The sequence below is a fragment of the Tachysurus fulvidraco genome, chromosome 12, assembly GCF_022655615.1.
Source record: "Tachysurus fulvidraco isolate hzauxx_2018 chromosome 12, HZAU_PFXX_2.0, whole genome shotgun sequence".
NCBI lineage: Eukaryota > Metazoa > Chordata > Actinopteri > Siluriformes > Bagridae > Tachysurus > Tachysurus fulvidraco.
In genome coordinates this window covers 7,312,335-7,377,286 of record NC_062529.1, presented here as the reverse complement: position 1 = coordinate 7,377,286, position 64,952 = coordinate 7,312,335, and the positions used below count along the sequence as shown (strand labels likewise).

Here is a 64,952-nt window from a genome sequence, read left to right as displayed (position 1 = left end):
GTTTACATCCAGCATTACTTTTGCCTTGAGCAGTGTTTGCTTCTGTCCCTTGTTATTAATCAGGTCTGCAGTTCCAAGCCGGATTCAGTGTCATTTCATTGCATTCATAGTTTCAGTTTCCCAGATTACAAGTCTATACTTTTTTTGCTTCCAGACTCTTACTTAACATTCTTGTGTAGTTCATTGTTTTTTTTTTTACTTTTGCTAGAGTAAACACACACACACACACACACACACACACACACACACACACACACACACACACACACACACACACACACACACACACACACACCTGAATCATTGTGATTGTTGTTGTTTTTTCTGTTCACAATTAAATAATCAATAAAAAAGTAATTAAAAATAAATAAACAAATGTCTTTTTGTGTTTTCACCCTAATAATTCAGAAGGATTCTATATGAAAAAAGAAAAAAGTTTCAGTACAAACCCCAGTATTTTGGATTACATCGGTGTAAATCAGTCCCTCCAGGATTTCATGGAGTGCTTGATATTGCTGCTGTTTTTTTGTTTTTTTTTTCAAAATATGTTTTTTTGAAACTGAGTTTTTCAGTTTTTACACTTTTTTTTTTAACTAGACCTTTAAACGAAAATTAATGACATTATTAAAAACAATGCAGAAAATAATATGTTAGTAATATCGCAGATACTTGACTGATACTTCTATCCTTGTGGGGACCTTTGGTTATCACTTTTAAGTGGTAAACTGCAAGCACAGGCTTCTTCTTTTCAACTGCTACTAGTAAAGATACATACTGTGTTGTAATTACTATTCTACGATAGCTGTACTGTAAAACACATGTGAACCAAAGAGGGTGTTGTCTAAATGTGTGCTGTGGTGAAACATTCTGTCATTGTAAATGTAAATGTCGAAAATAAAGTACTAATACTTGAGTAGATTGCTAAAATTATGTTTTGTTTTTTTAAATAATTCTGAGGGACAGTGGGCACAAAGCAGGAGTACACACTGTAGAGCATAGTGTACACACAGTGACACACTCATACACAAACACAGGGGCAATATATTTTGTTGAGGTGAAAGGAAACCAGGTATGAGGTGCAAAAATTCCACACATTTACATTGACATTTACTTTGTAAATCTTTAAATTGTAAACCCATTCAATGGAGCTTGCTTAACAAGCTAATGTTTTAATTTGTTTGTTTTTAGCTAATATCTTGCCAGTTTTGAAGTATACAGGTTTCTTCTGCCATGGTAAGCAGGGTCTCATTAGCATGCAACATACTGAAAAAAGTGGCAGGAATGCGAAACGAAACCATGAAATTCTAAATTTCCTAATTTCTAAAAATCCTCATCACCTGTATTTCCATATCAAGCTGAGATTTGCAAGGATCACTGAATTTTTTTTTAAAGAATCACTAATTCTTTCAAATATCTATCTGAAAAAGGTTAAAAAATGTGGCAAAGTGGTTTAAAAGAAGTCACAAGCTTCAGCCGGGCTATAAATCACAAGCATTGTGATTCTCCTCTGGTTTGTTCCAGTTTACTTTTGTGCATGTTGTCAACGAGTTTCACGGTTTGTTTTGGAACAAAAGTTTACTGCATGATTCATATCATCATCATCATCATCATCATCATCATCATCATCATCATCATCATCATCATCATCATCACAACAGCAGACATTCAGCCCATAAGAGGCTGGAATTACAAGTTAAAAAGGAGTGGTGCAAACAGCTCTACATTGCTCCAGAAAAAAAACACTAAAGCATTTAGACTTATGAGGACAACCTAAGGCATTCACAACCCAGTGTAATTAAAGCTATTCATTGTGTTAAACTGCAGGTAATAAGAGTGTTCTGATTGGTTGCTTATAATCCATTTAATCCATTTAAGCCAATTACCAGAATTTGTAAATGTTTAAAATATTGGAGACAATTTGAATATAACTTTATTATGAATGCTTTTTTTTTTTAACCTTATTGAGAAATAGTGCATTAAACCCCTCCACATGGATAATACTACATAAGATTCTACACAAAATAGCAAAAATAGAAAATAGTACATTTCTAAAATGACTCCATTTGGACTGAAACATACAGTATATGAATTGAGATTTTAGTTTTGGCACAAATAATAAACAAAATATAAATGATTTTTATAAAATCCTCTTTATACAGTGATATATATAAGCATTAGTGCAGATACTAACGTTGTAGCAGCAGTTTATCTATTTCTATACGTGTATTTAATATCTAAAAAGCCTTTATATTACAACCTCTTCTCCAACAGCTGGTGCAAACGGGATCCTACGTTAGGGTTGTCCATAACACATTTCTCCACTTGCTCAACATGTTGAACCAGTCTAGACCTGTTCATCTACCCCAAGGTGTGTCTACATCATATATAAAGGCGTAGCAGAGCGATTCTTCAGAAGTATACTGGAAGAGTTATAAGGTAGGAACATGATACAGAGATGATTTCTAATAATGCAAGAGAAGAGTTTAAAGATTGAAGCATGTAGATTGTAGAACTGTGAAGTAACACAAATTTAAACAAAATGCATGCTTTTTAATATGTCTCCTTCCTTTTTTGTGCAGTTTCATTGTCGTTATTTCTAAGAACAATAAAATGTCAGACACAAACCCAGGTATGTATTTTCTGAACTATATGACAAAAAAAAAATTCTCTAACCATTTCTAAAAGAAACTTTTGTTTAATCAATCCTTTGCTCTGTTTTCTCTTTTTGCATGTGAAGACAAAGCCCCTCAGGTAACAGCCTAATGTGTTTTTTTTCTTTCTGATATGCACGTTAATGATATGCATGTATAGATATACTGTGGATATGTAAGAGTAGCATCACATGCTTTGAGAAATATAATGCTTATGTATCTTTCTGCTGCAGTGCAATAAGGGCAAAGAAGGTGAGGGCAAGGCCAAAGGTAAAGACCACGGACCTGGCCACGGACACGGCCATGGACCCCAAGGCCAGGGTGAGGGCAAAGGTCATGGTCACGGACACGGTCCAGGTGCACCTGGAAAGGACTGCAAAGGAAAAGGCAAACCATAATGACAAGAAGCTGAGTGAAGAGACGTCTGAAGTCTGGCTGATGCCATTTTCTTTCTCCTGTAAAACATGAATTAATTAAAACCTGTATAAGTAAACTGCATATATTTGTTTACCATTAAAAGATAACCAATAAAATATTCAATAATCAATAACGAACATATTGTAGAATCATTGACTCCTTGGGATATTAAATTCACACACTGATCTTCAGTTTTAAAAGAAAATGTCGTAGCTGTCGCAGGTTGTGTAACTTTATAGACCAAGAATGTGGACATGCTGAAACAAATTCATCTCCTGATTTCTGAAAATAAGAACCACTTGGTTTATGAATGATAATTTTTGTAATGAACACTGATTATGCAAATCATGCAAGATATAGATTACACCATTAAACACACATATAGCTCATGCAACAATTTTTTTTTAGATGTTTAAGAAGAAAAAAATGGCTCCAAAAAGTTTACATTTTAGAATATTAATAATAAAAAAAATTTCTAGCTTATTAAGCTTGTGTTCTTATTCTATTATTATTATTATTATTATTATTATTATTATTATTAGTAGTAGTAGTAGTAGTAGTAGTAGTAGTAGTAGTAGTAGTAGTAGTAGTAGTAGTAGTAGTAGTAGTAGTATATGCCAGAAGTCTACAGTCAAATAAAACTGTGCGTGTTGGAAAAACTGGAAAATATTTGGTGCACCGATCAGACATAGTGCCAATAGTCATTTCACCAATTTTGTGCTACGCCCCTTAATCCCTCTAGCACTACCCTTGGGTCAGATTTCAGGTTAAATTTTTGTTTAGCTGATGATATTGAAACATTTGACAGAGAAGCAAAGTTTGTTTTCCTTTGCTCAAGGCAATTTCAACAGACTCCATGATGTCATTTGATCATTATATTGGTTTTTCTTCTAATCTTTAGTATTTATTTTTATTTCCAAATCCGAAGGTGACCTTTCCAAAAAAAAAAAAAGGTAATTTGAAGGATTTTATCTTTAAAAATGTTAATTAAAATGTTCACTTGCAAAAACAACATGAGAATACTTATATTTAATACTTACTTAAATAATTTGATATTCTTTTTTTTTTTTTTCAATTTTATATGATGGTTTGATGAAAACCTATTTTTTTGCTAACTATTCTGGAAATATTTGGAATAAACTGAAAATTCTGGAAAAAATTGATAATTGATGATGACATTTTGCATCTACAAGTTCTAAATTTCTGCCATTACATGTACAATAAAGTTTGTCTGTCTCTTAGCAACATATTTATATTTTATATTTTATATATTATATTTTATATTTTATAACATATACATATTCATAGTTTATATTTTTGAACCAAGCCTGACTGAGAATGAGTTGTGTGATGAATCTACCGAGTTACACTTACAGAGCAACATACAACAGTGCCTTTGGGTAATGAGCCATGTGGGACACCATTGTGGAGTCTGCTTGGAGAAGATGTCCCTCTCCTACATGTTACCTGATATGAGTGACCTTCCAGGTAGGAAGCAAACCGTTCCCATGCTGATCCAGCAATTCCAAGATTCCCGAGGGTGGACTTAAGAGTCTTTTGACTTACCATATCAAATGCCGCTGAAAGGTCAGGGAGGAGGGTTAGACAGACAGCTTACAGATAGACAGACAGTTGATTATATACAATGCACAATTTTTGAAAGAAAAAAAAAGAAGTGATACTGGTCTGTAGTTACTGATGTCTGATGGATCCAGAGCAGGTTTCTTCAGGATGGGGATAACCCTTGCTCTCTTGAAGGTAGTTGGTACATGACCAAATGTTACAGAGCCATTCATTGGTGATTGTGGTGATAAAGGGAAGAAGGGCATGTGAGATGATCTGGAACTTATTGGAATGGAGCGGGTCCAGCGGGCAGGTGGTAAGACTGGAAAACTGGATGAGATGCAAGATCTCTTTTTGCTATAGTTGGGAAGTGTGACAATGATGGAGTAGGGGAATCCTGACTGTGAAATGTAGGTGCAGATGGGGAAGTAAAGGTCTGGCAGATTTTCTCAATCTTTTCATTGCAAAACAAAGCAAAATCTTCCGCAGTCAGGAAGGATAAAGCAGGTGGAGCCGGGGGTTGGGAAAAGAAGAGATGATGTTGTGGAGAAGCTTCAAGATTTCCCTTGTAGAAGGAAGTCTTGGCAGAAGTCACATCTGAAGAGAACTTGGCCAGATGCGTACGGTAAGAGGCAAGATCTGCAATGAGTTGTGATTTCTTACACTTTCTCTCTGCTGACCTTAGTTCTCTTCTTTTGCTATGCAACACATCTAATAGCCAAGGAGCACAACAAGAAGACTTCTTGAGTTTAGTGGACAGAGGACAGAGATCATCCATGGTTGAGGAAAGAAAGGACAGGAAAGTGACCAAGAGTCCAAGGGTAGTGAGGAAAAGGAGTCATGATCAGAAAGCGATGAAAGAATGCCAGAAGCTACAGAAGGAAAGGAGATAGAGTGGAGTTTTGTCTTATGTAAGTGGCACAATAATAAGGAAAAATATTGTTGTCTTTTTTAGTGTTTGCTTTAGATTCATGATTATTGTTGTAACTGATTCCATGAAATCTTCTTAGATCAGCCGATGTAAAGGTGTCACATGCACCTTTGTATTTTATGAATGAGTTTAGACTTCGAACTAAGAAAGACTATGAAATCCAACAGTAGCAGTGTTCAGACATAATGGCTGTGTGCGCACAGCTAACAAAGACAATGAAAGCAAAATACGCTATGAAACCTGATATTTATATTGTTGCCACCTCATCGGGTCTGTAGATTTGCATTTTTATTACTGTCTTTTTACTAAACATCGGTCACTTTAATAGGAACACCTGTACACTTGCTCATGTATGCAGTTATTTAATCAACTAATCATGTAGCAGAATGTATAAAATCCTGCAAATGCAGATGAAGAGCTTCAGGTACTGTTCACATCGAACATCAGAATGAAGAAAATGTCTGATCTCTGTGACTTTAACCATGGCATAATTCTTGGATCCAGCTGGGTTGGTTTAAGTATGGAAGAAATTTCTGATCTGAGATTTTCAGTCTCTAATTCCTCTATATTAGTGCACATAATTATTTCATCATACTTTTGAGTTAAATACATTATTAGTCACTCTACAGCTTAGCAGAAATTAGTAGGCTAATTTATAAACCATTCACTTTCCAAACCCTTTCCACACACGCTAACATACACACATTGTTGTGAGGAGGATTGTCCATTAACACAATTATTAAAACTAGCTGTTACTTTTACTATTACTACTTTACCTACACCTACATTTAACTCTACCCTTAAACTCAGCAAACAAAATGAATCTTACATTTAATTTTATATGGAATTATCAAATATATTTGGAATATATATATATATATATATATATATATATATATATATATATATATATATATATATAAAACTTTTAATAGAATATAATAATTGTGTACAAATAACAAAAACAAACAAAAAAAACGGTCCTACATCCAGATATCCCCATTGTCAGTCACACCCTCAACAGCTGTGAACATCGTAGAGACAGTTGGTCCATAAACAAGATATAAAAACAGGTCCATGCACAGACAAAACACCCACACACACTAAATACACACAATAAAGCATTCACTCTAAAAGCTAGCCTCTGATGGTCGAATCGTTCGGTGCTACTTTTTTGTTTGTTTTAGAAAATATGAATGTGCTCATCCTGTTTAATGTGTGCAATCTCTTGTGCACTTGACTGTTTACGAAACACCTATGATCAGGACTTGGTGTATTTCCATGGAGGGCAAAGCACGGTAAGATATCTTTCTCCGTGTTTTAACACGCATGGTTCAGCTCAGGTTATTACCAGGTTTACCAGCAACAGGAAATTCAAACTGACATTCCAGGCCTGCAGATCCTCCCAAATGAAATCAAAACACGTTTTGCTAAACAGCGTCTCTAAACAGTTGGTTGTAGGACTTACTTTGGTTTCTTTAACAATAATGTCTTGGCATTAAGTGCATTATTGCTACTGCAGAGCAGAAGCATGTACACATTCATAGATTTAAGAGAAACTTTTTATTTACTTTTACATTCATAAACATTTATTTATATATGGGTGTGGGTGGGTGTGACTGACCATGTGACTGACTATTAATACCCAAATAGGGAGTTTTTCAAATAACACATGATTTCATTGCTATGACAGAAAGATGCCAGATCACACAGTGCATTGCAGTGTTTCAGGCTGTGTATCTGCCCAGACTGACACATGTACAACACCAAAAGGGCCTATGAAGGGCATGTAAGCCTCAGAACTGAACCTTCGAGCATTGGAAGAAGGGGGCCTGGTTTAATGAATCATGTTTTCTTTTCCATTACGTGGATAGCAGGGTGCATTTGTGTCACTTACCTGAAGAAGCAATGGCATCATGATGCTCTATGGGAAGAAGTCAATAATAATAAAACATTGGTGGTTTTAATGTTATGGTTGATTGGTGTAAATGTGTAAGCCAGTAGAAAGCTGAAGAAGACTGAACACCGAATACAGCATCGATATAATAGCTTTCTCACAGACCACAACACAGTGTCATGAACAGTATCTATCGTCCTGCGTATTCACGGTTGTTTGTCTTGCAGTAGTCTCACAAAGATACATAGAGGAATGACAATAAACAGAGCCACTTTATTTAATTTAAAGATCATGTCTTTATTTAAAGAGAAAGTGTCAGAATTAAGATTCCAGTTTACATTTTGTAAAAAGACAACAACGCTTCAAACACTTAACCGACACAGAGGGAAAAAATCCATTAAGATAACAGTCAAGCTTAAGACATCGTAGAGATTACAAACTCTTTACAATTCCTAAGTTCTTTAAATGATAAAACTGCATGTTAATGAGTTTGTATAGAAAAAAACAGGGGGCATGTCCCATAATTTCTGGTTTAGTCATCAAATCATCATCAGTACCACATAAAGACTTTGATCTGATATGTACAGTAATGGACCTGGCCTGTGAGTGAAATGTACAATTAATACAGTGGCTCATTCATCATGTAGTGTACCTTGGAAGGAATGCTATAGGTAAGAAAAAAAAAAAAAAGAAAAAAAAATGCGGTTTCAATTTTCCTTCTGTTTTCTTGTGGAATCATTACTTTGTTACTTTATCACAGCTTTATTGAACAATCCCATCGTGCAGTATTATGCATGTTGCCAGTAGTCGTTAATATGACAAAATGCTCCACCCTCTCAGAATACTGAACTCCATATTCGACCAGATTAAATTAATTTCCAATGTCGCAATTTTATTTCTATTTTTTTTTTAAGAATATTACGACTAGCCGTGACTGACCTACTCTGTTTTTCACACACTCGTGCTTCTTACCTTGTGTCGGCTAACTGTACGTAACACAATTACTCAAAGCACCTCCAGTAAAAAGGGCTTTAGTAACTATATATTGTAATGATTCCACTTACCACACACAAAAAACCTGAATCACTATATCTGCATTATTGATCCAACAAATAGAAAGGCATTTACATCAAACATGAAACTATGAAGCGTTCAGGAAAAACTCTATTGATTCTACTCCTCTGCAATTATACCATTACAGGGGTTATTTATTTAGAAGTGGGGAATCAGTCCAGCGTCTGTTAGAAGAGGCCGATGACTTCTCCGGTCACTGGGTCCAGATCGATGTCGTAGAAACAGGGGCGAGTTGGGAGGCCTGGAATGGTGGGCATCTGTATCGGGAAAAGCATGAAGTGAGAAAAGAACATAAATAAGTGAACACCATTGAATTCTTCATTCTAACCGGTTGATTGGTTATTAGAACAGAAGATCTTACGATATCGCTGACTGCAATTCACGAGTTTGTATTAGTGCACTGATTCAGGTTGTTATCTATCGGTTTCTATAGTAACTTTCACTGGGATTTGTTCACGGGAAATATTGGGAAGGTGAAAGCTGTCACACGGACCAGGAAACGCACTGCGATACTCAACCCGAGACTGACTGTAGGACTCTGTGCAAGTTTGGTTGCAGTGGAACTGTGCTCCGATTCCCATGAACGTGAACACAACTCATTTAGGTGTCAGCTGATGACATCATTAGTTTCCATAACACAGCATGTAGCATGAGTGGCAGGGGGACGAGGTGGGACACAGAAGAGGTGAGACGGTTTACTGAGCATAATTACAGCAAACTAATGATAAATAAATGAATATAAGGTGAGTCGTGCTGTGTTCTTCATGCATGTGTGGTGATGTAAGATGAACACAAATTCACCAGGGTGGCGAATTCAAAAGTCTGGAGACTGGTTATAACCGCATTACTGTAAGTAACGATGGGAACAAACCTGTTCCGCAACATTAACCACATGGTGTGACTTATAAATTAAAAAAATATTTGCGTTGGTTGCATCTGCTACGGTCCGGGAGAAATAAAATGCTTCCTTTAATGTCAATACTCTAAATTTCCCAACAGGAGGTACAAAACTAAATGCTAAAGGCTTGCTAGTTTTCCTCAGCTAAATACAGAGAAGTGAAGTTAAGGGAGAATCAGTGACAGACTTGTGGAAGTGCTCACCGTGCCAACTAGCGGGTAGAGAAACCCTGCGCCAACACTCGCACGAATATCACGAATAGGCAGGACAAAGCAAGTGGGCACACCCTTCTTTTCAGCCTCGTGAGAAAGAGACAAATGGGTTTTTGCCATGCAGATGGGCAAATTGCCAAAACCCTGCAAAGAAAGAAACAAATACTCTTTAGAAGCATAATCGTAATCAGATTTTTCATACATTTGTCTGTACACGTGTTGATGTCCAATTATTTCACCCATCATATGACTAAATGATCTGATTTAACACAGAGTAAAAACACCTTTCCTTAAGCAGTTCTGACTCTGATGCTCTCCACCCTCAACTGTCATCCTGTAAACACGATGTCTGAAGCTGGGTATATGTCCAAATCATGAGTATATTAGATTAGAACTTTGGATTTATTGTCAGACACTAGTTTTAACCAGCAACTTTATTTGCTGTTCTACTGGTTGAATGTAGTTTTCTCCATATTTACAGGAACTTTGTCATCACATGACCTGCAAGTAGCTTCATATTAATTACGTCTCGTTAATGTAGCAGGTTTAGAAAAACTTAAATCCAGGCCAATGTATGACACTACGGGACGTTTCACAGTAAAAACAGTTCCTTTTCTAGACTATAATTATCCTATATCAGTGCTCATATGAATCTCGACTATTCACAATCTGCCCTGTCATACTGTACATTCCTAACCCCTGGCTTAATGTTTTTATTTACATGTTTACGCAGTCTACAAACATGACTGGATAAAAACAGCGTACAACCTGTTTAAATAGCAGCTTATCTCATACTTCGGCGAGAATAAAAATAAAAGGTCAGCTGTGCTGCACCGGAGCAGGTTTTGTTATCTTTTTTGGGCTTTTTTTAAGCTTTAGCAAAGCAGGTGTACGGTGATATCCAACTCCCTCTATTTTTTATTTTTTTCCCTCGCTATGCCACACACTTTTGCAGTGTTTTTCCGAATGGACGCCACCGAGTCCTTTTCAGGGTTTTTCCTTCATTGAACATTTTTTGCCGGCCGCCAAAACGATTTTTTGTCCCGCCAAAGCCTTATTTGATCTGTAATTGGGTTTTGTGAGTGAAGCAGGTTACTGACGGAGAGAACGAGCACAGCTTTCGCGATGTCCTAAAATCGATGTCCGATTCGCGACCTAATGACTCCTGAGCCGATTCGTTATAATGAATGGTTAAAGCAATTGGTTGGCCGTCAGTGTCAGAATCGGTGTATAACAAATCATTACTACTTAGAAATCATTACTACTTAGATCTGAAATGAGAAAGTAAGTGTGCTTACCCCATTTAGCAAGAGTGTTTAGTAAAAGTTAGCCTTAATAATTCACAGTGTGTATAGGCCTATGACAATGTGTAGTAAATTACCTATAAAATCATTTAGTTTAAAGTTAGACTGGAGTAAGATGAAACTAGATCAAAGCACAAAGCAAGCTGTTGCTAGCTAGCTGCTAATTTTTGAAATTTTATATGGTAAAAAATTACACTATTATTTTTAAAATGACACTAAAATTATGCTGTGTGTGGATGACCATGTCGGTCAGGCACCACCGAAGACAAATTTTGACCCAGGAAAAACCCTGGTTTTTGTTAAGTGTTGCTAGGTTCTGGTTTTCATATATATATGAGATATGATACACACGCTGTTCGGTTGCTGATTGGATCTTCTAATACCACAGTAATGAGTGTGGATAATTTTTCTAGCTGAGGTTAAAATCAGGGTTTAGAATGATGATAATCTGGGTTAAAACGTAGTATGAAAAGCCCTAAGATATCCAAAAGCTGGTGGACACTGGACCATGACGTTCTTCCCCAAACTGCTGCTACAAAGCTGGAAGCACACAATTATATAGGATGTGTATGAATGCTACTTTCTCTTCACTTGAGCCAAACATGTTCTAGGATGACAATGACCCTGTGCACAGACCCATTCATTTCGGATTGGAAGAACTTGAGTGTCTGCATGGAGCCATGACCTCAAACTCACTGAAGACATCTGGGATGCATTGGAATGCTGACTGCACCCCGGAGCTCCTCACCTGACATCAGCATCCGGGTCGGACTTCACTAATTCTCTTGTGGCTGAACGGCTTATACATATTGTGGAAGTGTTATGGCCAGAAATCCACAAACGTTTAGGCCGATAAAATATGTTGGTGTTGGAAGCTCAGTGGTTATGACAAACTTCTAAAGGTCTCAAGGTGCAAAAAGCGGCACTGGGCAAGGTCCTTAAACCTAAACAGCTAAATAAATGACAAATAGGACAAACACTCTGGTAGCTATAACTCAAACACTAACATTTTCACAAAGTATTCCTGAACTACATCAGGTCATTACATCTACTGATTTTTTAAAGAATTCTTAGGATGCTGGAGCTGAAGCCAGGCCTCTAAGTGCTAGCACAAGGCATAACCCTGCGATACTGTACTGTACGTCTTACCTGTTTGGTGTATAGCTCCACTTTACGCTGGGCTTCTGGGAGGAGCTCGACATCATCTGCTCCATAAATCTTCTGTGCAATTATTCTGATCTTATCAACGATAGGCAACTATGGAAATGCAATAGAGAGCACTTTATACATTGACGTGACTTACAACGCACAACATCAGGCAGATACGGATCAAGGGCTTCGGTTAATGGTCACATCAAACATCGGAATGGAGACTTCATGGCGATGCAATGAGCTGCTGTGATATAATTGGCTGAAAAATTACCTGCATGAAGTTCCTAACAAAGTGGACACCTAACGTATATACAGTGAAGTACAGCAGATGTGATGAAAGTGTGACTGATACTACCTCAGTGTCGTACAGGAAGCTGAAGTTGCTGGGTTCCTCTGCCGCTTTCTGCACGGCTTTTCCCAACTCCGTGGCTCCAGCGCCCCCGTCTGCCCAGTGAGTGCAGCGCACGGCGTCAAAAGCTCCTGCCTGTTTAGCCAGCTCACAGATCAGATGGAGTTCAGCATCAGTGTCCGTCCTGTACATGAGCACAGAGAGAGAACGTTCACACTCAAGCTTCATTTGACGTTTATTCCCTATAATAAGCAAAAACTATTATTTGGCAGTCTAAAGAATGCAAACAAACACAAAACATATCAAGGTTCATATAGTCGAAAATATTACACAGGTTAACGTTGACGAGATCTGTGACCGGTGTAACATTTCCTCATGTAATTTGAATACTTTTTTTCCTGTCCTTTTTTATTACTCTATTACATTTATTATTTTTAATATTATTGATGACTCAGACAGTTATCTTCCCCACTGCTGCCTCTGGCTTGTTCATTGGGATAAATATACATTTAAATATAAAACTCTCTCATTTTTATTCCGAATTTTAATATTCTTCCAGCTGCTTTGTGTCAATTTCCATTATACAAATAAAATTGGAATAATTTACTTGGAGCTTTTAAAACCAAGGTCGATTTGTGCCCCTAATATAGTAAAGTTGGTGATCCGAAGGTTTGGACTTTCCTTCCAAACAATCTGATGTATTAACCATCATGTGTTTATGAATTAGATGATGGGTTTTATTTCTCTGAAAGTCCACAAAATCACCAACTACCTAACTGTGGCTTGATACTATGTTCTTTCTGCATTTGGAATTGAAGAGATGTTCTTCGAACAACAGCCGTGGATCTTTCTATGAAAAATGAACGATTTTTGGATCGAGTTTCCAGTATAACAAAGTGTCATCATGTTAAAAAGCTGATGGAAGGACGGATGGACGGATAGATAGACAGATGGATGGATAGATGCATTATTCATCCCAGTGGGAAATTCACAAGTTGTTTTCTTGGATAAACGAGTTTCGGCGTGTAAATATCCATATCCACAAAAAGAGCAAAGCACACACGTAGCCGCGGGAAAGGTTGCAACTCTCGGCGGTGCCAGAAGGGTCTCTCTTATATTTCATCTCTTATTAACCTCAGATTATGAGGATCACCCAATATACAAATCTGTGTGCAAGTTGTTGCTACGGAAACAAACGCATTTCATTATAAACCTTTCTGGATTCGAGCCAGAGCCATGCTGCGCTTTTTCAATAAATAAAAATCAACCGCTCCTGACCAATCAGAATCCAGAATTATTACTAAATCAAACAATAATCTTCAATGTAATAAAATCTCTTCGGTGTAGCGTGTGGTCTACGTGTTATAATAAATGAACATGCATGCATAGTCTCTTACTTAAAAGCATTGACTGCTACAACAACTGGCACCCCGAAGTGCTTGGCGTTCTCGATCTGCTTCCTCAGGTTGCTGCAGCCTTTCTCCACCAGCTCCAGGTTCTAGAAGACCACAAACCACATGAGACAGAATCAACACCACTTTATTTAGAACTAATATCTAATTCTAGGTCTAGTACTAGACACGTGTTATACTTCTATACAATACTTGTTTAAAGGACAATGCAGATATGAAATGCAGAAGTCAAGTTGTTCCAGACAGAAGAACTGACAGATCATCACCTCTTCTATGTAGTCCTTTGGAAGAGGCATGCCGGCTGTGACCTAGAGATAAATATATACACGATTCAGATACACCGCAGTCAAGCCAGAGAGCAATTTTCTTTTTGATATTTCAACCTATTTGTTGCCAACATGTCCAGCATGTCAGGAGGAATTAAAAATTAATCCAATAAGAATATAATGACAGATATTGATAGCTTTTTTTTCTCTCATTTTTGATAGAGATAGAGATCGAGAAAGATAGAGATTGAGAGAGAGCGCTCAAGAGAGAGAGAGAGCGCTAGAGAAAGAGCGCTAGAGAGAGAGCGCGCACGCTAGAGAGAGAGAGAGTGCTAGAGAGCGCGCGCTAGAGAGAGAGAGAGTGCTAGAGAGCGCACGCTAGAGAGAGCGCACGCTAGAGAGAGAGAGCGCTAGAGAAAGAGCGCTAGAGAGAGATAGCATGCTAAAGAGTGTGCGCTAGAGAGAGAATAAACTTCCTTCTTATATTCACTCTTAATTTTAATTTGATATGCAAATGATCATGATGAATAAACAAATATGCAAATCAACCCACAATGTCATACACCAACTTCTAGTATCTTTGAGCTACGTTTCCAACAACAATTTAAGTCCATTTCAAGCCAATTAAATGTGCATTTGGTATCTTTACTAACTCTTCTAATTCACTTCCCCATAGATAACCAACACTCTCAATGCTCCACCACCAGGATCTTGTACAAGAATCAGGAGGCTTGATAAGTCAAAAGGAGTAAAGAAGCACATCCAAGCACAGACAAGCAGTCATTTGCTAAAGGCACGGCTTAATCTGTTCTTTCTTTTTTTAATCATGTTCTATGCACCTTCCAAGTTATTTCTACAAGTAACAGAAATAGAAATCCTAAGAAATTGTACTAATATAGATAATCTAATAAAACCTCCTTCCATACTGGGAGCACTAATCATTACCTACACTTCAGGGTGGTTAACAGTGGTCACTGATGAAAGCAAAGCATTCCATTTGTTGTTGTTGTTTATTATGTCTAATCATTCTAAAACAAATCTCTTTAGTTTCATTGTCTTAAAGAAAGCATACATGTGCTGTACCACAGATGTGATAACTGTAGGTTTAGACGTCAAGGACTCAAGTTGAACCTAGCAGGTACAACAGTACTGCCTAGACACTAGGCAAAAAAAAAAAAAAGTAATAAAAATGAGAGCTTGAACCCCCGTCCCCCCCGACCTACAAATCACAATAACTGTAGGTGGTTTCTACAAGCACTCAAGAAATACATATTGTACATGAGTAACAAAGTTAAAATACACAACAAATTCACAGAAACAGTAGGAATTAAAATAAGGTCTAACCAGACAATAGAATTAAGTGAGACACGGGGCAGAGAATTAGAAAGCCTTGTTTTAGAAAGTAAAATCACACTAATTGGTTTTGAATAAGAGCTCCTTCTCACCGTCGGTCCGCCCCCGTGCATCTTCAGCGCCCTGACTGTGGCCACCAGCACCACCACGTGAGGCCGCAGCCCAGAGTTACGACACTTAATGTTAAAAAACTTCTCCATGCCGATGTCTGCGCCGAAGCCTGCCTCAGTTACTGCCAGAAAGAAAGAAGACACTGAATTATTGAATTCTGCCGTGTTGGTGGAAATTTCCGGAATAAAAAGCTCTATAGTGCTGATAAAAATAGGCTTATTATTATTATTACACCCATTTTCATTTCATTTTCTTTCGGTGTAAAACACGAAGTTGTGAGAAAACAGGTTTTTTTTTTTTTTTTAACACTTTTCTATTAAAATATTGCCCTTAAAAACACAAACACTTATAAAAAAAAAATGTAAAGCCCTGGGTGTCTTTGGTGCAAAACACATATGACGGCATCTGAAAAAAAGATTTAAGTAATGATATTAATAGAGTAACAGATTTTATTTATAGATTTTTAATAGACTTTTTTTTTTCTCCCCCCAGAACAACTGGTTACAGATTTGACAACGACAAGATTTGCAACGAGAACAGCGCAAGTAGTCATGGATGATTGCATTCGCTTTTACTTTGATCAGGTGATTGATAACTTCCACAAAAAATGTCACAAGATAATAAATCAAGATCACGAGAAAACAGCTTAAGTCAAGATACACAACAGTGCTGTTTGTAATACTAGCTCATATTATTAAAAGATGAATGTTGGCATCACAGGAAGATGTTAATGTTGCCAGTAAGTTTATCTGTCATACCTACGAATCCTTCAGGTCCTACAAGCTTCAGAGCGATTTTATCAGCCAGGATAGAGGAGTTCCCATGGGCGATGTTGGCGAAAGGCCCAGCGTGAACAAACACAGGGTTTCCCTGAGACAGACACATGACATCACCTTAATCACTTTTCTGTTAGAGCTTAAGTTTTTATTCCTGTCTAAGCACAAAAAAAGACCTGAGGGCATCATTTATACCAAAGAAAAAGCAAACAATTCACTGTGTGCTTTCTGCTTATTTTCATATTTTTTATCCTGAAGCTAGGAGTAAGAAGCGTGGAGTAAAAATGGTGTCTGATGTCCTGCAATATGGAAGTTATATTTAAAAACAGAGGGTAATGTTAAAAGGGCTAAAAAAAAAAAAAAAAAAAAAAAAAGGTTTAATATACACCCAAAATTTAATTCTCCCATAGGCTGATCTCATTTTTCATCAAATCGCTTAGAATAACAAAAAATACTCTAGAGAGAAACAGCCTTGGAGCTTGCAGCCTTCTTCCGTCTTATCCTTTAATATTTTGCAGTGGGGGGTTTTATTTTATTTCAGATATGAATCATGAACTCCTATTAATTATGTATATATAATTTTTTTTTAAATACTCTTTGCTTAAATTGAACTATTATATTTGTAAATGTAAAACACGCACGCAGACACGCACGCACGCACGCAGACAGAGACCGACAGACAGACAGAGACCGACAGACAGACAGAGACCGACAGACAGACAGAGACCGACAGACAGACAGAGACCGACAGAGACACACCTCCAAGGTCTGCATAAGGTTGGGTTTGATGGCATCTCTCATTAGCACAGTCAGCGCTCCACACACACCCTGAAAAGAGATTGAGAGAAGATAAAGCAGAGCTGGACTGTTCAACAGTTCATTAGCATGGGAAAGCTTATTTCCTGTTCTGCCTGACAAAGTAAGAGTAAGATCTGTAATTTTCACGTGGGGGTATTGATCTACATATTATGCCTTGCAGATCTTTTGTTTCACAAATTTAGTACTGCCCTTCAGAAGCTACATAAGACAGCATGTATAAGTATGCAGCGTGTATAAGTGACAGCGTGTTTCTGTTGCAAACAGTCAGTAGGGAGTAAAGATTTTATTTTAATAGTTGCTCTAAAGCGTAACTACAGAACCTACTGGATAGCTCAGACACATAACGTGTTCATCTCGGGCATCCGAATTGACCTACTGTTTCCAAAGTAAATGAAACCAAGTAGAACAGCTAGTGCTCCATACACAAATACCTGAGCTACACTGCATATACATAGAAATTCATTAGAATTTTGACCACATATAAATATACACATTTGATGGATCTCTTGCAAATCCCTCTCTCTTTCACTGGAACAAACAAGTAAAATAAAATAAAAAAAGAAATGACATGAAACAGCTGCAGAATAGATGATTTCAAATGGATTGTATTGGATCCGCATCACTGACCAGGTCTTCTGTGGTGATGGGTTCACCGCTGCGACTGGTAGCCACCACCATCTTAGCCAGCCTCTGCCTCATGTCCTCCACACTACTGGTGAGAGCCAACACCGCCATGATCTCACTGGCCACCGTGATGTCAAACTGAGCCTACAGAACACACATAGGTTTCCAGCTCGAGAACAGCCACTTTATTCATTAGTATTAGTCCCCAGTGTGATACAACCTTATACAACAATCTATGTAGAATATTGCTTACTGTTCTGGTAAAGCCCTTCTCGGTGGGATTCTGACCAATGGTGATCTTCCGAAGGAATCGATCGTTTGTGTCCAACACTGCACTCAGGGGAAAGAAGAAAAAAACAACAAAAGATATAAATCTAAAAAGAGATGTTTGGATTTTAACACAGCAGTCAGTTCAGAGCCTACAGTTAATCCGGACCTCTTTGCCAGGTGATCGATTCAGGGTCGATGTCCAGCCTGGCGAAGCGAGTGATCTCTTCCTCCGTTAGTGTAGATGGATCAGTTTTCTCTATACCCAGTTTCTGTTGTTAAATCACACAATCAGAGCTGTCACAGGTAAAAGATCCTGAGTATGAGATATATACGAGAAGTACAGTTTAAAGTCTTTCATACTTTGAGTCGGTTGATCTGCACAGGGGAAAATGTTCTCTGGCCTCCATTTAATGGCACCAGACGGTTAAAGAGGGCCTGAATGAATCACAGACACAGAACACAGTATGAATGTTACGATTTATTGAGTTTGCAATTAGAAAATTACATTATGCTACATTAGAGGACGATAATTTGACAAGATTATATCAAACCATCCGTTTTTTTTATCCTACACAGACAGAGACAGGGGGGCACGGTGGCTTAGTGGGTAGCACGTTCGCCTCACACCTCCAGGGTCGGGGTTCGATTCCCGCCTCCGCCTTGCGTGTGCGGAGTTTGCATGTTCTCCCCGTGTCTCGGGGGTGTCCTCCGGGTACTCCGGTTTCCTCCCCCGGTCCAAAGACATGCATGGTAGGTTAATTGGCATCTCTGGAAAAATTGTCTGTAGTGTGTGAATGCGTGAGTGAATGAGAGAGTGTGTGTGCCCTGCGATGGGTTGGCACTCCGTCCAGGGTGTATCCTGCCTTGATGCCCGATGACGCCTGAGATAGGCACAGGCTCCCCGTGACCCGAGAAGTTCGGATAAAGCGGTAGAAAATGAGTGAGTGAGTGAGTGAGAGAGACAGATACAGACAGACACAGGCGCACAGACAGACAGACAGACACAGGCGCACAGACAGACAGACAGACACAGGTGCAGACACTCAGGGCGGAGGGGTAATCAAGCCCACATTAGAGATGCAACAATACAGGTTTTGTAGCAAACTGCCAGTTGTGTTATCTGATGGATGACAACTGCCAGTTGTGTTATCTGATGGATGACAACTGCCAGTTGTGTTATCTGATGGATGACACTTTTACTAAACATTAACAGTTCACATTTTTAAAGATTCTATACAAATTTTCAGAACCATATAAAAGTATATATAAAGTTTGCATTTGCCATTTAAAAAAAAAAAAAAAAAAAAAAAACACATCAGTGACAGATAAATTAGATTGTCATATTGCCCCGGTCTTATACCACACAGACGCTTTCTCAGTAACTATACCTGCAGAATTCTTTACCTTATCGGACTGAGTGGCTTCGTGAAACATGCGAGCATCGATAGCAGCAGCCACCAGGTTGTTTGCAGCAGTGATGGCATGGATATCTCCAGTGAGATGAAGATTAAACTAAAACCGACAGAAAATTCAGCGTGTATTAAAGGTTTTTTTTAACATTACCCTTGAGAAGTCATGAATTCATAGATTTTCTATAACTGCAACTCTGATCATAGTGTAATAGTGATAAATGGAATAGACATTCAAATCATAGGTTTATATTAATACAGTGCTTCTAATATTTAGCATTTAACTAGTATATAATTGATCTAATAAATCTAGTACTTCATTATTGGAGTAAATACTAATTCACTGTAGCTTGGATGACAGAAGCTTCACATCATTAATGACGTTCATGAAGAAATCTGTAAGTGTTTAAATGTGTTCGCTGTTACCTCTTCCATGGGAATGACCTGAGAATAGCCTCCTCCAGCCGCACCACCTACAGACAGGAAGAAAATACGTAGTGTTGAGTGCTGAGACATTGAGAAGCAGATCCTGCAACATGACCATGTGACGCACCTTTAATGCCGAACGTGGGGCCTTGAGATGGCTGGCGCACACAGGCAAACACGTTGCGCTTGAGGTGAGCACCAAGAGCCTGCACTAACCCTATTGTAGTGGTGCTTTTCCCCTCGCCCAGGGGTGTAGGTGTAATTCTACAAATAAATAAATAAATAAATAAATAAATAAATAAATAAATAAATAAATCTGAAAATTTAAGGACTGTAATTACATTTAAAGTGGACCATTTTAATTCAAGCGTTCAACATGCGAACAAAGCTAAGCTATGAAATGCAATTAGAAAATTGCATTATATAATTGTGTGTGTGTATGTGTATACATACACTTACACACACACACATATATACACACACAATAATATTTTATTTTTAACATTAACATTAAAGTCAAAAGAACACAGTTGCATCAGCCATAATATGGTCTTCAGTATGTCAAGCACATTATATATGAAAACATCCGTGTAAAGCAAAACTCTGACAAAAACAAGGTTAAATAAAAGGGAAAAAATAAAAATATTATTATTATTATTATTATTATTATTATATTGAAATAAATATGTATGAATAAATAAATAAGTCAAGGGCAGGTGATTTTGTGGTCACTGGCAACACAGATATTAGCTGAATATTTTAAAATGTTAAAAAAAAAAAAAAAAAAATTCTTACCCAGTAACAACCACATATTTGCCATCAGCCTGAGATTTCAATCGATTGATAGTTTCCAGCTGGACTTTAGCCTTGGTCTTGCCATAGAGCTCTACTTCGTCTGACAGCAGCCCGATCTCTCTGGCCAGACGGTCAATGGGCTTAGGGATGCCAGAGCGGGAGATAACAATATCACTGTGGCAGATAGAAAGAGAAAGAGAGAGTAAAAGAGAGAGAGAGAGAGACAAAATAAGAAACACACTCCATGGTAAAAACGACAGACAGTTACACACTTCTGATCGTTTTTTAGAGTCACGTATGTCAAACATGAGTACAGAGGTCATAGGAAGTGATTACTTATGTCTTCACTGGCAGAGGTTTAAAAGAAGAAACCAGTGCTGGCAATTTCACCAATTCAAAAAGGTTTGCATAACAAATTTTGAAGAAATTCACAATAGATTTAAGCATTTTTGTCCACAACAATAAAAAAAAAATAAGGAAAAGCAGGAGGCACTGAAAGTCACATGTATTTATGTCCAATGTTCTGAAAATACAGACCGTCACAAGCCTCACTACATCAACCGTTCTACGTTTTTATTCGTTAATGATCAACAATTCATTGTATGTAATGTCTATATGTAAGCTGTTACTATAGAAACGATAACGTAGAAAACCGAATGCATTAATATAAACCTGCGATTGGAATTTAAACTGGCACTACTGTCTGACGCATACGATCAACCTTCAACCAAAAGTGTATAAAACTGATTTAGTGTGAAAGAGTGAAATGGTCAAACCTCGGTACAGGTCTCTGCAAGTTAAGCTTGGTATAAGAGATGTTCCATTTTCCTGGTTCATGTGCTTGAAGGAAGCGCTTGGCACTCAGTATGGTATTCTAAGGAGAGAGAAAAAAAAATCAATCCATCAAAAAGCTCATGCTAACAGTGTTTACAGTGTAATAAAACAGGAGATGGAAAACAGCAAATCTACCTGCATGAGCATGGCGACAGTCATGGGACCGACTCCCCCTGGTACTGGAGTGATGAAGGCTGCTTGCTCTTTGGCAGTAGCAAAGTGAACATCACCTACAACCCGCTTTCCACTTGCCTTGGTGCTGTCTGTGAAAAGATTAAAACGTTTTTTGTTTTGATGTGAGGCACCTCAGAGAGTCTAAGCCAGCTCATTTTCGGTAAGAGTTGACAACTTACATTTATGGCATTTGGCAGAAGCCCTTATCCAGAGCGACTTACATTTGTATGTAACTGAGCGACTGAGGGTTAAAGGCTTTACTCAGGGTCCCAACAGTGGCAGCTTGGTGGACCTGGGATTTGAACTCACAACAGCGTTTAGCTCAGGAGTTATTGACTCAGGAAACTCCAATCTGTGAATATGCGGCCAACTTTACTTAAGACGCCGAGGCGCTTTTTTCCTTCTCGATAGGTGAGTAACTTTGGTTTTGCTTTGGTACACAGAACTAATATATGACGTCCTTTGCATGATTATGCTTGTGTGTCATTTTTGCTTGTTTATCTGCAATCATATTGTTCTCTGTTCTTCCCTTCAGCTATGATAGACACATTTCTTTCCATTAGTTGCCTGGGTTACGCATGTATGTGTGGGCAGAGCATTCAATACAGGGGTGGGACCCATTTGGGTTAGGGGTGTGTTTGTTTTGGTGATTTTATATGTCGACATTGGCTTTCAAAAATCGGAGACTGCAGTAAATGGAGTCCGATGGGAGTCCCATGAAATGAATGAAGTAGTTCTGACTTAATCTTTAGTTGCAATGTTGTTCAAGAATTTGTGCTTGAGGCAGAAGAGTCACTAGACACTATTTACAGCCCAGTACTTAAATCATTGCCTCATAAGTTAGATTACAGTAGTTACATGTCAAAATATCATTTCCATGATAAGTACTTAAAATCTAAAAAATCTGATTGAAAAAAAATGTGCAGGATATTTTCTCTTCGGCTGATGTCACAATCGTATGCCGCACTACTGACTGTGCTCCTCCTCCCGACACTTTCCCCAACGAAAACCTTGATCCCAATGATGCCATGAATGCTTGCTTATCTCTTCTATCAGCCATTCTGCCATGTGAATTAGACATCAGTAAAATTGTTCTTTTGAGTTAGTTAATCAGTTAGTTAGTTAGTTAGTTAACTCATGAAAATCCTAGAAGTGGATTTGAGAAAATAAAAACAAACATAAATAAATACTATACTATCATCCAAGTCACCAGAATTGAATGCTTTGCTGCTGATTTTGCATTTATTGCCTGACAAATTTCAAAGTACTTTTGTAAAATTTTTTGAGTGTCCCGTCCCCAGTACTGAACAAAATCTAAAAACACCCCTGGTTGAAGGAGTCTAATTCACAATCTCCTAAAAATAGGGCAAAAGTTTTCTGATCCAGAGCTCAGGCATTGACCTTCATGCTACCGGATGGTTAAGGTGATGAGAAGCTCACTCTGGAAAAACTGTCTAAACTCACCTGGAACATGGTTAATGCCGCAGTCGATGACTACAGCACCCTTCTTCACCCACTCGCCTTTCACCATCTCTGCTTTCCCAATTCCGGTCACCAAGATGTCCGCCTTTCCCACCTGAGATACAACAAATGTCCATAACTTGAGTGCTCGGTCATTTCTGCATTAATAATAATGGAAATCAGGCTTGCGTGACAATATTTCAGTCGCTACATCATGTTGCATTGCCACGATATGCAGCAACATTTATCTTTGATTACATCATATTACCAGATCATGAACCATATATAGTTTGCAAAGAAGTTTTAAAAAAAAAACACAAGGAGCAGCCTTTTTTTTTGTATAAAAATAAAAAGTTGTAAAAGTTTCCTGAGGCTTAGTTTGTCCAAATAAAAGGCACTGTGTCCGGACAATAAAAACAGGACAAACCAAAAACAATTGATTTAGAGTCAAAGGAGTGTTGACTGACATTTTGGTGTTTGTTTATTCCTTCATTATATACTCATGACTAGCGTGGCCTTTAGGGCACCTTGTGCTCATGTCTAGATTTAATGCGGCTGATGAATATCTTTCCAACTACAGGGTTTATCTGAAATAATTTGGTATTTAGACGTTCCTCCAATTCCGCTCGCTCTTTGTCTAATTATATAATGGTTGATTAAGATAATTACCAAAAATGCCACTATGTCACAGATTCTAGCAGAAAACTGGGCTGTTACTGTGTCTTCATAACTTGCTTTAATAAAAATGTCAAGTATTATTGACTTTAAAGATTTCAGTGGTGAAAAGCAGGACTGAGTCAGCTCAGTAACACTCATCTTTTAAATGTCAGGTGTTGGTCAGTATGTAGCTTTAGTTTGTGAGGGAGTTGAGATGCTAATAGTATAGACAACAAAAAGTCAGGACTATGAGAAGCAGATACGCATACAAGACTATTATCGCTATATCTTTTCTTCATATATCCTAACTGAGGAGGTTGGGGTTTGTATCACAGGGACAGCTATGATACAGTGAGGGTTAAGGGCTTTGCTCAATTGCCCAACAGTGGCAGCTTGGCAGTGCTGGGGATTAAACCCTGACCTTCCGATTAACAGCCCAAAGCCTTTACAACTTAAGTGGCCACCAGGCTTGTTTTGACCACTGTTTGAGCTGCGAATGTATAAAGTGCTCTATGTGCCTATTTCTCAGCAAATAACTGCATTTGTTGTCTTTTTGTTGCAGACAAAAGGCATGAAGTATATTTTAGTGATGTGTTTAGATTTTTACCTCAGCAGCCAGGTCAGCAGTTTTTGAGTGACAGGTGGTGACAGTGGCATGATTCCAGAGCAGGAGGTCATGCATCGGTGCACCCACAATCTTACTGCGACCAACCACAACAGCCCTTTTTCCTGCCACAGTGACGCCTGTGGAAAAGCTTCACGTTAATCAACTACACCGACATTTTTGCTTTAATGCATTAAATCTCTGTAGACTTTGTCATGTCAGTTCCAAGAGAAATTTCTTAAAACGATATGGAAAGATTTACACATAACAATACTAAAGAGTGATGAATGAGGCATGTTATAAAACGGAAGACGGCACACTGACCCGTCTGCTTAATGAGCTCCATACAGCCATTGGGAGTGCAGGGAATGAAGCAGTCTCCAAGGTCACCCCGAGCTAGTTTGCCTGCGTTAATGCTAGTCAAACTAAAGAAAAAATATCCTTGTTCATTTTCTTATCAAATTCAGACATTATTCAGTTATGATACCGAATCGAAGCCTTGAATAAATCTCAGAGTTAATTACCCATCTACGTCTTTCTCTGGAGCCACGGCGTTGGTGACTTTCTCAGTGTCGATGCGATGAATGGAGTCCAAAGGCAGCTGCACTATGAGCCCGTGCACACTGCTGTTCTCATTGACCTCTGTGATGCATTGCAGGACCTGAGAAAGCGCGTTTGCCCGATGTGCCAGACCGAAGACGACAAATATATTTACATTCATGGCATTTAGCAAATGCACTTATCCTTCTTTTTCCTCATTTATACAAATGAGCAGATGAAGATAACGGTTTTTATTAAAAGCCCGGTAGTGGCAGCTTGGTGTTTTTGAGAGGCTTTTCGATCTCAACCACTGAGCTACCACTTCCCTGTAGCTTTAGCATTAATGACATTTGGCAGAGTGACTTACATTTATACGTCTCATTTATACAGCTTTATACATCTCATTTATAAAACAACTGAAGGTTAAGGGCCTTACGGGGTGGCAGCTTTATGGCCCTAGGATTCGAACTCTGTAGTCCAACAAAGTTTTATAACAGGAATGTTCCAGTAAGAGCCTGCGAAGGTGCAGGTTTTATTCCAATCAAGCAGGAGTCACAACTTATTTCACCTGTTTAATCAGATGATCTTGGCTTTCAGTAGACTCAGGTGTTGCTTCCACTGGGTTGGAATAAAAAAACCTGCACCCACGTCGGCCCTTTCCCGAGAAGTTTGGACACCCCCTGTTTTATATCCTTTGCAGCATAATATATTCTGATATAAAAAATACAAAAATAAAAAACACTACATTTTGCATCTGAAATATTTCAAGCTTCCAGGACAAACAACTGCTTTTTAGTTCTGGTTAAGAGTCTTAACATTTTCTCTCACCTCTTCTTCAGTAGCGGTTTGTGGAAGCCTCGTGTGCGTCGCATTGATTCCAATCTACAATGACATTCAATCCAAAAAAGAAAAAGAAAAAAGTCTATTGAGTGTGCCAAACTCTTATTTCTTCACCAAACATTCAACTGCTAGAGCGGATTAGGTTATTGACCTCAGCGGCAGCCTTCAGCTTCATGCTGATGTACAGGTTGGAGTCATCTCTGTTTCCCACCTACAACACAGATGTAATGAAATGAGTGTGAAATGAGCAAATCGAGTGTTGTGAAGAGCTGAGTTACAAATAAATGATTATGGAAATGAATTTCCATCTAAATCAAATGGACTAAACTTCATATTAAACATAGTGCCATGTAAGCGAGGCAAATCCCAAGCCTCCTGTTTAGTTGACTCCAATATGCACACTATAGATAATTTATTCAAGCCAAAATATTCTGCATCTAGAATGTTATATGTTCACAGCAAACTTTAAAATCAATCATCAGTTGAGCCTCAAAAATTAACCCTAACCCTACCTTCATACCGGTGATGTAAAGTGCACCTGACTATGGATTAAAGCAAAATGTAAAACTAATTAATATATATATATATATATATATATATATATATATATATATATATATATATATATATATATATATATATATATATATACACGTTTTTTGGATAATAAACTAATCAAAAAAGCTAAATAAATGAAAATTGAAGCAGCCATAGCAATAGTGATGCTGATGATAATACTGATGATGTTGACAACTCATGCAACCATAAAAGGTGCATGTTTCAAGAGACAGCAAACTAACTTGTTCCCACTGACCTGTAACACCACCAATCCTGGTCTAAAATTTGGGTCCTGAGCCTTCATTTCTTCCACTTCCTTCTTCAGCCTCTCTCGCACCTTGCTGTGTTGTTAAAAATAAAAAAAATTATATTATAATTTCCATTAATTGAAAAAAAAATCCATTAATTGTAATAATAATAATAATTATTATAATAATAATTATAATAATAATAAATTCATTTTGAAGCTTAAACAATGAAATTTTGGAAGTCATTCAGCCCTGACATGATTCTCATACTGAGAAATGAGGTAAAAAATATTCCCTTGTTTTAAGTGGCATTAAAAGCAGACCAGGACTGTTTATTTATTTATTTTTAATCAAACTTTAAAGAAAACTTCACTCTGAACTCCCTGCACATCATTCATCATAACTAACATGTGAGCTACAATGACGTCCAAGCTTTTATGTAATGCATTTCTGCTTTTTGTTTATTAGTTTAAAGGAAATTGATGGTTCAGATGGTTAAGGCTCTGGGTCACTGATGAAAAGGTCAGGGGATCAAGCCCCAGCACTGCAACACTACTGCTGTTTGGCCCCTAACCCTAACCCATGGTACCATGGCTGACCCTGAGCTCTGAACCCAACCTCCAAAGCTGGGATCTGAGAAGAAAATAATTCCACCGTGTTGTAATGTAATGTAACTTGCAGCAATAGTAAAGACGACGACTTCTTTTATAGACATGTTGGTCTATTTTCTCTTTAAGCTTCCTAAATTACCCACAATGCCATCTGACTACCTGCTGATAGTAGAAATCGGTTCTTGCTTCATCTCTGCATTGCGTAATCATTTAATCTGCTTAACTCTCTCAACTCCCACTCTCATCTGACAGAAATCAATCGGAGAAACTGATTTCACACGATATCTTTATATTTCTTCAGAATGTAAGCTCTTGTTCGACTTAACGAAGCATTGCTCAGCATTGTCGGTGGTGTTTTTTAAACATAGTTTTATCTGAATCTCCACTTCGAAGGTCATATGGAAAATAGAAATCTGGAGACAGCCGATTAAAAAAAAAAATAAGTTAATAAATGACGACGCATTATAGATCTCAGCTATGAGACAATGGAGTCTTTTCTCTGTTGCGTTCAGGGAAACGCTTCCGCTCCTTGAAAGCAGAGAGAATGAGGAGAAGCTTCTTCCCTCAGGCCATTATGAGTTTAAACCAGGAAACATCCAGGATGTAGTACTGGACCTCTCCGTCAATCTTCACTGTTTTTCTGCGCAACCTTTTTTGCACTAGGTCACTTTAACTCTGGACTTGCACAGCACAATACCACATTATACACCTTATACACACACACACCATACTGCACATGGACACTTCAAGGACAATAATTAAACCATATGCATTTATGTATATACATTATTTTTCACTTTTATTTTCATATAGTGTTTTTTTATATATAGTTTATCCTTTTTATTTATCTACCTCCTTTTGGTTTTATTTTTATCCCTAATTGCATTCCTTATGTTTGAACACCGGACAGATGCAAAAAGCATTTCACTGCATGTTGTACTCTGTATGTACGTGTATGTGACAAATAAAATTTGTTGTGATTTTGATTAGATTCATTACAGACCTCCCCATTCATTTCAAACTAAAATCAATTTTAAATTCTTTTAACCAAAAACATTGATTTAAAAATTCAATTCTGGCCAAAATGTCAAGTCTTGATATTCAGATATTAGATTAAACCATAGTGCGTCAATATAAATGTGCATTCAATTAATAATTTAGGTGAAATAATCCAAACGCTGCAGGCCACCATGTTAAATAATTAGTTAGACATTTAATCAATGGTTAATTAAAGTTCACACTATTTATGCATGTCAAAGCTCTATAGCTCTAAAAAAAAAAAAAAATAACTAAAGCCTAGTGTGGGAGACGGGTGTAAACAGGATCTAAATATAAATCGAGATATGTAAAACTTTACAAATAAATGTGAACTGACAGAAATATGGCTGGAATTTGCTATACAGCTTTGGATGCTGTAGTACATCGTGGGTTTTTGGTAACCATTCCAGCCCTTGCATATTTAATGCTTGTGTGTGGTTTATTACAATATTATATCTTTATATCGTGTATTTTATGATTGGCTCAGACTCAATAAAAAAAAGGATTGAGTCTGTGCCATCCATGAGTACAATTTATAATTTGGCTAACATTTAATAATCAGCCAAAATGTGATCATAGTCACAAGTCTAGTATGGTTGGAAGTGGAAAGGTTTGGTGCACATTAAGGACAAACTAAAGACTAAATAAAAATCGTATGACACTAAACAACAGTGTGTATCGATGTGTATCTATGTAGACTGGAATCATACAGAAACCGAATAAAAAGATCCGAAAACGTTTTAAAGTTGTGAAGCTTTCTAGTTTATTGCACAGGGTACACGGCTCACGATAATCAGTAATTAATCATCATTCATCTCTTCAACCAGAGGAACTGTGTATTAAATAGGGTTTAAACTAGGGTTTTTATTAAATTTCAGGAAATAGAATCAGGAAAATACCATAGAATATCTAGAATACCTTAGAATTTCTTTAGATGAAAGAAGTAGTGTGTGTGTGTGTGTGTGTGTGTGTGCGCGCGCATGCGGGGATCAATCCTGGAACAGAAACACCTCGAGATCAGCAGGTTTTTTGTTTTGTTTTACTATTACAACCAGTTGGAGGTATAAGAGATGTTGTACTCTGATCAGAGTCACTATGCAGCCAATTTGACTGAAGCTATAACTGTCTTATCTCTCAGTGATCTAAAAGAAATCCATGCACAGAGGTCAGTGTGCATGCCAAAGGATTACACAATGCCTCCAAACTCCTGGACTGACCACTTTAAAGAGAATCATTAGATAAGAAAGTAAAGAAAGTGAGAGTTGTAATGATAGAAAATCAGCCACTGTTAATTACTGACACACTTTCAGACAAAGTGAGCTAAAGTGTGCTGAATGATGATGATGAAGATCATCATCCTCCCCTGGGACAGATGTGATCAGTTTAACATGTAACTGCAAGATTACTAAAGATAAGATGAACAATCTTATCAGTTGATCATCTTCACTTGTCAGAGTTGTGTGTGTGTGTGTATATATATATATATATATATATATATATATATATATATATATATATATATATAAATATAAAATATTGCATACATGTATTTGTCAAAATTATATATTAAATATATGTCAGAATTATGTCAAATAAAGAAAAGCCCTACAAAAAGCGACTACAATGCAGATCTTATTATACGTATAAATGCATTTCAATGCAAATCTCGTGAACAATTTCACTTCTGATTTGTACATGATGCTTATTTAGTGAAACGCGCACGAGCGCTGCACGTGCTCCAAGCAATCCCTCATGCTTTGCTTTGCTTTGCTTTCTTTCTTTATTTATTTATTTATTTATTTATTTATTTATTTATTTTTATTCAGTGCAAAAATGTTTAAAAGTGCAGACATTCAAAGATCCGGTCATTTTCTGATAGTAATGATGAGCGAATCACGTGCATGTCCATAAGCTGCCACTTCAGGCTGGTGTTTATCAGTGTTCACTTACCCTGAGACTTCTTTCCCGCTGATTATTTGCGCAGACATGTTGTTAGGTTCCCTGGGCTTCTCTTCTGCAGACAACTTGAAACTTTAAATCCAGAAGTTTACCACACTGAGCGCCACGCTTGTTACGCAGTTTCCGCTGTTCAAGCTGCCCACGTGACAGCACTAAGCGTTAAAGACTTTGGTGAATAGCGCTGGGTGATGACGTCAGAGATGTGGGCGTAACCGTTTACACCAATCAAACGCGTTGAAAGTTGTGCAGGTTTAAACCTGTACAATTCCATTCAAATTTATCTGTATTTACAATCGACGTTGTCTCAAAGCAGCTTTACACAAACATAAAACTAAAGGTTAATATAAAGATTAATATCGTACAAAAATAGAAGATTAATATTAGATATATTTAAATGTGTTTGTATTTATGACTAATTGTGACTGAGTGAAATATGCTTCCTATTGTAAACCATAACTAAAAGCCCGACCTGCTTATACAGAAAAAAAATATTTATAGTTTATAGTAACGCAAAGATCATGTGATCAGAAGTGCTTTTCTTGCACACCTTATCAAGGACTATTATCCAAAACATTATGTTTCACAGGAATCTTTACCACCTCTAGTCAAGTCAAGTCAAGTCAAGAAGATTTTATTGTCTTTTCAGCCATATAATGTTGTTGCAGTACACAGTGAAATGAGACAACTTTTGTTCAGGACCGTGGTCCTACATAAAACATATTAAAGACTTAGTTAGTGGTCCTAGATAAAGTGCATCTGTGCAACCTGGTGCAAACAGTGCAGGACAAGACAGTGCAAGACAAGACAGACAAGACAGTGCAAGACAAGACAGACAAGACAGTGCAGGACAAAAGACAGTGCAGACAAAACAATTACAAGACATTACCAAAAGAAAACAATACACAGAAGACAGTTAATGAACACAGTGTTATAGCAGTTAAATACATACACAGTGAAAATCATATTTGGACACTTACAAAGTTATAGTTACTTTGTCTGTCTACCACAGTGTATTGGTGTTCAAACTCAATATGAACATGAGCTCAAAGTTGTAACTCTCAGCATTAATATAAGGATATTTACATACAAATCAGGAGTGAATGGTGAAGGAATGACAATGAAATGATCATTTTATTACTTGGTTGCATCACCAGATGCTAGGTTACATAATAATCTTCACATCCTGCTGTTCTTGAGTATTTTGTTTTATATATATATATATTTATATTACATTTATATTATATATATTACTTTTATAGAAGAGAAATTATTTATAACTACACTATCTCGTGTCACAAAGAGGATGAGTATCAATTTGAGTCTTGTTTCTCTCAGGGTTTTTTCCTCAGATCCTCTGAGCAAGTTTTTCCTTGCCACCATTTAATTATTATGGCTTGTTCGTAATAAATTTACATTTCCTGATTTCATATATTTCCGTAAAGCTGCTTTTTGAAAATTGACTCATGTGACTGTGGTGAGGAAAAAAAAACCCTTGAATGGAAGAGGAAGGAACCTTGAGAGGAACCAGACTCAAAGGTGAACCTCATCCTCATACGGGTGACTCTGGAGGGTGTGATTATCGTTATCGAAAATGTCTATCGTTAAACGTTATAAAATTGAATTGAATTGTGAGTTGCTTTGGAGGATAGTATATCTGTAATTAATTGAGCATAATCACTGAAAACTGATGTTACATCCAAAAAAAAAAAATTACAAAATATTACAATAGGGGAGAGTGGGGTAAAATGAGCCAGATTTTACTTATGTGGATCTCCAGGCAAGTGAAATTTAGACAGCAGTAAAACGAAGACATCTAATGTTAATTTGGGATGTTGCCTATCAACTGAAAATATAAGAATGCACCTATGACATAGATCCTTGAAAATATGACCTCAGAAAAAAAAAGTGTTCATGTGACTCAACTTACCCCAGGCTAGGGGTAAGTTGATCCCAGTCAGTGGGTAAATTGAGCAATTTGGGGGTAAATTGACCATCCTATTTTATGCAAGTATAATACAAAAAAAAAACTTTTAAAAAAGTTATTTAACAATACACTTACCTTTCCAAACAATGTCATTTATTAAAGCTACCTCAAACAACACAAAACAAACCAGTTAAAGTTGAAGTCCAACCTTTCAAGGTTTAGGAAGCTTATTCAGCACATCATTCAGTGGGACAGATCCTACATAGAGGTGGAGGTTGAAGCCATGGGTTGAACAGAAGTAGACAGCACATCAGGGTTTGGTCTGTCTGACACCATGGATGATTCAAACTCTACATCAGAGAAAATATCTCTGTTGTAAGGAAAAATCCCTGTGGACCTGAATCCAGAACAGATATTCCATGGTGTCATTGCTGACATGAAAGCCTCGTTCACACATACAGGGATGTGGTACAGTATGTGCTGGCTGTAATTGGTCTTGAATGGACCATAGACACTCTTGTCCAGAAACTGCAGGCGATGAGATGTGTGGGGTGGAATTGTGAGCATAACAATCCCCTTTCTCTTTGCTTAAATCAAGTAGTAGCACTATTAGATGGTCAGAGGAGCACTTGGTATGGTGAACCAGATGTTCAAAGAACTCTGCAAAGGTTTCTTCATTGATCCAACCACTGGTTCAATTTACCCCACATCATCTGGCTCACTTTGCCCCATAGTCACCATTTTGGTAAAAAATTGCCTAGCTTAGCAATTCAGGCTAACTTTTAGCTTGATGATTCATATGGTTTTATATGTTGACAAATCACCAACATGTACCATACACAACTTTAGACCTAGATAAATTTGCTTTGGCACAACAGCGAGTATACCTGAAATGCAGAAAATCAACTTTAACAAGCAAATAAGTGAATTTTTGTGAAAAAAAAAAAACAACAACTTATCTCTTGTAACATGTGCTTCTCCTCTTCACAAAAAATTACAAATGATGGAGTCCTTCAGAATGTATGGTCACATTACACCAAATTTGCATAGTTGCCCAGAAACAGGGGGTGGGTCAACTTACCCACCGGGTCATCTTACTCCTCTCTCCCCTATACTGTGAACACTTTACTTATAGTGTGAATCCAGGTGTTAAAACAATGCACCATGGGTTAGGAAGAGTGAACTAGGTCTGTGAGCTAGGTCTGTCCAGATCAACGACTATATCATTACTTTAGCAGTATGTAAAGAATATTTACAATGTTTACATTTTACCAGCCATCTGACTGGCACTTTTATTGAAATGGTGTGGGATATTTGAGACTCTTATAGTGATAGTGTTGTGTTTACGTCTCTGCTGTGTGTGTGTGTGTGTGTGTGTGTGTGTGTGTGTGTGTGTGTGTGTGTGTGTGTGTGTGTGTGTGTGTGTGTGTGTGTGTGTGTGTGTGAGAGAGAGAGAGAGAGAGAGAGAGAGAGAGGAACGAGCTCAGCTAGCTGACAGCTGTGCGAGGCGGCAGAGCTAACCTGCTAGCTACCTATCCCCGAACAAAGGTCAGTTTAAACCTTCGTATCTTTATTAAAAAACAGCGTGTTGACGTGTTAGTAAATGTGACGAAAATACAATTCATGCTCTATTCACATCAGCACGTGAGTTCATTTGGACATAACAATGATAATCACTGACATCTTAATGACAACAAAGCAACGCTACCGTTAAAGAAAAAAGCGGCGATTTAAAGCCCTGGCTAACCTACATGCAGGATTCTAGCTGTACTCCATCTCTTTTGGATTAGCTAAGCTGTTAGCTCACATGTTGGTGGAGAGAACATTTTGTCTTGTACATCAGATAGCGAACAATGATTGGCTAACTGTGCCTAGCTATTGTCTGTACTTCCTTTGTTAATGTAACAGTAAATACGCACACATATGCGATTAAAAACATAACCAGCTACCACGAAAACACGTTTTTATCGTGGTTCTTAAGTTTGTTAGTTTTTGTTTTTAAAGTTATGACTAGATAAACAAACCGTCTAGCGGTTAGCTTAGATGTTGGAAACATTCTAGCCAGTTAGCTACGTTTCCTGTGTTGCTAAGTGGCTTTAGCTTTACATCTGTGTTTGATGTGTGAGATAAACAGTAATACTGAGATTGCCACGTCGACAATTTGTGTACAGAACAACTTTTAAATAGCATCGTAACATATGAGTAAATGAAACGAGGAAGTCGGATTTTCAGCTCTGATGTGTGGGCGGATGTGTGTGAGCTGCAGCCTGCACACTGTGTCGATGTGCTGTTTGTTATGGCAGGGAATAAAAGTAGCTAATGCAAAAAAAATAAACAAACAAAATGCTCTCAGTTGAGATCATGGACTCGTTTGCATATCAGTTGAATATTAAGTCGTTTGAGTATCAAAATGTGTTCCATGAAGTGTAGTCTGAAGACACTTAGACTTGAGAAGAGGTTTACAAATAGCACTTCTGGGATAATAACCAATAGTGTGATGAGACCCTGTGTGTGGTGTATATACTGGAGTTCTTCTTATCACAGCTATTTATTTGTTGGGGGAAAAAACAACAACAACGTAATTTATTACTGTGAGGACGTGATGGTCCGGTGGTTAAGGCGCTGGGATCTTGATCAGAAGGTCGGGGTTGGAGTCCACAGGCTGCTGAGACATCAACGTTGGGTCATTGAGCAAGGTCCTTAACCTCATCTGCTCCAGGGGTGCCGTCCTATGGCTTGACCCTGCGCTCTGACCCCATAACCTTGGATATGCGAAACATTTGGGGCCTAGTCATGGCCTAATGGTTAGAGAGTCTGACTCGTAACCTGAAGGTTGTGGGTTCGAGTCTCGGGCCGGCCACGACTGAGGTGCCCTTGAATCCCCCCTGACAGCTCCCTGGGCGCCGCAGCATAAATGGCTGCCCACGGCTCCAGGTGTGTGTTCACGGTGTGTGTGTTCACTGCTGTGTGTGCACTTTGGATGGGTTAAATGCAGAGAACAGATTCTGAGTATGGGTCACCATACTTAGCCGTATGTCACAGTCACAACACTTTAAGATGCATTTAATGTTGTGAAATGTCAGCACTTTAGCATCTTGAATTATAGCTAGCACCACCCTCAGAGCTGCTGTTGAGTAATCAGATTTTGGAATTAGGAACAATTGACGACAGTTGGAAAAAGATGGACGATTTAAGGTCTGTTGGAAAATGTTGTGTCTGCTTCAAGCTTTCAGACAGAGGTGGTTTCCACACTGTGGTCTGAACCAGAATGAGTTTATATTTTCCCAGTGTTCCATCCCAGGAACACTGTTGGTTTGGTTTTATACTTACTTGATTCTATCGAACCCTGGACTCTGGTGCATTTGTGTTCATCTTACATCATCACACACATGGAGAACATAAAACTACTATATAGTTTTATTTCCCTGATATTTTCCCCTGCCACCCATGAGACACGCGTGTTGTAGGAAGTGATAGCAAGTTTCTTTACTGACTGAAAAAGTCCAGAGTGTGAGTTACATTCACAGGAATGACAGCTGGTCTCGGATTCAGTACTGCATTGTGCTTCCCAGGCCACATGATAGCATTCACATGATCAACATTTCATGCAAACCTTGCTCTGTTTCTAAATAAACAGCCTGTTTGAAAGCCCCCAGAAATAAGGGTGATGTTGGCCACGCCCCCTTCCTTCCTCCCCTCAGATACAAGAGGCGATACTATCATCAGTCTGTACACACAATCTCACAAGCTGAGTGGGAATTTAACAGTGCTGTGGTACTGGTGGGCATGTGGAAAGATGTCGTCTATATTTCACAAAATAATAAACTATAATAGACCCTGGCCCATTCATGGAAAAACCCCCAAAATGATTTTATTTTATATATATTATTGGCATTAAATAAAGAATATGAGAGATTTAAAAAAGTGAGCCAAAAATCCATAAATTTAGACATTTACAGCATTTGGAAGACACCATTATCCAGAGCAACTTACATTATCTTATTATACAACTGAGCATTTGAGAGTTAAGGGCCTTGCTCAGGGGCCCAACAGTGGCAGCTGGAGGACCTGGGATTGAGCTCACAACCTTCTGATTGGTAGCCCGGCGCCTTAATAAGAAGGCTGCCACATGCCTTATTAATAGAGGTGTGCACGGATAGTCGAACATTCAAATATTCGGTCTGCTGTAATTATTCGATAAATAAAAAAGCTATTCGAATTTCGCTATATTTATTTTTGAACATTATGAGAGCATGCGATGCCTTCGATGAAGAGAATGCGGCAATGCCCGCTCGTCGGAAAAGGCTGAGCCAGTTCTTCGGCGATGATTACAGAGAATCCAGCCGAGACGAGTGGGAACAGTCCTTGCTGGAGCCATGTATTCCACCAGATGAGGATCCCATTCAGTGGTGGAACGAAAACACAAAGCGCTTCACAAAACTTAGTCGCTTAGCACACCGTTATTTCTGTGTCCTGGCAACTTCTGTGCCGTCAGAGCGCGTTTTCTCCGCAGCCGGCCTTATTGTTACCAGACTAAGGAGCCGACTTTCCCTTGATAATGTTGACATGCTTGTGTTCCTTAACAAGAAAACATGTAAAACAATAGAAAGAAAAAAGATTTGCTGACAGTTTAAACGGTTCAAAGTTAAATTTAGTCTAGGCTACGTTCTATACAATAGTTTAATTCCTGCAGGTATTTACGTTTTTTTTTTTGTTTGTTTTTTGTTTTTTCACTTTTTGCTTTTGCTCTGTACTTTTTTGTTTGTTTGCACACATGGTTAAAGGTTTTCAGCTACAAAACATGATGTAGCATAATGTTTAAGCTTATTGTGTATAAGCTTGTTCAAAAATGACGGGAAAAAAAACTTAATTTAAATAAACGAATATCCGAATATTCCTTTTTTGTGAGATCAAATATTCAAATGTGATATTTGCAGAAAACGCCCATCCCTACTTATTAATAAGACAAATTTGCATTAATAGTCATGGTGGCATGTAATGGAGGGCAAGAAGATTTAGCACATTATTATGAATATGTAATTAAATATTTACTTGGCATAGAAAAGAGTCCAAATATCTTTTGCCTTTACTCTGCTCGTTCATTTCGTGCCTTTAATTTGAACTGTTATGGAATCTTGTGGGTGTCGCAACATGCAAATGATCTGTACCGGGATTGTGCTTTGCCCTTTACAGGAGATCATACACAAGTGAGTACGTTGTACATTGTTTCTGAAACCTTTGTGAATCCTGCAGAAAATTTGGTTTGGCTTATATATATATATATATATATATATATATATATATATATATATATATATATATATATATATATATATATATATATATAAATCCACACAATTTTAAAAAGATTGAAAATTGAGGTCGTGTTAGAAAGCAGTCAGAAATTTACATGAAGAGAGTGGCTGTAATGGAATACCTTTGCTTATTTATTTGTTTGTTTGTTTATTTGCTTATTTATTGATATTTATTCATTACCTGGCTGTGAAAACATAGCCACAAATGATAAAAACGAAGAACAAAAAAAAAGCGCATGGGATGGTCACGCACCAGTGATCAGCGAATGGTCATTGTGCTTGTGAAGGGCAACTCAGTCAAGCTTTTCACACAGGGGTGTTAACCAGACCTGGTTTTGAAAATGTCAAGCAGCCTCTGAATCTGAAGTATCTCAAGCCAGTGAACACTTTATGCTAAACATTTTTGTCTGTATAAAACAAAGCCTCCCACAGTAGATTTATTATTTATGATGAACTGTTTAAACTTGAATTCCCTACAGGAGACAGTAGCCCTGCCGCCGAGCAGTAAGATGTCAGAAGGAATCACTGAAGGTTGTTCATCGGTCAGTGTCTCATTGCCACTTTCTACCCTGTCCTGGTCTCTTTTGCTCTTTGTGAGTGTGCTGTCTACTACACAAGCATCAAGTAAGTTCCCTGCAGATAGATATTTTTATGTCCTAGAGGTTTTACAATTTGAATCAAATAAGGTAATCTCTTGGCTCATGGGACAACGTAGCTTTAGTTGGTTAGCAGTATGAGTAAAGTGATTGAGTTAAGAGTTGAGGGACTGAGTTGAAATAGAATTAATTACCCCACCTATGATTACTAAAGATGGGTCTATTAATTAGTTCTGCCCGCAGCTTTGAACCTCAACTTCCTTTGTTCTTTAGCGTTACTAAATTTGGGAATATGTCTGATGGTTTTTCTTCACCAGGCTGCGTGAGGCCGTTCTCCATCCAGCATGGTCAAGTAAACGTGACCGAGACAAACAGAGGCTCGTTCCCTGTGGGCACAGTGCTGCAGTACAGCTGCGATTCAAGCTACACTGTGGACGGACCCAGCATCGTCGTCTGCACCAGAGAGGGGCTCTGGTCCTCAGGTCCACCACGCTGTCTCCACAATAACTGTGAGCTTCTCTTGTGACATGTCAGAAATTTGGAAGGGTTACTCATGAGTAGCACCTTCTGTGTCCTAAGCATCACCTCCTAAAACTGTAATATTGAAAGCTTAACAAAGTCCCAAAATAGTGTCAAAATTAGCACTGGTATAAGCCAAAGCCTGTTTAATAGACTGCTGGAATAGTCCTAAAACCAGCTGTTCATTCACCAAATAGCATGTTGCCCAAAATATAGTGTCACATTTGGTGTTTGTCCATTTTGGATGCAAGAGTCATCTATCTAAACAGTTCTGCTTGTCTTAGAAGGTTCCCAGTGTGACCTATAAAGTCTGAATGCAAAGTAATGTTAAAACATAATATGAATGTAAAACAATCACTTACATTCACCTATCCTTTCAGGTACTAATTATTCATTCATTCTCAATAATGCCAACAGTGATTTGAAACTGTCTCAAATCCCCACCAGATTGTGTCCCCCCATTAGATCCAGAGAACGGGGGTTATACCTGCCACCCATCTCCATGCCATCATCTGACTCATGGCACAGTGGTGGAGTATTTCTGTGACAAGGGCTACACGCTGAAGGGGGATTACAAATACCTCACCTGCCAAAAGGGAGAATGGAACGGCCCTATGGAGATCAACTGTGTGCTCAGCCAAGGTCAGTAGAAGTGTTTGGAATTTGATTTAAAGCTGAGACATGGTATTTTCATTAAACACAGCTTTCACCCCTTCTAACCTCTGGGGCAACGTGAAACATCAGGATACCTCCTTATGCCCATGTGTACATCTTTCAAACCTTCCACACCCTGCATGACCTTCCAAAAAAAGGGTTAGATAGTGATGTATGGTGCAGTCGTTTCATCTTTTCCTGCCTTCTTCTCGCCAGTGTGTGTCGGATTACTTATACACACTATAAGAGCTCACTGCATAGGGTCTTGTGAACTCGGGTCACCTTTCATTCATTGGGGATAATTTTATTCCTTCTTGGATAGAAAATGATTTGTTACATGATACCAAACAGGTGGAATTTAACTTTGGCTCAGAGTCAATTCAGGCCTCTAATCATACACTGCTTGCTATCTAAGGCAGCTCTATCCACGCCACGGCAATGGCCAACAAGCTCAACAAGACACCTAGTGTTTATTTATTGTCTTGGCAAATCCACAACCTGGTTGCAGACGTTGCTCAGCAAAAGAAACTGTAAAACCTAGTAGTTTGTACATTTCAGCACTGGCCTCCTTACAATTCCGTGGCCAGCCATTCTGCTTGTGGGGATTACAGAGGAGCATGAGGGTGCTAGGTCTACAGCCATGCTATCCTAGATAGATAATGACTTCCAAGCCAAGCTGAAAGCTCTGATTTGGGAGACGTTGAGGACGTCTTTCCTGTTTGGAAAGAGCCGCTGGATAGGAGGGGAAAGGTTTCAAAATCACAAAGCCACTGCTGCCAACCAAAGCAATCATCCCTTTTGGTCTCAAGGCCTCATTGATACCAGGCCGGAAAAAAAAAACAATTTACCTATCTATAGCTGACCCCCAAATGCTGAGTATGGGAATATGTCCTTACTATATTGGCAGGGGATGCAGATATGCAGTATAAGCCATCAAAGTGACCCAAGGTCAGCTGCTTTTCTCCACTTTACACAAAATCTCTTATCCACACCAAGCCTCAACCAAATGCACCTCATCTATTGGAGCTGCACAGTTGTGTGACAGACACGCTATTGTGTATGTAGAGCAAAATGGAGCAGGATTAGCAGATTCTGGAGCAGATGCTTCTTGGCCAGTGTCTAGCCAATACATTGTGCTTTGTGGCAGAGTTAGAAAGCCCACTGCAACAGGAAGACTTTATTCCCACTACTGCTTTCACTAGTTTTTGGAACACCCCAATGTTTTTCTCTGTAAACAGATCTGGAATTTAAATGGACCGCCAGATGTGGGCATCAAACATGGCACTGTTACTGTCCTTCTAATGATAAGTCCAGTTGGCAGGTAAAACCAGCTTTGAATGAAACATGGTCAGTGGGAGGTTTTAAGGAATGAAGCCAAGAATTAATTGCTCCATTCATTTCATACATTTCTTTAAGCCATTAAGGAACATGGCTTATTACTGAGTACATAATATTTGTTAATGACAAAATTGTCTTTCTATCCAAGCTGGAGCTTGGGTAATTAATACATTATTCAGATTAGTTTTCTGACATTGTTTCTCCATTTTTTCTTCTGTAAATTCACTAAATGACCATTGGACCAGCTTTGGAATACTGTCGAATGAGTAGCATTGAAAACTGAATATATTATTTATTATATATCTTAATATGATTTTTTTTTTGTGCAGCCCCATATTGGTAGATAATTAGGTCTATCTCAGGAGTCAACTTGTTTACTTCTGTCTACCTTGTATATTCTTTTTGGTACAATTTAGAATTTGTCTACATGATGTCTGTATTTTCAGGTATATTTTAAACGTACTTGGTTTTTAAAGCATATTTGCTTGGAGGTTTTCCAATAACCTACACTTCTAATCTTTCCTGTCTGTAACTTGCTTTGCTTCACCAGGCTGCGTGAGGCCGTTCTCCATCCAACATGGACAGGTAAACGTGACGGAGACAAACAGAGGCTCGTTTCCTGTGGGCACAGTGCTGCAGTACAGCTGCGATTTAGGCTACACTGTGGACGGACCCAGCATCGTTGTCTGCACCAGAGAGGGGCTCTGGTCCTCAGGTCCACCACGCTGTCTTCACAATAACTGTGAGTTCCTAAATACATGAATAAAATAGAAGGGAACTGGATGTGTTTAAACTAGAAAAGGCACTGAAATAGGGCACGACATCTGACCATGTCTTCTAAAGCTGGGGGAAGTCATGGCCTAATGATAAGAGCGTTTGAGAGACTCCTAACCCTATGGTTGTTGGTTCGCGTCTCGGGCCAGCAATACCACGACTGAGGTGCCCTTGAGCAAGGCACCGAGTCACGTCACGTCACGTCTTGTGTGTTTCAGTGTGCAGTCCTCCATTTGTACCAAAGAACGGGGGTTACACCTGCCATCCAGCATCATGTCATCGTCTCACTGATGGCACAGTGGTGGAGTATTTCTGCGACGAAGGCTACACGCTGAAGGGAGATTATAAATATGTTACCTGCCAGAACGGAGAATGGAACAGTCCCATGCAGATCAGCTGTGTGTTCAGTCAAGGTGAATTCTCACTCCAAACATCTGACAAACCACATGTCCATTGCTCCTTCCTCTACTTCTATTTTCTGAGCTATTTGTAGGCTCGTCTGTAATTAGTTCTAAAAATGATTTGGCCTGAGGGAAGGAAACTGCTTTCACAAAACCAGATGCAGTAAGGAAGATAGAAAGGGTAAACGTTGTGTATCTTTTTAAAACGTCTGCTCCGTACAGAAAAGCATGCAGCTCCTGCGCTGGGAATGAACACGCTGTCCATTGTGGCCACCACAGCCAGCTCTGTAGCACTTGTCCTTCTCCTGATGGTGGTGTTTGTTTTACTGCAACCCAAACTGAAGGCATTTCATCATGGACGGTGAGCTCACTTCTACTTCATAATCTTATATAATACAGCATAAGAGCAGTTTGGTTTTGGATATATTCTTAGCTTTTTAAGTTAAGTTTCACTCCACTAACTCCACTTTTTTTTTTTTTTACATTATTTCTTGAGCAGCTATTTTAGTGAACCATCTTCTCTATTCTGTCACTGAAGTCTGTCAATGAATTAGTCAATGAATCGTTCTTCACATGACTTCATATGTTTAGTAGACCTTTTGTGGCTTGTTCTTTTCTTCATCTTTTCTCATCAGATCAAACAGGTCAGTTCTGTTAAAGTAGGATTTGGTAACCTTACAGTCCATATCACATCACGCAAATAAATAAATGTCCACCAGGTGGAGCTATTTGTCCACATAATGTGGTGTGATCGAGTATAAAACTTACTGGCCCAGTCACAGATCAGCTTATCAACCTTAATACAATATTTGATTCTGTGCATAATAAAGGCCACACAAGAACATCACTATATTTATTATTCAAATTAAACACCTTGTAATGGTATAACTGGTCAAACGTGACAACGATTAAACCGGCTGTTAATGGATGAAAGTATGATTGAAAATGGGCAACTTATTATTTATGTAGCGAGTACTGCATTTTATTATACTATTATACTTTAACATATCGGACTAGATAGTCGAAGGCCTTTAATTCTGTGCTGCTTAGAGAAATTTGCCTTGCTTTTGTCATTATGATGTTTCCTAATAAACTCTAGCTTGCTGTTGAAGCTTTTTTTCTGTGAGCAACTAATTACCGACAAACGATCTGCAATGTCATTCATCGTATTTATTCATAAACACTTTATACATATACACTTTTTTTTTTAAAGAAAGTCAGTTAATTAAAGGTTAACAAACAGGCTTATATTTAACAGTACAGACACAGTTTAAAGAATTTCCACAGTAATGAACACTGGAACAACAAATGCTTATAAAGTGTAAGATTTAATATTTAAGACGGAATAATTATTAACGTTAACTTGTGAAAACCTTCGTTTCTTTGCGCTCTCCCCTGTCGTAGGCGTGATCAGGGAGACTCCGGGCAGACGGTCACCATCATGGTGGAGGGTGTGCAGGTTACCTTACCATCCTACGAGGAGGCTGTGTCTGGAGCCGGAGGTGCAGTTTTGCCTCGGCTGCTACCACAAACACAGCTAGAATCTATGGAGCATGCGCTAACCCAGACCTCAACAACAAATGCTCAGCACACAGAGGTCTCAGTGATACATCAACCATCTTCTTTATCTTCCTTTTCCTCCTCCTGGAGCTTGGACGGTGCCCAGGGAGCGACAGCAGCGTCCTCAGCCTTTCAGTGCCAGAATCCAGACGCGAGTCAGCAAAACAGTTTACCGTCTCTAAACGGCTCAGAGCAGAACCTCGCTGACGGTACGAACTCGTTACGCTCCTTATTGATCATGTCTTTTAAGCTTAACAGTCTTTCTAGTCATGTTAATACTACACATCTTTCTTTCTTCACCTACCTCTTTCTCAGCAGTACTATAATCTGTTTTAAAAATCCAATGCTTTTCTCTAATCTAATTGGTCAGAAGTTGTTTATTGATGTTCTATAACATCACAACTAGGACGGCAGTTTTGGCTGCACAACAAGCCACAGGTTTATGTTCATTCCCATTCTCATAGTATAGTAGCCGTAAATTCACTTTGTATGGTGGATATGCTTCACGTAAGTCTAATAATAAATGGAGTAAAAGAAAATGTTGCTATTTAACAAGCAGAAATGTATAATAATACTGTATGTGTATAATCACCCAGTGAGGTTTGCTACAAGAAGGCATTCATACAATCACATCCTCAGAAGCATTTTGGAGTGTCAGCGCTTTAGAAAATGTAGTCTCCCACTCCCATCCCATAAGAGAGTTTGAAGACTTTAAACTTTCACTTTCTAAGTAACTAAGTGGGAAGAACACTGGTGAAATCTAAACCAGCAGATGTTATCCAGAGAGTATTACGGTCAGAGCAAGGTCAGATGTCTGACATTTCTATTCTTCAATCCTTTGCTTCCTGATTTAAAGTGTACTTAAATCTCGCAAATTAGTAACAAGAGAGACGAGAGTGGGTGGTGGAGTTCTAGTCGTTCTGTGAAGAGATTAAAAAAAAACAGCTTGTGAGGTAACAACTGTTTAATGCAAGCAGTACCTTTCATTCCACGTTAATCATAACTCTAAAACATGAACTATTCTGATGTCAACTCAAAACTGATGCGGTGTAGAGAGAATACAACACTCCAAGCAAAATGATCCTGGAAAATACCGGACTACATTGCCACAGCACACCACTGCAGTTGATTTTGATTACACACGCTCACAATCACACCCACACCGTAGCGTTAAAACCACACAATGTTGTGTACGTCCCTTTTGTGCTGTCGAACCCGCTCTGACCCATCGGTTCCACAAGACCTCTGATTGTGTGCTGTTCCATTTGTTCCATAAAGTCCCACAAGTTGTGAGGTGACTCGTTTATCCAGTGCATCCTGCAGATACTTGTTCGGATTGAGTTTTTGGGGAATTTGAAGGCCAAGTCACCGCCCCGGGGAACTCTTGGTCATGCTCCATAAACCATTCCATTCGTTGTGCTAAAAGAAGCCTGGCATTAGGGAATACCGTAGCGTTATGTATGATTATTATATAACCCAGGCATGTCGAGAATATTGTGTTCTAGAAATAAACACACTTTCTTTTCTCTTCCCATTAGACATTCCCTTATTAAAGGAATCCTGAGAGTTTCTGTCACAGCCTCTGTTGTTGAGGCCACAAAGACTGCAGCCGCACACGCCTGACTGCCATGATCAGACTTTGAGCTGCATCTCTGCAACACACAGCCCTTCTCAGGTGATTCTGAACTAGACCGACCTGATGCCCTGCGTGAGACACCAGTTCTGTCCAGTCAAGAACTTGCAAATTATTTACACGTCTTTTACACACACACACACACACACACACACACACACACACACACACACACACACACACACACACGCTTAAATCCTTCACAGCTTTTTGATTCCTCTGTGTCCTTGGACATGTAGCAAAGACTCAACACTGTACAAAGGGTTCATGTTTATCAAGGCCTTTTATAGGATTTAAATCTTATTTTGGCAGTTGATTTGAAATAAAGAGATACCCCAACACACACTCGGACGCACACACATCACCTACACGGCAATGTTATAAAAACACCAGTGGCACCACCGGACATGTGATTAATACATGCTGGTGGTTGGTGTTTTTTTTTTTTTATTAATTTTTTATTATTATTATAAAAGACTGGTCAGTTTAAAGTGTCATCACACTCATTACTGTTTAGTGGGATCTTTGGGAAAGAAAATATCGTGTACACCCCGCTACACAATAACAAGGGCTATTTCTACCCTTATTGTGAGCTGGATTTATCCTCTGGTTCTTTGTCACTGCCAAACATTTTTAAAAAGCTCTTATCTGATTAGCATGCATTATTTAAAACAAAGACTTAGAATATTAAGTAATAAGGCATGTGACTTGGTGTTTTAAGAAGTTTTAGATTAGGACCGAGGTGGTTGGAGACATGTGGAATTTTACAAAGCATGGATTTGCTCTGAAGAATACAAACACATTGTTGAGCCTTCAGTAGCACACGGATTCATCTATAAGTTAGCTCTAATGCTGTCAGGCTCCATTTCTGTAGGGATCACCTGAATGTTGCATTTTCTCATTTTCAGCATCTTAAAGCTCGAGCAAATGTACTTGCTTTGACTGTATCACAAGCTTTTTCACATGTGTTTCTATTTTATAACGTGCATTGATTTGCATTAGTAAATTTGTTTTTAAATGACTTTGAACATGACGTGCTATGGAGTAGCATTGTAAAATCGTTTGAATTATATGATCCTAACTCTCCTTGCTTTAATTAATATAATCTTGATATCAATGCAGGAGCAAACTTTGGATAATTTAATGTAAATTGATTTATTTAATACCAAACAAGTGAAGTCCTGTACTGTATGACATCTGTTTTTCATTTTTGGAACAGAATTAAGTTCCTTGCCAGGCATAGGATTTAAAAATAAATAAATAATTTAATTTATCTCTGTATTGTAAATAATTGTTTCTGATTAAATATTGTTTCACCTAGAATGTGTTCTGTTTATTTATTATTTTTTTCTTACAGATTTGCAACATTGTGCTGTTAAAACGGCTTTATATAATCAGCCAATCATGTAGCAGCAGCACGATGTATAACAATCACGCAGGTCGATGTCAAGAGCTCGAGTTCACATAAAACAATAGGGAGTTAGTGTTTCTGTAACCGTGGCATTTTTGTTGAAACTAATGATCTCCTGGAAATTTCACCAACAATGGTCTTGTACATTTAGGCCATTTAGCAGACGCCCTTATTAGAGTGACTTACACTTTTATCTCATTTTATACAACTGAGTAATTAAGGCTTAGGGGCTTTGCTCAGGGGCCCAGCAATGGCAGCTTGGTGGACCTGGGATTTGAACTTATAATGTTCTGATTGGTAATCCAGCTGCACTAAGTTACCACATCCCCACAAGTTTACACACGGGTCACGGTGTTCTGTGTATGGAAAGGCCTTGTTGATAAGAGAGGTCAGAGGTAAATGGCTAGATCGGTTTGATCTGGCAGGAACCATACAGTAACACACATCATTCTAGACAGCTGTGATGAACAGGAAAGCATCTCGGCATGCTCAAAACATTAAACTCGATGCGGATGAGCTTCAACAGCAGAAACCACATCAGATCCCATTCCTGTCAGCCATGAATAAGACACTAAGCTAATTATAGGCACAGATTCACCCAAACTACACAGATGAATATTAGCACATTTTGGGAAAATCTTGTGTTTTTGGTGCTTTTCTGCTCACCATAGTTGTAATGTGTTCCTATCCGAATTTTTTGAAAACCCGTCTGGCTAAAACAACAGAGAAGACAGTGAGTGTATATAAATGAATTTCTACAGGAGATGTAATTTTCAAAAATTTGATTTGTATTTCTATAAATTTCTCCATTTGAAATAAAGCAATCAATATGTGGATGAAGTGTAGTGTAGCCTTTCAGCTTTAATTCAAAGGGTCACCAAACATTTCACTCGAAATGTTTAGGCATTACAGCCATTTATTTATTTAACATAGTTCCTTTATTTTCACAGTCTCAAATGTAAATGGACAAACTAACTTGGCTAATACTTGGATGCAAATCCTCTGTAGTCATGGATTCTCCAAAGTCAGGGAACCCATCAGCATCACTAAATGCTGAGTTTTCTCCTGTTGCTGTACCGTTAATGCAGCTGTCTTCAGTTGCTGCTTGTTTGTGAGTCCTCGAGCCTGTGGTTTAGTCTTCTGTTAGTTATCAGCATGCTCAGGTCAGGTGACGTTTCAGGTCTGAAGTCCATTTATTTGTTTTAAGAAGCTATTGGATTACTTTTGTGGTATGTTTTGGGTTATTATCCATCTGTACTGTGAAGTGCTGCAAGATTGTTTTGCAGCGTTTGACTGAATCTGAGCAGAAGGTGTAACAGCTCTATACACTTCACACAAATCAGCAGTCACATCATCAATAAAACACCAGTGAGCCAATCCTACTGGCAGCTAAATATCCCCATAGCACTGCATCCACCAAATTTGGCAGATGCTGTGGTATGCTTTGGATCATGAGCCCTTCCTTTCCTTCACCATACTATTCTCTTCCTATCATTCAGCTCACACATTAATCTTAATTTCATCTGTCTAAAGAATCTTGTTCCAGAACTGGCAGTTATTATTATTAATTTTTTTTTTATTTGAAAACTTTTCCTTCCAATGTCTAATCAGGTCATTCTGCTCTTGAAGGTAACCAGTGGTTCACACATTTGCCCTTCATCCTGTCGATCATCTTGTTGCTTGATTTTTGTCCAGTTCATTCATGCATTCCAGATGAAGAAACTTTCACCAGCTCCACACATTCAGCTTTCTTTTTCGGATCTGCCACAACAAAAAAAACACCACAATATGAATTTAACCTGGATGAAAGATACATTAAGTCATAAAACATAAAACAACACAGAGTTAAGGACTTAAAGTAAGTTGTCCTAGCTACATAGAATGCATCTGTGCAACTTTGTGCAAACATTAATTCATTCGTTTTCTACCGCTTATCCGAACTTTTTGGGTCACGGGGAGCCTGTGCCTATCTCAATGCAATAGCAGCAGTTTGATGAGGTATTGTAATGTGGTGTTTTTTCCAGTACATATTATAAAGTACCTGAAGCATCACACTTTTTTTTTTATTTTAGCAGTTTTTTACCAGTTCACTGGCGTTCCAGTTTAACACATCGATCCGTTTCCTTATAAAGAGTTCCTATAGAAGTGTGTCAGTGCTCAATGTAAACAAATAATAGTTTTGTTTTTCAATTACCATTTCATCCAGTAGATCATGTTTGTAGTCTTGCTAAATACCTGCTAATTACTGGATTTTAATACTAACATTAAGCATCTCACCGAAAATAAGAATAATGTAGTTTACTCACTTTTTACCAGTAAACTGGTGTTCCATGCTGCTGACGGAATGGAAACTGACTTATGGGACATTTTCAATTACTTTATCACCACACTTCTTTTATAAAATGAGTCAGGACTCAGTGTGAGAACTCTGTTCGGATAACCTTATACAAACTATCAGTGGCTGATTATAACGCTATCAAAATTTTAAACACCAACATGAAGCGTGACATTACAAAGAAATTCAATGCTGAATGGAGAAAAATTGTTTGGAGAAAAAAAAGGTCATTCTAAGCCATACTTGTACTTATATTCAAAAAGCTGGATTATGTTGACGAAATAAATGAAGTTTATTAAGAGTCAGTGGAAATTTTGAGAACTCCTGATACAAGATGTCCATCCATCCATCTTCTACTGCTTATCCGGGGCCGGGTCACGGGGGCAGCAGACTAAGCAGGGATGCCCAGACTTCCCTCTCCCAAGACACTTCCTCCAGCTCTTCTGGGGGAATACCGAGGCGTTTCCAGGCCAGCCAGGAGACATAGTCCCTCCAGCGTGTCCTAGGTCTTCCCCGGGGCCTCCTCCCGGTTGGACATGCCTGGAACACCTCCCCAGGGAGGCGTTCGAAGACATGTCGGTGGGGTTGAGGAGAACCTCGAAGTATTCCTTCCACCGTGCGAGGATGTCCCCAGTCGAAATCAGCAGATTCCCACTCCCACTGTAAACAGTGTGGGCAGGGCACTGCTTCCCCTTCCTGAGGCACCGGACGGTTTGCCAGAATTTCTTCGAGTCCAACCGATAGTCCTTCTCCATGGCCTCACCGAACTCCTCCCAGACCCAGGTTCTTCAAGGGACTCCGTCGTTCTACTGGGGGACTTCAACGCTCACGTGGGCAGTGACAGTGACACCTGGAGGGGCGTGATTGGGAGGAATGGCCCCCCTGACCTGAACCCGAGTGGTGTTCTGTTATTGGACTTCTGTGCTAGTCACAGTTTGTCCATAACAAAAACCATGTTCCATAACAAAAACCATAAGGGTGTCCATCAGATACAAGACGTATTACAAACAATTTCAGTTCAGCAGCAATATTTGTGACCTCTGTTTGATTTACCTTTAACCGACTGGCCAGATGTCTCGCTTTCAGATGAGGGGTTAAACCTATGGTACATTCTGTAGAGGAAGATGAGGAATAGAGCTTCAGCTCCCTGAAATACGATGTAAATCAGTGGGAAGAGAAACAGGGGTCCAATGACATCTGGAGGGAAAGCCACTTTTAAAATCGTTGCGCACAGCTGGATGTTTTGACAGCCGGTCTCCATAGCGATCGTCCTCCTGCACCTGAAAAGACAGCGGAAAAATGGAATTGAACTGTGGGTGTTTTTTATAGTCAACCAAACTTAGCAAGACCAAAGACATTAAGGTTATTTTAGATGTACTTCATTCTTTATGTGCAAACTCCATAGAGATATTCAAATCCATAATATCACTTTACATCACTTAATATTTGCAAAGATGTTGTGATTGTGCTGTCTGTAGTTCCACAGAAAACTGTATATATGGTGGTGATTATGGGGTCAGAATTGTTTCGTTATTCTGAATAAATACACTATGATCCACAAATAAATATAAAGAGTTTCACAAATATTTTTACAAATTTCACAAAAAGAAATGAAATTCACAAATAAATAAAATGGGATTTGCAAATTAAAAAAATATTTATAAATTGTATTTATTTGCGAATTGCTTCCTGCTCATTTGTGAATCGCGTTCTGTGCATTTGTGAATCACGGCACACATTTGTGGATTGCGTTCTGTGCATTTGTGGATTTGAAACATTTCTAACGTCAAGACGTGTACAAGAATCCACAAATAGGTGGACTCCGCCCACCGTCTACTCAAGCCAATCACGTTCTGGTTTACTCGCTCTTCACACTACCCCTGGACCCATTGATGATGATGAAATCGTTTCCAAAGAAAGCAGAATTGAACTAACCCTTAGTGCTGGCTACAATTCATACAGGGTTACCAGATTGGGCTCGAATCTGCGACAAATGTTTTTTATTTGTTTTTTTTTAATCGTATTTTGCAGTACATATTACACTGTGATAGTGCGAGTAAATCAGAACGTGATTGGCTTGAGGTAGACCGTGCCACGATTGGTCAGCGCCACGAGACCGTTGTCCGATTGGCTGGAGTAGACGGTGGGCGGAGTCCACCTATTTGTGGATTCTTGGGCACGTCTTGACGTTAGAAATGTCATTTTACTTTTTTTTTTTTCATTTTACTTTTTTTTTACATTTTACTTATTTCTGAATTTCATTTCTTTTTGTGAAATTTGTAAAAATATTTATGAAACTCTTTATATTTATTTGTGGATCATAGTGTATTTATTCAGAAAACCGAAACAATTCTGACCCCATAGGTGATAGCCTACTATTAAAACACTCCAACAAAGTGCATGTGCTACTGTATGCTAGAACCAGACTGTAATTAGAACTCATCCTCATCTGGATGAAAAATGTTGTAATTACAGCTGGATCATCGTCAACACTCTCCACCCCCCATGTTTCAATCACAAGGGGAGAACACGTCGGGACATGACAGCGATTATTATTGTACAACAACAGGTCTTTATACTTAGATTTCATTTACGGCATCATTTTTTGGACAGAAGACGAAGATGGGAAAAAGTGTGGGTGAAATTTGGTGTTTGTTGTTTCAGTGCTCACTGTAACCTCAGGTTCCTGGCTGACAGACATAAAACCCGATGTGGTCTGCTTGCCTAATGAGTGGTTAATTTAGTTGCTTTTGTTTTTCCTGTTCTGTTGTTTTTAGGTTTACATTTTAACACATCAGTCTGTTTCCTTATAATGAGTTCCTATCGAAATGTGTCAGTGTGTGAAATTCACACAAAAATCATTAAGCATCTGAGAGAAAAATAGCAATAACGAAGCTTACTCACGGGCCATTCTGCTTGAAGATGATGGACATGGTGTAGCCTAACAGGTAGCCTATAAAAGGCATGAGAAAAGCCACAGCCAGTAATTGAGCAGAGAGCACAATCCACACTGTTGCTCCTAAGGTGATGCTGCACAGCACACCAATCACCACGGTGACTATTAGCAAGATGCTAAGACCAGTCTGTTGAAACGATGAGTGTCGGAATTATGATGCAGTCGTAGTGAATTAAATGCAGTGTTGTGATTAGTAGAAGAAGCATCTCTCAGTATTATAACAACAGATGCAGGCAACATTGAATACAAAGCCACTTCCAGGATGGTCATTAATACTAGCAGCAGCTTTTGAATGATCTTTCACTGATGCTGCGTTTAGTTTTGAATCCTTGATTTTATAGACAATATACTCCCAGATTTGTTATTAGTTCATTGTAGGTCATTGTCTTTGAAAATTACACCAAAAGGTCTAATATACATAATAATACGAAATGAGATTTATTAAATTAACAGAAAATGCGCAATATGTATCAAAACAACGCTTCCTATAGCCTGTAATGAATGTTTGGATTCTGAATGAATGTATTTTGTAGCATTTCTCCTTACAAAACATCCCCAGTTCAGTTAGGTTTGATGGTTGCCAAGCACAAACAGCCTGCTTCAAATCACCCAACAGATGTTCAATGATATTCAGGTCTCTGGACTGGGATGGCCATTCCAGAACATTGTACTTTTTCCTCTGCATAAATGCCAGAGAAGATTTTGAGAGGTGTTTTGGTTCATTGTCTTGTTGAAATATCCAGGTATTCAAATCAACTTAATGGCAAGGGTGCCCAAATTTATGCACCTGTCTAATTTCATTTTGATGCATATTGCACATTTTCTGATTTTCTGTTAATCCAATAAAGCTCATTTCACTACTGAAATATTACTGTGTCCTTCAGTTATTTGATAGATCAAAATGAAATTGCTGATCCAAACACCCAAATATTTATAAATGAAAATCACGGAAATTGTCAGGGGTTCCTAAACTTTTGCATACGACTATACAATAAAATGCAAAAGATTGTAAACATACAGTAAAAGGAAATGTAGAGGTTGTTTCCTGGTTAAATTAAGACTCTCTGGTAAATATATTTACAAACTGGTAAGTGCTTAACATGGAAAGGAAAATGTATAATAGTAAGGCAAATTTAAAAATCTCAAACACATTAACCAAAGTAATCAAGTAATGGAAAAGATTAGGAGCAGGTCAGACTGTAGCTGTATAAGATTGTATAGATAAAATTTTTTTAGAGCTACATGTATCTTCCCCCATTCAAAAACCCAGAGGGTTACAAAAATTTGCCCCGGAGTTGCAGTATACCTTAATTACGATTTGAGAGTATCGTGGTACCCAGTGGTTGATGGCGATTCCTACAGCACAGGGCACTACAGTCATGAGGAGCGCAATGATTATCCCAGTGAAGGGAACTGCCTTCTCCAGACCAGAGAAGCCCTGGCTGTACAGATACAGGAGAAGGGGCATTGCACCCAGTGCCAAAACTGTAGAGCATGTGGTCATCACAATACTAGAAGAGAGGTTCTGTGTCACTTTTCACACTATTCAAAAAAATTAATTAGTGATTTGCATAACATTACATAAAAATGTTAAAATAAACATTAATAAATAAATGTATAAATGTTCAGGTTTGCATAACATTACACAAAATGACATTTTTAATTTTTAAAAATAAGTGAACTGGATTTCTTATTATAGTCATGGAAATGTCAAAGATTACTAATAACGTCAAACACCAAATGACACCAAAATCATGGAATCAGCCATTTGTTACTATTTAAATCTCAATAAATGCCGTTCTGTGTGCAAAGAACATCTGATGATCACCACTGAAACCCCAAATGTAGACCAGAGTAAATTACCTTAAGTTCATGTCGCCTCGGAGTGCTAAGGAAAAAATGTTAGAGAGATTTCCTCCAGGACAACATCCACAGATGAGTACGGTGATGACCTCAATGGGCCCCAGCTGGAAGAGCTTTGCCAGACAGAAGGCTGTGAGAGGCATTATTCCAAACTGAGCCAAAACCGCAATGCCCACTCCACTCGGCCTGACAATGTGCTGCTTGATCTTATTTATTTCCATGGTGCAGCCCAAAGAAATCATAGTGATAAAGAGGATGATTATGGTGATTCCGTTTATGGCTTTGTTCATGACTAGAGAGAAGTGAGGCTGGAAACTTCGAACAGTGCCATTTCCTGATGTGACATTGTCATGGCTGTAGTTAAAGCTGTAGATGGCATGTCTTTGGTATTCTTCCGTCTTGTTCATCACTGCAATAGAATATTCCCAGGAGTGTAAAAATATTGCTTTAATTTTCCTTCCGATAGTTTTTGAATTGGTACAAAAATCTATTCAGTTATAATAGACAAATATATTTACAAAAAAAAGAAAAAAGAAAAATCATCGGTCATGGAAATAGCTGTAGCTACATTATAATCCAAAGATAACGAAAGCATGAAAAAGGTTAAGAAAGAAAAAAAATGTTGGACTAAAGTGATTTAAATGTTAAAGGATTCTCTTAGATTTTGATGGGAAGACACTTTGTACATGATGTAGATGCCAGTTTGTATAGTAAACATTTATCTGAACGTTTTTTTTGTTTTTTGTTTTTTTGATAACATGAGAATTGATGGTTCAATTTTATGGCTTCTGTTAATCACTCTAGATATCTCTCACTCACTCATTTTCTACCGCTTATCCGAACTACCTTGGGTCACGGGGAGCCTATCTCAGGCATCATTGGGCATCAAAGGCAGGATACACCCTGGATGGAGTGCCAACCCATCACAGGGCACACACACACTCTCATTCACTAATGCAATCACACACTACGGACAATTTTCCAAGCCAATCAACCTACCATGCATGTCTTTGGACCAGGGAGGAAACCAGAGTACCCGGAGGAAACCCCCGAGGCACGGGGAGAACACACAAGGGCACACACAAGGCGGAGGCGGGAATCGAACCCCGACCCTGGAGGTGTGAGGCGAACGTGCTAACCACTAAGCCACCTTGCCCCCCCACTCTAGATATATCGATATTAATCTAGACATATATATATATAATATTGTTGGCTATAATAGTTCTGATTCTGATTTGCATTTACATACCGATGGCCCTGTTACCTTATACTCTGCCTGATCTCTAGCAGAGACAATGTCAGATCTTAGAATAGGAAATGCAACCATACAGCACAATCTAAAATATAGATTAAATAAATAAAAATCAAATGCAAAAACTTAATAAATGAATAAATATATTTGACCTCAATCTCTCAAATATACACAGGTTACAGTGCAGACCAGAAGAATTAATGCCATTGTTTAAATAAATTTTGCATTGTATAGGGATTACTAGGTAAAATTCAGTTGTTTCATCCATTGATCTGTTTTCTGTACTTGCAGTATTCAAGAGTCGGTCCTAAGAGACTCAGAGGACAAGGAAGGGGACACAGTAGATGTGATGCAATCCATCACATGGCACGCACGCACGCACACACACACACACACACACACACAGAAAACAGTTTAGAAATGCCAGTCAGCACAAAACATGTTTTTGGAGTAGGGAGGAACATTTTGATCATTTCAGTTCACAGAAAAAACTCCCAAAGCACTTAGAAAACATGCAAACTCCAAACACAGGTATAGCAGGAATTATATATCGCCATACAAAGGTGCCTGATTGCCTTCAGTGCCAAGAAATTGAATAGTGGACAATGTTTGTACAGAATTTATTCATTTACAGCATTTGACTGACACTGTTTTTTAGAGCAACTTGCATTTAATCTCATTTTATACAACTGAGCAGTAAGGGCTTTGCTCAGGGGCCCAACAGTGGACCCAGGATTTGAACTCGCAAGCTTCTACTCAGTAGTCCAACACCTTAACCACTAAGCTACCACATCCACCAATTCACCCAGCCCCAATTCACAAAGCATGAACTGAAATTTACATTCTTATCCTCACAATTACTGCGCTCTCAAGTATAACGCATTGAGAGTGACAGTCACTCATTTGGGTCTTTTGTCATGCTCTCCCGCCACACATTGTATTTCTCACGCAGAAAAACTTTTTAACTATTTATCATATATTTAATATGCCGCAGCACCCAAAATGTATCTGTCCGCACAGGAATCAAGCACATCTCCCCTGGAGCTCTTAGTCGAGCCTGACACTTAGCAACCAATCAGAAAATAGCACTATTGTGTCTGGATAAGATTTAATGCAACAACCAATGGAAAAAAGCTTACTCTGGAATTGTTCAGCATCATCCTCGAGCATTACTTTGAGCACAGAGTAAGTCATGATCTCCTGTTTTAATGTTACAACAAATTCACAACTTGTTTGACAAACAATGACATTTTGACTGCTGTTAGAGACGTTTCCCAGATAATCAGCATCAGATTTTCATGAGTGTCTGTAACTTAAACAGTTAACAGCCTGTTTACTGACAACTCCTGCTCAGAACAAGTGGTCTAGGCCAGTGGTTCTCAAACTGTGGGCCCTGAGATGGTGCCAGGGACCCCGGTTCACTGACAACACTTGTTCAGAACAAGCAGCCTTGGTTTTAGTGCTTCCACATTCTAATGCTCAACACAAAACCGCTTGTCTCTGGATGGGACATTGTCCTCAATCATGACCCTAAAAATGTCTGGGCTTGAGCTGAACTGTTTTAAATGGGAGCAACATTACAAATGATATAAGGGAGTTTTTCCTTGCCACTGCTGCCTGAGTCACCTCAGACTTACTCATTGGGGATATATACATACACATTGTGAACTAAATCTATCTAATATTAATCTTGAATTTTGTATTCTATTAATCTTTATATTCTTCTTATAATAACCCTTTGTTCTATGTTTATGTTCTGTAAAGCTGCTTTGAGACAATGTCAATTGTAAAAAGCGCTATACAAATAAACTTGAATTGAATTGATCCTTACCAAACACAACAACACCAACATTGTTGTGGGGTTTTTTTGTTGTTGTTTTTTTGGGGTGGTGGTGGTGGAGATGCAACTCCTGTCTGTCTTCAAAACTTGTGCCCTGCAATTATTCAGCGCTTCCTTCCATGATATCTCTCATTCACATTTACAGCATTTGGCTTTTATCTATTTCCAGACCTGCCAACCTTGGAAAAAAAATTTTGAGTAGCAACTTCCTGCTGCGACGCCGGGCGAGGTCAGGCACATTTGCAGACCTGCCAACCTTGGAAAAAATTTTTTAGTAGCAACTTACTGCAGCGACGCAGCGCGAGGTCAGGCACATTTGCAGACCTGCCAACCTTGGAAAAAAAATTTTTTGTAGCAACTTACTGCTGCGACGCGGCGTGAGGTCAGGCACATTTGCAGACCTGCCAACCTTGGAAAAAAATTTTTTAGTAGCAACTTACTGCAGCGACACGGCGCGAGGTCAGGCGCATTTGCAGACCTGCCAACCTTGAAAAAAATTTTTTAGTAGCAACTTACTGCAGCAGATGAAAACCACATTTGTTTTGACGGTTCTCCACTTGTAGCGTTGAAGAGTTTTAAACTAGTGCTATGATTGGTCGAATTATTATTTTCCCAGGTTGCTGCCCAATGCAGTTACAGACAGTTGCACAGACAGTTGTACTCAAAGGCATCAATTTTTTACAATGCGTATTTTGAAGTGAAAAATCGTAGCAGCGTACTTTAATGTCTAAATGCGTATCTGCACACAACATGCGTAAAGGTTGGCATGTCTGTAGTTCGACTTACAGAAGTCTTAAGTATCCCTGACTACAGCAATACTGGTTCACTAAATCACAGACTGAAAATACCAGAATGTCAGTCTAAAACTCTGTTGGGAAGAAATATAGCACGAAAAGAACACAGACACATTTTTTTGAGTGCTAGTTTAAGTATTTCAGCGGAAAAAAAGACCCTGGGCTTCATTTAAAGGAATAAACTGAATGACATCAATCTTTACATTATAATTAATAATCAATTAATTGCATTATTAGATATTATTATTTATAAGAGCAGTGTTTTGGTACATGTTATTTCTGTCTACTGTGTCCTTGGCCAGGAATTACGTAAAAAAGGCATTTACTTGTTTGTGGGCACTTTATTCTTTATGGTTTTGTTACACAGCTGAAGGCTCACTGGCCGAGCGTTTCTGAGGAAACAGTGCAAAGAAACTAAAAATGAGGTTAAAGCACTCTCTAGTAGCCAAGCTGACAGGAATCTAAGCCAAAACACAATCATGCCACTGTTAAGGAGAGATAACAACATCCGTTTCAAACATTACCACAAACATACGACTACTGCACATTTTGCAGGTTATTTTTAGTTTCACTTCAAAAATGTTATTGAAGCAGTAAAGATTTCGGGGCTAAAGAGTGCAGTCTGGATCCTTTTGTGTGAAACAGCATAGCCTCGGTATCAAAAAAATAAATAAATAAAAGAAAACAAATAAATAAAGAAATATTCTGGAGTAAACAAGTTAAAGTGTTAAAAGTTGATCAAAAAAATCAAATCAGGATAGAAAGGATAGAAAGTGAAATATCAGTAGGCATATCAATTTAGATAATATTAGATATATTAGATCATTTTTATACATATATGTATCTATATAAAAGGAGTAAAGTACATTAAAAAAGCAACAATCATCCACTTTACAAATACAACAAATGGATTTCTTACCTGTGCTATTCTGTGTAAAGCTATTTTACACATGTGGTGAACCTCAAAAATCTCTCTCTCTCTCTCTCTCTCTCTCTCTCTCTTACTATCGCTCTAACTAACTCAGTCTTAAGTCTTACTCTTCTCTAACACATTCTCTACTCCCCCTTTTTTCTTCTTTCAATGCTGTTGCTGTGAAATCTGTAGTATCACACGATGCATACAGTCACTATGCCGAGTAATCCTGCTGGATCTTCAACACTCAGCTAAATCAAAACTCCTGTGCGTCTTTTTTTTTTTTTTTTTTAATTGTCAACTTTTTTTTTTAATCTTTTATGTAACTATAGAGTTTATTGAATATTGTTCCTATAGGGTTATGTCTTCTGAATAGTTGAAATGGACAATAAATCTGTTAATAATAAAGTATCCATTACTATGTTTCAGAAAGCACCTAAAACCTAAATGAACTTGGCTGATGTTATATTTAATCACTTATTTACGGTGGCCGAGAAGTGCAAAACACATTAACAAATCTGAAAACAACAAATGGATTCCTTACCTGTGCTATTCTGTGTAAAGCTATTTTACACATGTGGTGCATGTGGGATTGTCTGAATCGTTGCACAAAACACATTAACAAATCCGAAAACACAACGACAATTTAGACAAACCGGAAGAGGTCGGTAGAGTCTGTGATTGGAACACTTACCGATCATTGGACAAGACACCTGTCACTCAAGGTATACATGAAGTTCAACAGTCTGGCACAGGGAAAAGTTGGAATGGATGGATGGAATGGATTACTGTGGATTAATTTTGTTATTTTATTATATTTAAACTAAGTTTAAAATGTTTTCATACACAAACGATACATACCGTTTCCGGGTTGTCTGAATTGCCGTTGTTTTTTCGGATTTGTTAATGTGTTTTCGGATTTGTTAATATGTTTTCGGATTTGTTGTTTTGTTTTCAGATTTGTTAATGTGTTTTCGGATTTGTTGTTTTGTTTTCAGATTTGTTGTTTTGTTTTCGGATTTGTTAATGTGTTTTCGGATTTGTTGTTTTGTTTTCGGATTTGTTGTTTTGTTTTCGGATTTGTTAATGTGTTTTCGTATTTGTTGTTTTGTTTTCAGATTTGTTGTTTTGTTTTCGGATTTGTTGTTTTGTTTTCGGATTTGTTAAGGTGTTTTGCACTTCTCAGAATCAAATCACAGAATAAAATCACAGAATCAAAGTGTGTGCTCCTCATTTGGGTTTTGACTGAGCGGTGGTTTCTCCATGCCATCCTTTAAAATTGAACTCAATTCAGTTCGGTTCAATTTATTTGTATATAGCTTTTAACACTTCAACTGCACCAAAGCAGCTTTACCTAAGGATAAAAATAGAATACAAATTTAAATTTAAGTTATTATATATCTCTAATTTTCCCTAATGAGGAAGCCGGAGGCAACGGTGGCAAGGAAAAGCTCCTTGAGATGATATGAGGAAGAAACCTTGAGAGGAACCAGACTTTCCTATATGATGGTTTGTAAAAATGGAGAAACAAGAAATATAAGAAGCTAGAAAACCTAAATAAGAACAAGTGTGATCTCTGTGATTTTCTGATTTTCTCTGTGTGTTTCATAAACTGCTGATCTCATATACAACACTCTCGACCTCACAGCTGGTGTTCCCAAGACTGGCATTGGCTCTGGATCCACAGCACCTCTGACCAAAATTGAGCAGTTTTAGCAGATGAATGAATGTGTTGTCTGTCTGTTGTCTGCAGTTATTGTGATCGTTGACTTTGAATTCTCAGTCATTGTGCTACACATCGTTCATCTGACGTGTCGCACTGTGATTCTGGAGGAACCGTATTTCCTTCTAATAATAACATTAAGGGGTATTTGCCTTGACTCCAGAAGTTTGCAAGAAGAAAGTTTGTTTAAGGTTAAAACTGATCTCTGGTCAGTATCAGATATCAGGTATCAGGTATTGATTGTCATTCAGCATTCTGATCAGTATCATTTGATCAACAGTACCAATCATGATTGATACAGTATTGATTGATTAGATTATCATTCTTGAGATGATTTAAATCTTTATCAAGATAAATTTATCATGATATGCTACAACGAAAAGTTAGTGTTATTTACATTTCTGGCATTTAGTAAACACCTTTATCCAGAGTGACATACATTTATTTCAATTTACACAACTGAGCCATTGAGGGTTGAGGGTTTTGCTCAGGGGCCCAGCAGTGGTTTCAAACTCATGAACTTGTGATCAGTAGTGTAACACCTTAACAACTGAGCTACCTCATCCCTTATTGTTATTGTTTTTATGTGTTTGGGAATCAGGTCTCTGAATCAAATGCCCCAAACAGGGTTCACTGAACTTCCATGTCCTTCACCCTGCTCTGTTTCGAGCATATCAAGGACAAGGCAGGGACTTCGAACTGCTTTTGAACACTAACAGACTACCTGATACCTCTTTACTACATGATTATGTTCCAGAAAGTCCAAGTCTGAACATCTTATCTTAAGTACATTTATATTTATATTTAAATACATTCAAGTTACCTCCTTATAGACCCTGTAAATGTTCCATTAAATGTCTGGCAGTCACTACTCCCCTTAGGAGCCTGAGCTCATGGATATATCCGTCCCTCAACCTCCACATCTGCCACCAGTTTCTTCTTCATGGAAAAAGAAAGGGGAGAGCTCAGGCCTTTGCACTGACCGCATAGAAACAAGTCATAGTGAAAAAAACGCTACCTTTTATTCTAACACTTGCCAGTGGCCAGTGGTAGCTCGGTGGCTATGATGTTGCTACTGTCCAGAAAGTCACTTAAACCCCAGCACTGCCATGATGCTGGGGCCTTTAGCAAGGTCCCTAACCCTTAACTGCTCAGTTGTATAAAAAAGATAAATGTAAATCTCTAAGGATTAGGGTGCCAAATACTGCAAATGTAGCCATCAAATATTTATTTAGATCACAACATCTTTACCAAGTGTTATGAATGAAGGACCTACCTCGTCTCCTGACCACCACCAGAGGGAACCTTCGCCCGAGTTTTAGCGGCTGCCGAACTACATCTCCCACAAACCACCGCTCCTGTCATGATTACACCAACAGCTGCTTTCAATCACCTGTTTCCTAATGAGCATGAATTTGAACTCCATTTCACTGCGAAGTCTCGATTTGCCTCTGCTATCGGTCTTGTTGTAAAAAATCTCAGTAGAAATAATTAAAGTATTATTCCTTACAATACTATAACCAAAGTAAAGTATTAGGCCTTGCATAAGACATATGTAGGCGATGTTGTAGGCCAAAGATGTTTATTGTAATCATAAACTTAGTAAAAGTAACCAGATTCGGGGCTGTCAGGCATAGTCAGTCTGAGCACATTTGTAATAACAACTGCCAACTTGTTATTTAGAATGGAAAAGACCATGGTTCCCAGTCCTTAGCTCATAAATTGTTATGGAAAATGAAGAAGACCATGGTTCACAGACCTTAGCTCATAGTGATAACTTGTTATGTAGAATGAAAAAGACATTGGTTCACAGACCTAGGCCCTGAGAACTAAGGGGAGGAAAATCCATAAATGGGCATGTGGTGCTCATAAACTTGTTGTGCAGTCTGAAGAAGGCCCAGGTGTTTAGTCTGAGGTCATGAAAAATAACGGAAGGAAAATCCATAAATGTGCATATGGGTGAAAGGTAATGGGGGAAAAAAGGGGAAATTAGGTCAGTGTGTTTAGAAAACATAGGAGGTGATTCTGGTAAATAAGGTGATATGGCACCTGGGCTCCTAGGAGCGCCAGGGTATATATTGAGAAGATATCTGGGGCCCGGGGTGAAGGTGTGTGTGCGCATGGGTGCGTGTAGGCGCGTGTGCGGGCGAGGGCGCGTGCCTGCGGGTCAAGGTGGGTGTTTCGATTTTTGCAAGGACGTCGCGAGAGTTCTTGTTTTTCTTGATTGATTTTGAATGACATACTCTTTTTGGGGGTTTTCATTTGTTACTTTTAATTTGGCAACTTTGTTACTTTTAATTTTGCAATTTCTCTTATATCTTTTGCAATTTCCCTCCTTTGTTGGCTGATTGACCACAATAAAGAAGTCATTCTCATCCAGGTCCGAGGAGTTTTCTCAGTATTTTTGTAGTAATTATAGAGTTAACAGTTAAGTCTAACTAAAACAGTCTTTTGTAACCAAAAAGTCTAAGTGTGGAGATCACCCTGCGATGTGTCGACTTGGAGACCGGCTCTTAGTTACGACATATTTAATAGCACCCCAGATGGGACTTCAAAGGGGCTAGCGTGACCTGTGTCCGGGACCAGGACCACTCTCTCTGAAGGGTCACAGAGGCCGGCCATAATATTAAGGTAAGCAGACGCCTGTTATATTCAAAAGTCTGTGTATAGTGAATCTGTGACCTGAAAAAGGAGGGGTGGCCCTGGGAGGGGGACAGCTGCCCTTGAAGTCAAGAAGTCCTAAGGGTGAAATATAAGAACTGGATGAGAGGGAGCAAAGGGGAAATAGATAAAGTTGTTTTGATTTGTGACTGTGTGAGTGGCGGGTAAAATCTCATGAGTGGATTCTGTTGTGAGAGACACACACACACTTAGAAAGAGAGAGAGGTGTGTGTGTGTGACAGAAAAAAAATATACGTGCACGTTATCATCATAAGTACAAATACAAATAAAGTAAATACAAATAAATGATACGTGTACGGTGTGTAATGTGTAGGAATTGCACATGTGTATTTGTGTATTGTCAAACTGAATGACGATTCAGTTTGATGTGTGATAAAGTACAAACAAGTGTTGTATGGCACTTATAAGATCTTATAAAATGAGTTGCAACGGAAAAAAGCGCTAAGTCACACAAGCAGAACATAACATCCATTTATAATGACTAAGAACATCCATTTATAACAGAGAACTGTATGAGACACACTGAGTGAAAATAAGATTCACCTAATTTATCTGATTCACCTTGCTTCATAGTTTTCAATATTTTTTCATAAATCCCCAAGGGTCCAAGAAGTATCTAAGCCTTTTAATCCAAATTGCTGTGCTCGCCTTACAATAATTATTTTTCTGACCGAAGACTGTACACGGAGTTTACTCCCGTCCATTTTTTTTTCCCGGCTCTCACTTCCTAGTTGATGAACTACAAATTCTGTGTCATATTTGTAGTCCAGCCTCACATGAGTCAATAGGTGCCCCGTAGAGCAGAGATAGACAGCTTAGAAGCCAATATCCGGAACACCCGCCGTTTGTTTGGCAGTTGGGCCAGCCAGTAGCAAGTAGTGAGACCCTGATATCTGAGACGATTACAACGAGGAGCGATAAGGGCCATCTGGCAAGTGGCCAGCTGTGCCAGCTAGAGCACTGTGAAAACATGACTGTTATGACTTAATTTCCAAGCTGAACACACACGCATACACACAGAACAGCTTTCCTGAGATTTTTTCTCTTTTTGTGAGCAGATACTAATGCCTAGTGGGAAAAAACATTTATATAAAATTAATTTTAATTTTATTAAAGAATTTAAACAATTCTTGGGCCATTCTTTTTGACTTCATAAAAAATTGTTTTTGTTGGGGAAAGTTTTTTTCCATAGTGTTAAACCAGGTGTAGGTTATTTTATTTTTACTTTATTTATTTTATTTTTTATCTTTGTTTTATTTTAGTTTATTTTTTGTAGGTTTTTTTTGTTTATATGGATCCCATTAGCTGAAAGTCTATGCAATCAGCTAGTCTTCCTGGGTCCACACATATGCATATTCATACATACATAAAATCTGGTTTTAATTCATAACAGGACTAGACATAAAATACAATATGATTTATAATTACATTAATCAAGACATATAAAAACCTAATGTAGTGTTTTTGTTTCAGTAAAAGAAACACTCCATTCTAGCCTCTGTAACTCTGTGCCAGTAAGGCCTAGAATCACCCTGACATTTGTAACACACACACACAGAGATTGTTTTGGTTCCAATAAAATTGTTGTTTTTTTCTTTTTTCTTTCTCTCTTTTCTGAGCGTTAGAGGTTTTAGAAGCTGAAAACTTGGAGCATTGTCTAACCGTGTGTTACATACAATGAGTTACATAATGTTATGAGTCGTTAGATGAGACAATTACCAACAAGTTAACAACAATTTAATTGATTTATTCTTTTCACTTTTATTTTTATTTGTATTTTTTCCTCCTGTGATGGATTGGCACTCCGTCCAGGGTGTATCCTGCCTCGATGCCCGATGACGCCTGAGATAGGCACAGGCTCCCCGTGACCCGAGAAGTTCGGATAAGCGATAGAAAATGAATGAATGAATGAATGAATGTATTTTTTCCTTTTTTGACAATGTACCTTTTAATTTTTACAACGTAACAATTTGATTTGATTATTTATCTAAGTGATTTAACTGGTAGTTTATTTGATTGATTGATTGATTGATTGATTGATTGATTGATTGATTGATTGATAGTTTATTTGATTTTATTTGATTTATTACTTTAATGAGTTAATTAATTGAATAGGTGAATACTTGGTTGAGTATATAATTATTTGAATGTGCAGTTGATTGATTTTAATCAATTTTATTTTAATTTTCATTTTAATCGAAGTTATACTTATTGGACTTACCAGAAAAAGAATAAA

At 38.3% G+C, this 64,952-nt stretch overlaps 3 protein-coding genes and 1 long non-coding RNA gene across 7 annotated transcripts; 2 read left to right on the top strand and 2 right to left on the bottom strand.

Annotated features, from left to right (window-relative positions):
• Positions 1 to 1,809: 1,809 nt before the first annotated feature.
• LOC113659382 lies at positions 1,810 to 3,205 on the top strand. Its single transcript, XR_003444630.1, has 5 exons — positions 1,810 to 1,824; positions 2,272 to 2,436; positions 2,580 to 2,629; positions 2,738 to 2,751; positions 2,885 to 3,205. It is a non-coding gene; the product is annotated as an uncharacterized LOC113659382 (long non-coding RNA).
• Positions 3,206 to 7,735: 4,530 nt separating this feature from the next.
• mthfd1b (methylenetetrahydrofolate dehydrogenase (NADP+ dependent) 1b) lies at positions 7,736 to 30,397 on the bottom strand. Of its 2 annotated transcripts, none has more exons than XM_027172518.2 (27): positions 30,225 to 30,396; positions 26,634 to 26,718; positions 25,971 to 26,030; positions 25,808 to 25,861; positions 24,964 to 25,100; positions 24,764 to 24,864; positions 24,443 to 24,579; positions 23,182 to 23,293; positions 21,679 to 21,806; positions 21,486 to 21,583; positions 20,710 to 20,883; positions 20,042 to 20,178; positions 19,915 to 19,961; positions 19,484 to 19,591; positions 18,440 to 18,514; positions 18,246 to 18,348; positions 18,063 to 18,139; positions 17,813 to 17,953; positions 17,126 to 17,194; positions 16,349 to 16,460; positions 15,572 to 15,711; positions 14,127 to 14,168; positions 13,846 to 13,946; positions 12,455 to 12,632; positions 12,097 to 12,204; positions 9,635 to 9,787; positions 7,736 to 8,790 (listed from the first exon to the last, which is right to left on the bottom strand). In XM_027172518.2, exons 1-27 carry the CDS (start codon positions 30,260 to 30,262, stop codon positions 8,701 to 8,703), a joined length of 2,805 nt encoding a protein of 934 aa, XP_027028319.2. In that variant the 5' UTR covers positions 30,263 to 30,396; the 3' UTR covers positions 7,736 to 8,700. The 2 variants fall into 2 exon arrangements, 1 of the variants encoding a protein (XP_027028319.2); XR_007144540.1 differs by lacking the exon at positions 7,736 to 8,790 and adding an exon at positions 11,696 to 11,899 and having other exon boundaries at positions 9,663 to 9,787; positions 30,225 to 30,397.
• Positions 30,398 to 33,585: 3,188 nt separating this feature from the next.
• Positions 33,586 to 46,267, top strand: LOC113659658 (sushi domain-containing protein 6-like). Its single transcript, XM_027172569.2, has 9 exons — positions 33,586 to 33,705; positions 37,952 to 38,096; positions 38,386 to 38,577; positions 39,035 to 39,229; positions 41,130 to 41,321; positions 41,572 to 41,766; positions 41,977 to 42,115; positions 43,159 to 43,523; positions 44,853 to 46,267. The coding sequence occupies exons 2-9, from the start codon at positions 37,982 to 37,984 to the stop codon at positions 44,876 to 44,878; spliced, it is 1,419 nt and encodes a 472-aa protein (XP_027028370.1). The 5' UTR covers positions 33,586 to 33,705; positions 37,952 to 37,981; the 3' UTR covers positions 44,879 to 46,267.
• A 975-nt stretch (positions 46,268 to 47,242) lies between these two features.
• LOC113659297 (sodium/bile acid cotransporter-like) lies at positions 47,243 to 61,378 on the bottom strand. Of its 3 annotated transcripts, none has more exons than XM_027171980.2 (6): positions 61,311 to 61,378; positions 53,513 to 53,921; positions 52,956 to 53,160; positions 51,598 to 51,776; positions 49,747 to 49,973; positions 47,243 to 48,119 (listed from the first exon to the last, which is right to left on the bottom strand). In XM_027171980.2, exons 2-6 carry the CDS (start codon positions 53,917 to 53,919, stop codon positions 48,055 to 48,057), a joined length of 1,083 nt encoding a protein of 360 aa, XP_027027781.1. In that variant the 5' UTR covers positions 53,920 to 53,921; positions 61,311 to 61,378; the 3' UTR covers positions 47,243 to 48,054. The 3 variants fall into 3 exon arrangements, with proteins under 3 accessions (XP_027027781.1, XP_027027779.1, XP_027027780.1); XM_027171978.2 differs by lacking the exon at positions 61,311 to 61,378 and adding an exon at positions 58,856 to 58,997; XM_027171979.2 differs by lacking the exon at positions 61,311 to 61,378 and adding an exon at positions 58,318 to 58,561.
• Between the last annotated feature and the right edge of the window lie 3,574 nt (positions 61,379 to 64,952).

What these genes read in the sequence shown, in the direction of transcription:
- mthfd1b (XM_027172518.2), bottom strand. Translation starts at nt 30,262, where the DNA reads ATGTCTGCGCAAATAATCAGCGGGAAAGAAGTCTCAGG. An exon ending in CGGCATTAACCATGTTCCAG is followed by an intron (nt 21,807 to 23,181) that starts GTGAGTTTAGAC and finishes ATCTTTTCACAG; the next exon opens with ACAGCACCAAGGCAAGTGGA. An exon ending in AGGACCTGAAGGATTCGTAG is followed by an intron (nt 15,712 to 16,348) that starts GTATGACAGATA and finishes TCTTTCTGGCAG; the next exon opens with TAACTGAGGCAGGCTTCGGC.
- LOC113659658 (XM_027172569.2), top strand. Translation starts at nt 37,982, where the DNA reads ATGTCAGAAGGAATCACTGAAGGTTGTTCATCGGTCAGTGTCTCATTG. An exon ending in GTCTACTACACAAGCATCAA is followed by an intron (nt 38,097 to 38,385) that starts GTAAGTTCCCTG and finishes TTTCTTCACCAG; the next exon opens with GCTGCGTGAGGCCGTTCTCC. An exon ending in CAGCTGTGTGTTCAGTCAAG is followed by an intron (nt 41,767 to 41,976) that starts GTGAATTCTCAC and finishes TGCTCCGTACAG; the next exon opens with AAAAGCATGCAGCTCCTGCG.
- LOC113659297 (XM_027171980.2), bottom strand. Translation starts at nt 53,919, where the DNA reads ATGAACAAGACGGAAGAATACCAAAGACATGCCATCTACAGCTTTAAC. An exon ending in ATCTTCAAGCAGAATGGCCC is followed by an intron (nt 49,974 to 51,597) that starts GTGAGTAAGCTT and finishes CTGTCTTTTCAG; the next exon opens with GTGCAGGAGGACGATCGCTA. An exon ending in ATCTGGCCAGTCGGTTAAAG is followed by an intron (nt 48,120 to 49,746) that starts GTAAATCAAACA and finishes TTGTTGTGGCAG; the next exon opens with ATCCGAAAAAGAAAGCTGAA.